The sequence below is a fragment of the Hevea brasiliensis genome, chromosome 2, assembly GCF_030052815.1.
Source record: "Hevea brasiliensis isolate MT/VB/25A 57/8 chromosome 2, ASM3005281v1, whole genome shotgun sequence".
Taxonomy (NCBI): Eukaryota; Viridiplantae; Streptophyta; class Magnoliopsida; order Malpighiales; family Euphorbiaceae; genus Hevea; species Hevea brasiliensis.
Genome location: NC_079494.1, coordinates 6,294,496 through 6,366,584, shown reverse-complemented (window position 1 = coordinate 6,366,584; position 72,089 = coordinate 6,294,496). Strand labels below are relative to the sequence as shown.

Genomic DNA, 72,089 nt, shown 5'->3' with positions numbered 1-72,089 from the left:
CACAGGAGAGATCCTGACCTTTCATTAGGAGCACCCGTTCCCTATAAATACCTGCATGCAATACTGTAGAGAGGACAGGCAAAAAAAAGGTGGTGATGATTATAGTGGAAAGACTCTGAAATTTGATTCAGTCTTGCTACTTTGCCATTCTAAGCTTTTAAGAAACTTTAGAAACTAGTTTTCTTAAGTATCTTCATTGAAGGAGTTCTGGACCCTGAAATTCTTCTTTTTCAGTGTCTATTCATTACTCTGTGAGATCATTTTTCCTTTTTCTTCCATTTTCGTCTTCGCCGCCCTAACATCAGTATATTACTCTCCGAGCTTAACTACATTCTGACCTGGTTCCTGTCGCTTCGACTCAACTGCATTCTGACCTGGTTCCCGTTACTCTAAAGTAAGCATTAGTCTTTCGGCCGTCAGCTTTCAGCTCTGCAATATTTGAGGATTCTGGAGTCATTCCATCGGTCTCCTTAACTCCCCATAGGTAAGCGTCTAAACTATCATTTTGTCGAATACCCTTGTTTATTTTCTCCAGCTTTCTTTTGAAATTTCTTCTATATCCAGTTGCATTAAAATCTCAAAATAGATTGTCCAGTCAAACAGTTATTTCCTGTGTCTTCGTTTATTTTTCATTTTCTTCAAGAGTAGACGTTCAATTCACAGGTAGCTTGTAAGTACTTAAAAGGACGTAAGCAGGAATGTTTCGATGTGAGAATTTTCAATCAAATAAAAAAAAATGACAAAAGGATAAGTGTAACGATAGGTCGAATAGTAGGCCAAACAAATAAGTAATGAGGTCGGGCTACGAAACGAGCCTAGGAGATAACATAATAGAGCGGGAACCGAGATAGGATCAGGCCCCGGACTAGTAACTAAAAGAGATCAGATATTGCCAACCAAAGAGTTCTGATAAGGCGATCACATAGGAGATCAGTGAGAAGTTCGGTCTTGTATTCACCCTCTAGTTATAAGGCTCTGTGGGTTAGAAGAAGCTCTACACCGGTTTCTTGCGCCCCGCTCGGCCAAAATCCTTAGTTCAAAGTCCTTACGATATGCATTCCTAACGAATATTTTAAAAAGATCAGGGGAGAGTTCTTACCTGATTTTCATTCCAAATTTAAATGTATGGAGATCGGAGGAGAGTTCTTATTTGAGATCCTTCACTTAAAACTTCAAACCGAATACTTTAAGAGATCAGGAGAGAGTTCTTACCCGATTCTCAGTCAAAAATTTTAATAGGCGGAGATCGAAGGAGAGTTCTTATCCGAAATCTCCCACTTAAACTTTAAATCAAATACTCTAAGAGGTCGGAAGAGAGTTCCTACCTGATCCTCATTCAAACAAAAATACGGAGATTGGAGGAGGGTTCTTATCTGAGATCCTTCATTAAAACCTTAAGCCAAATACTTTAAGAGGTTGGGGGAGAGTTCTTACCTGATCCTCATTCAAACAAAACACGGAGATCGGAGGAGAGTTCTTATCCAAGATCTTTCATTAAAACTTTAAGCCAAATACTTTAAGAGGTTGGGGGAGAATTCTTACCGAATCCTCATTCAAATAAAAAACACGGAGATCGAAGGAGAGTTCTTATCCGATATCCTTCATCAAATTTTAAACCAAACACCCTAAGAGATCGGAGGAAGAGTTCTTACCTGATTCTCGCCTAAATTAAAACAGGGAGATCGGAGGAGAGTTCTTATCCTAAGTCTCCCACTCAAAACTCTTAATAAAATATATCTAGAGATCATGAGAAGTTCCCTGCCAGAGCTCTCTTAATAAAATTCAAACTAAATGACATGACCCCAATACACAAGACAATCTCACTCAAACACTTATTCACTAAAGGGCCACCTCACGAACTTGTGTTCCTGGGCAACTCAAGATAAGTGAAATATCAAACATTCCTTTATTTTGCACAAAGGATTAACATCATCACCATCCCAACCCCCTAATTATCCTTTTAATTTATGAAAGAGCATAACATTAAATCTGTTTACCTTCATTGAGAGACGAGGCGGGGTGCCTAACACCTTCCCCGCCTGTATGAGGACCCCGAACCTAGAATCTTTGTTTTTAAAGTAGTTTCTTTTAAATTTATTTTCACAAATGGTTTTCTTTAATTTCCTTCAAAATTAAAGTGGCGACTCCTCACTCTTTCCCACTTCGGTGAGAGCTTTCGTCCGGACGACCGCAAAATACCTTGCGACATATATATATATATATATTCTTTATTTTCTTAGTTTGTTTTCTCTACTTTATTTCAATTACATTAAAATATTATTTTATTCATATATGTATAAATAGATAAAATTATTGATATCAAATCTTATGTAAATTTTAGATTGATTAACTTAAATATATATTTATTTTTTATATGATATATTAATTTATTATTTTATTAATCACTAATTTTTATTTCTATTTAATTTTAGTGATTATATTTTTTTAATCAATCTTATGTTATTATGGCAAATCATCTAGCTATTTAGGGTTTATATATATATATATATATATATAATTTTGTTAATATATCATAATCGGCTCGACTAAATAAAAATTTTCAAGCTCCGAAATATAAAGTTTGTCCCACATCATTTTTTATTAGATTAGAAAGGACTTGGCTTCCCTTTACAAGGAAGCCACTTCTTCACTTAAAGGCAATTGTGGAATTGCCACTACGTGGCATCTACTTTGAGCCAACTAATTATTTTTTAAACTTTATTTAAATTTTAAAAATTAAAATCAATTTTAAATTGTAAAAATTATTAATAATTAATTTAAAAATAATAAAAATTTAAAAAATAAAAATAAATTAAATTAAATTTAAAAATTAAATTAAATTAAATTAAATTAGAAATATAAATAAAATTACTTGCAAAAAATTGCCTATGATATTTTATTATCGTTGATAATTATCGAATATAATATGTTATCATTGGTAATTACCGACTAATGAAATTACCTATAAAAGATCATAATTTATTTATGAAATAATTTATTAGTAAATGTAATGACAATATTTTTTTCATTGGTAGAAATCACCTATGCTAAAATTTGTGAAAAAAATTTCATTGATAATTAATCAATAATTTTAATTACTAACGAAATATAAATATTTTTCATTATTATTATTGTTATTTGTCACTATTTTTTTTGTGAGAATAAAAATAGATCTATTTTTGAAAGTAAATAAAGGAAAATGAAGGAGGGACTATAGCTGATTAATAACAGCAGCCCTAAATTAAATTTAAGGTTAGAAAGATGATAGAGAATAAAGAGAAAAAGAAGGCATGATTATATATATATAAAAGATTTATATATAAAATAAAAAGAATTCATTTATTTATATATTAAATAAATCTAGATAAAATTCTCATGATTGTATCCCTCTTTTACAAAACAACATCTTTAGAATGTGGGTCGAATTTCTAGATCCATTTAACAATAATATAGAAATTAAAGCCAATCCTCATTATGATCAAAAGTTGCAAGCTGAAATAATTCATTCATCTTACCATATACAAATAATGTTTAATTTTGATGCTCTTCCATAGATGAGTTGGATGTCACGTGCTCCTTTTTTTGCTATTGGCTATAAAATAAGAGAGCATGAAATTTGTAAAGATTCCATTATGCTTACTTTATTTGAAATAAATCATATATATATATATAAAATAAAGTTAATTAAAATTATAAAAATACAATAAATGTTTAAGTTGTGAATACGAGCTTCACAATATTATTGTCTTCCATAAGATTGTTTGTGAAGTTGGAGCATTAAATATGAGCTAGTTTATGTTTAGCTCTTTATATTTGTGCTCTATAGATGAAACTACATAAATAAACTTGTTAACTTATTAACCCAATTAAATAAATAGGTCATTTCACATATCTTAACAAGTTAGTACGTTAATCCAATGAAATCCTTAATTTTAATGTGTCATAAATGTGTTGATTCATTTATGACGCAAAACTATTTAGGCTAAACTCAAATCCATTAGTTACGTATTGAGTTCTATCAAAAATTGTCAACTCTACATAAATCAACATATTATATTTTTGTACAAATGAATTTAACCGCTCATACAAAAAAATAATATAAAGTATTTGGAATATTTGATAGAGTTGTTAGAGTATGTAGATTGGCCAATAGGTGAACTGTGCATTTCACTTTTCAACCCATGCATTATCTTTTTAGGAACTCATAAGATAATCTCCAAATTTAGTACTCATATTAAAGGAAGGATTTGCACATCATCAAGTTTTCTCAAGCTATATATATATATAGTTTTTATGACATTTTTTCTCTTCTAATAGACTTTCTTTTGTGCAATATCAACAACAAAAGAACAAAAGAAACTCTATTAGAAGAGAAAAAAAAGTCATAAAAATTCAATATCTACCAACAAATATAAATTTAAGAATTTATTCACTCAAAATCTATCAATAATAATAATAATAATATAAGAATATATGCTCAAAATTTGCTTTAAATAGATACATATTTGAGAGTTATTTGAAAAAATTAAAACAAAAAGGAAAAGAAAAGAAAAGAAAGGGAAGAGGTTGCTACAAGTGAAAATACTAAAAAATGAGAGCTCAAAGAGGAAATCAAAGGAAAGAAAGGAGAAAATATTTAAAAAATAGGAAAAAAAAAAGATTTCCGAAAAGAAAACAAAGCCCTCCCTCCAAAAAATTTTATAAAACTAAATCTAAATTTTTGTTAAAATTAAATAAAAATGGGATATTATTCAATACATTTGGAGAATCAGAGTATATAATACCGTGTTTCTTATATTCACATATATATGAATTTTTTTATGTAAAATATATAAACTGTATTCAATATTAATAATACTCTAAATATATTTAACAATTGGGATTTTTTTTTAATTTATTTAAATTTTAAAAACAAAAATACCAAGTATTTATTTGGTAGTTGTTATATGAAATCGCTGTTATTGGATATGATTGCTCCTTGCCGACGATAGCAAAGTTTGTAGCTTTTTTCTTAGAAGAACAAAGTTGCGTTGTAATGAGAGAGTTTGAATCAGTGTCCAATTGTAGCCATTTGGGAAGGAAAAGGTTAGGGCCAAATCCAGATCTCCTCTGGGCCTCTATTTTTCCCGTCGACTGCTCATTTTGTATTTATTCCGTCGACTGCTCTGTCTCTTTTCTCACATGGGCTCTTCTTTACAACTTTCCATACTTAGTAGTTTTTTACAATTAATTTCTTAAATAATTTATCAAAAAGTATAATAACTATTATCACAATTAGTTTTTATTTATTGTATTTAAATTTTATGAAGTGATTAAAAAAATAATTAGATAATCTCATTTTCTTAAAAAGATATATTAATAATTGACAAAATTATACTTTATGTTATCTAATTACTCCTTATAAATAATATTTATTATATTTAATAGAGATAAATGATAAAATTAAAAATAATTTTAAAAAAATAATTCAAATCCAACATATAAAAATGAACAAAAGGAGTGTATTTATGTATTTATATTTTCAGTATGCTAAATATATGTACTTAGAATATTTACGTTGTCGGTGGATTTCATAAAGCTCTATGATTGAATTTAGAAGTTAATGTTGTTAAAGATGTCCATGCAATAATAAACAATTTATTCGGTTCGCTAGGTCCCTGTGAATTTAATCAACGTATTGCTAATTGCAAGAGAAAACATTTCTAGCATTATATATATATATATATATATACACATACTGGATGCCAAAAAATTTAATCTATCATCGATGCAATGTCCAATCTTTTTTAATTTTGATAAAAGAACATATAATTTGTAATAAATCTCCATTAATGGTATGTTCGATTACAATAATAACTAAACATTTATTTCATACTAATGCGATCGTGGATTCTTGAATAATTTGCTGGGTCACTAATAAACTGTAAACATATAAAGTTGACAGTTTGTATGGTAATCATTTGAATACTCAAGTTAGAGATTTCTTCGAGAATAAGACAATGAAATAATGAAAATGTTGAGAGATTGTAAAGTGTACTTGATGTTCGTCTTTAAGTTTGTGGCTCTCTAAGTACCATGATTCGTATTGCATACTTAATTAAATTGAATTTGTACTTGGGTCCACGACACACCAAGCTCTAGTCCTTTAGGCTAACGCCATGCTAAGCTCAATTAACCGATCTCAGGGTGATCTCCCTTTTGCGTGCTAAGTTTGGCTATCACCGATAGAGATCGGTTGTATATGAGACTGGCTTATCAGGTTTGGGTCAATTTGATATTGAATCCAACCCGATTGTGATCGGATTTCATAGCGAGCTATATCATGAGGGCCTCTTAGACTGAATCTTTAGGGCGAGCTATATCACATATTAATCAGACTATATAAATTCTTTTAATAATTCAAATCTATTTGGATTAAATCCACATTAATATTAAAAAATTATAATTTTTTTAATACTACTTCATTCCACATCATTTTAAGTATCTCTTATTCTTTTTTATCATTGATTAATCATATTTTCATATTACAATTTTTTTTTTGGAATTCAATGTAGACACAATAATAATTGATAGAATATATTAATGTTGTCTGTGATTCTCAAGTTGGTGAATGAATTCTCAAGAGTCTGCAAATAGGAAGAAATGTGAGGCTAGAGGCCCAAGCAGGTCTACTTCAACGCTCAAGTCGGTAAATGTTAGAAGAGTGAAAAGCAAATACTAAGAGACTAAGAGAATGAAATTGGTAGATGTCATCGGTCTCATGTATAGGGTAAAGGATAATGCCTTTCTACAATAATTAGCATTTTGTCAGCTCATATTCAGTTTTTTTTTCTGTATATTACGAAAATACAACACACTATTTAATAATATTTTTTATGGAAATATAGCGCATCACAACAACCTGTGTCTAATCTTCAAGGTAACCCTTATTATTCAAACTTAATTCGAATAGGACATTCAAAGTCCTTCTGAAGATTTTATTCCTAATCTTATCTAAACTCCTTAAATCTTGTCTAAACATCTTATGTCTTGTCCGAATCCCTTATGTTCGATTACATTGAATGATGAATCTAAATCCAATTTGAACTTAGAGGATACAAGCCTTTTAACACTTAGTTTAGAATTTGTGACGTAGTATATCATATACAATAATAAGTAATCAAAAGTTAATAGTTTAAAATAAATAAATAAAAAAATCCGAATTTAAAATTTTCTCACTATTACACTTTAAAATGAAGGAAGAAGCATTAAAGTAGTTAATTTTTTATGTTAGTGTGTTATAATTTGAAACTTCCCAACAATTGTTAAGCATTAATTGGATTGAATAAGATGCATGAGAGAGATCTATGATTGAATTTAGATGCTGGACGCCAAAATTTTAATTCACAACGCATGCAATGTTAAATGGAAAATAACAAGGATGAAAGAGGACCACACGAGAGACATACGATTGCAGCACAATCTTAATTTTAATATTTTTTATTTTCTTCGTGTGTTTCTGAAGAATCACGTTTTTCTTCCTCGAAACGCCAAGTGGCATCGGGGTCACCTCTTTTCTATCTATGTTTTGGGCCTACAAGTGACAGGGATTGAAAGAAACGATGTGAAGTGGTAGGGCTGTTGTTAGTCAATTGTGTGTGAATCGCCCTGACGAATAAGGGCCAGTGGTGCCCTCTCTCCACGACATTATATGTTATAATTTGTACAATTCAGAACCTTTCTATTTTAAATAAGAATATGCTCTGCGTAAATTAAAAGGATTTCTGTTTGTTTTTCTGACAAATTATTATTTGTTTCTTAATTTTAAATTATACTAATTTTTTTTATTGTGTTTTGCACTTCTTTTATTTATTATATATATTCATAATTTAATTTTTTTTTTCTTTGTTAAATTATTATGATACTTACCTTCTACATTTTCAGTTCCTTAAAGAATAATTGAAAATAAACTTACTCCTTTCGATTTCTTGTATTTTCAGAAGACTTCTTATTTCCACTATCCAAAGGTTTGAACAATTTACCTTCTTCGCTTTTGTCTATGCAAATTAAAAGTAAATTATTTTAGATCATGGGCTCAAGAGTTTTAGGGAAACTACTTGCATTTCTAATTCCTGTAAAATTACATTAAAAAAAAATAGAGTATTTGTTAAAGAACATCAGAGAGAGATTTATTTTAGAGAGATCAATGTGCTTGCAGAGATACCAATAAAGAAGCAACCATGATCTTTACATTTATGATCATGCAAACACGCCATTTTCTCCCCTTTCAATGTGATCAGTTTCAGCAACAATCTGATGTCTACTCTATCTATTTATAATGCCTCCCATTGCCAAATCGTAGTTTTTTTTTTAAACATTGCCAAATCATTATTAGTTATATATAATTAAATTATTTTAATTATGGGGTCCTTTGAGATTTCACATCGATTGTAGATGGGTGTGTATGTGGACTTATAAGAGTTAATATGCCTTAAAAAATGGTCATTGTTTTACTTAAAAATGTGTTTCTTTCATGATCCTGTATGTGTGCGTATTTATTTTCGATAAATAAAAAAAAGGGCAAGGGATAAGTCGGTATGCGTGTGTTCACGGTGAAAAATTCAGAACAAATCCATTTGTTAGTGGCTGGTTCTTCGGAATTTCATATATGTTGTAGATGAGTGAACTGGTGTGCATGTGTTCATGGCAAAAAATTCAAAAGATCCATATGCTAGTAGTTGGTCCTTCGGAATTTCTCATCAATTATAGATCGATTATAGAGGGGTGTGTGTGTGAACTTATAAGAGTTAAAGCCCCTTGGTAAAATTGCTATAGTTTCACTAAAGAATATATCCCTTCCTTGAACTTGTATATATATATATATATATATATATATATATATATATATATATATATATATATATATATATATATATATATCTTTGATAAAAAATTATTTTAATTATAGAATTAGATTGTTTCTCACTACATCAACGTTTAGAAAATAATTCTTATTTCATATTTTTTTCACTATTTAATCATGTTTATTGATATTAATATTTAGCTTAAATAAATTTAAATAAAATCTATACAAAAACCTGTTTGTATAAAACCTCTTAAAGAAACGGTAATTAAACAATTCTAGATCAACTAATATTAAAATATAGTTTGTCATTTAATAAGTATTTAATTTTGATAATGAAACAATTAAAATTATTAAAATATTGTTATGCTGTAATAAAAACTTACTTGATATTATTAATTAATAAATAATGATTTATTTAAAATTTTCAAGTCGAAATTAGATAATCATATTTTAATCAATAGTTAAATTATCATTAACATAAAAAATAGATAATAAAAACAGGAAGTTATTTAATATTAAAATTCTATTATAATTTCATTCGGTTATAGTTATAATCACTACAATAAATATTTGATTTAACAACAATGATTTTTACTGCTAAATATATAAAAGTTATTGCTATAAGTTTATGACAGTAATATATAAATTGCTGGATGTTACTATTATAAAATTATGGTCGTAAATATTTTACAATAAAATTATGGTAGGTAAAAAAAATTATTGACAACAACAATTATTGCTATAAAAAAATTTTAATGATAACATATCATTAGCAACAATTGTTCATATTATTACTGTATATTAACTTTGTAGACAGCAAAATCAATATTGCTCCAAAATTTTTTATACTAATTTTAATATTTGCTATAGCGAATTATGTAATAATAATTAAATTCAAATTAAAATAGAATTTAAATATTAAAAAAATATAATCATAAATAATATAAACAATAAAGAGCATTTTCAAAAATCTCAAGTAAATTTTTTAATAATTAATTTAATTAATTGTAAATATTTGTTCCTTAGTATGTTATAGGCCTACAATATAAAACAACCACACATTTTTATAAGTTTTTATACATAATTATAGGAACATGCAATGAAATTTATTTTTTAAATTTAAAATATTATAATAAAATTATTCTCTCATATATTTTTATTGATTGGAGATCGACACCATATATGTGCCATGACATTTTTAAAGTTTAAAACCATCTGATATATTAAATTAATTTTAAAAAATTACACTGAATTATAAAATTTGAATAAATATCACAGTGAATCAATTTCTCATATCAAAAGCTCTCAAAATAAAGAGAATAAAAAACTCTTACATAAAACAAAACAAAACTCTCGACAACAGAGAAAATAAAATGAAAAACAAAAAAAATATATAAATAAATAAATCGGTAAAATACCACAATTTACAGAAAAAAAAAATATAAAGAAAAACAACTTTTCAATGAGCTTTTTGTAAGTAAAAGAAGAAGAGAAAAGAGAGAGAAGGAAAAAGAAGAGAGCAAACACATTTTTACAACTTTACAATTTATTCTACATGTTTCAATTTTGATAATTTTGTTTAATTTTAATATAACTATTGTAATTTTATTAAATCTATCAAAACTTTATTTATTTATTTACTTATTATAATTTCAATTTTATTTTTATAATTTCAGTTTATTTTTATCAATAAAATTATAAAAGTGAAGGAAGAGAGATTGATAACTGTAAAATTAATTTTAATTAATTAGATAAAATTGAAAATTATTGAAAAAATGGATGGTATCTAACTTAATTTTAAAAGTTAGTTTAAGGGTGGGAGCTTTACCTAATTCCTTATCCCAAAATATACCCTTCTCACGTCTAAATATGAATATCTTGAGTGTAAAATTTATAAAAATAAACATTTAATTTATGAGCGGACAAATATTAAAGCAGAGTAAATTTAAATAAATCAGGCCTAACTGTATCTTAAAAGTTAACTCGAGAGAAAGAGGTTTGCCCAAGTCTTATTGATAGTATAAATTCTTTAATTCCAAAACAATGCGGGACAGAAAAAAATAAATTTTAATTAATTTATTAAATTTGACTTAATTTTTCAAAATTAAAATTATTGTATTAAATTAAAAAATCAAAAAATTGTATACATTTCTTTTTATTACGCCTATTATATATATGTGTTAGTGGAATATTTATGTTATGCACAATGGTAATATATAACTTTTATTTTTTTTAATTTAATAGGTTAACTATAATCTAAATTTTATTTCTTAATTAATTTGACCTTAAAAATAATAATAAAATATTATTATTTATTATTAGTAAATTAATTTTCATTCAAAATTTTCTCTTAATTAATTTAATTTAAATAAATTTTCGCATGTTTTAGTAGTACATTTTTAATTAATGTTTAGTGTAATTAATTAAAAATAACTTATTTAATTCTTTTCTATATATAAATAAATGTTGTTACTTTTTCAAAATATAATAAAATTACTTTATTAAAAAAATAATTTAAATTTTATTAATCTAACTGATCAACTCATTGGGTCACACTAATTGATCTTAATACGATGTTTCAGAACTACTACTTTGAAAAAGTGTTTTTTAAGGAGATTTTTTAATATATTTTTTCATTAGTCTTTTTTAAAATATTGTTTTTTAAAATATTTTCAGAATTTTTTTTTTAATTTTTTGGGAAATTTTTCTTTACAAAATTAAAAAAGTTTAGAAAAAAATTAAACAAAATTTATTTGAAATTTTTTTTCTTAAAAAAATTATCTTTTATCAATGATTGAAATTATTTTGTGAGAAAAAAGGTCATAACATAATATAATTTACTAATGAATATAATGTATAAATACATAATTTTTATGTAAGCTATAATTTGATATTAAATATAATTATCATTTAGTCAATTTTAAAATAAAAATTACTAAAAAAAGTTAAATGAATTTCTTTAGAATAATTTGCTTAAAATATTAATTAAATAACAAAATTAAAAAAGATAACTATGTTTTAAAATTTTTCACTTTTTAAATTTAATCAATAAAAATTTATTCATTAACATATTAATTAATCAAATATTATAAAATTATAACAAAAAAATCGGTGTAATATAGTAGATGGATTTTGTTAAGCAAGATTACATTGTGGTACGCTTAAATCATGCAATAAATGAATATGTTCACTTACTCAATTAATGAGTTGAAAGAAACTATGAACGATCGAATGATGGGTCTAATCGGCTTTAGGTCGTATTCTCCTGACTGCTGCCCATATGCATGCTTTTACGTTTTCCTTTGAAGCCTGGCCATTTGAGTACGTGTAAAACGAAAAGATGCAAGAAAATCTTAAAAAATAAGGAAGGCCGTAATTAAAAAAATATGGAAATTATGTCTGCTTATTTCAGACTATAAAACAAAACTAAATTATTAAGAAAGAGCTCCAAATAATATATCAATCAAGATAAAGTTGTTGCAGAAATGGACAAACTTCTTCATATTTCTGGTATTATGTTCTGTAAAATTGCCATGTTCCTTTCATTCCCTGAAAAGTGAACCTTTATGTGCAAGAAGATAATATTTATTTTTCCCCAATTTCAATGCTCCGTATGTTCATACTGGCCCTTGTCTCCTACTATTGTCTTCTTGTGACGGATAAATTATAATTTAATATAAAAAATTTGATAAAATTTATAAATTAATTATTATATTTTTAAAATTTATCTATTTAGTTATTAATATTTTAATACATCTTTAGATTGGTCTACGTAAAAATCATAATGAAGCAGAAGTTAATTTTGAGTTAAAATAATCAAAATGCCATTTACTATATTATATTATCTAAAGCAATTTAATTAACTTTTAAAGTTTAGTAAAATTTATAAGTTAGTTCTTATATTTTTAAAATTCATCTATTTAACTTTTGACATTTAAAAAATTTATAGGTTAGTCTTTCTATTAAATTTTTCATCCAAATTACCTTTAATTTAAAAAAAAATATCAAGATGTTTCTCATTTAGGAATTTCAATGTGAACAAAATAGTTCCTTTATTAACAAAATATGGTCCTAGATATGGCAAAATTAAAAATTTTAATTGTTTTAATTTTTAATTTTACCAATTAAAACTTGTAAATTACATTTTAAAAACTTTAACATAATTAATAGTTTATTTTACAAAATAACTATATTAATTACAAAATTAACTATTAAATTGTATTTATGTTTTATATTATATTGTTAAAATGTAAGGATAAATTTATAACTAAAAAAATACAAGGATCTTAAAGTAATTTATTCATACTTTAATAATTGTAACTATTTACAAATTAATCTTTATGTGTTTATTGATTACAGAAAGCAATAGGTTTATTTAGGTTCTTTAAGTCATGTCCAATAGTCACGTGAGTTTTGAAAGTATTTTAGGAACTAATTAAACCCTTCAACTTTTAAAAAAGATTAAATAAGTCTTTCAAATTTTTAAAAATATATCAAATAAGCTTTGGAGACAAATAAGTCTTTTCATTTTTAAAAATATATTAAAAAAGACTGAATTTTAATTTGTCTTTAATATAAATCTTTAATATAAACCCAGTCAATATCATACACTAGGTATAAAAAGATCTTCTAGTGTATAAAATCCTCATCAGTAATTTTGCATATATGATTTGCAATATCCTGATAAATATCTGCTACATCTTGAAGCAAGTTGATAAGTTGTTCTTTGCCAAATAATTTAAGAAACTTTTTCATGGGTTCTCATTTTTGTACACGGCCTTGGTTGGACCCATTTAGAGGCAAATCATAGTTTAATCTTTTTAATCTATTTTTAAAAGTTAAATGACTTATTTGACCGAAAAAATAGTAAAATGACTCATTTGATATATTTTTAAAATTTATATGATTTATTTGTTATTTTTTAAAATTTGAAAGTTTATTTGGACTCTGAACACTTTAAAAATTTTTATGACTATTGGCCTATAATTTAAGGGCTAAAATAGGCCTGTTGCCATTATAAAAATATAAGGGTTTATTTGTAAATAATTATAATATTTATGAATATTTTATAAAATATATGGATGATTTTTGTAATTAACTAAAATTTTTAAGGACTTTATAATAATTAATCCATATTTTTAATTATTATAATAAACAAAGATTAATATGTAGGTTTTGCAAAAACTTAAAAATTAAATTGTTTTAGATAAAAAAAAATATATAGTTAAAGACATTTTGATATTTTTACCAAAATTAATGGTGACTTGACTATGATTTTAATAGCATAAATTAAATTGTAGATTTTTTAAAATGTCAATTAGTAAATAGCTAAGTTTTAAAAATACAGTTATTAATAAATAAGTTTTGTTAGATCTCAAAAACTAAATTATAATTTACCCTTAAATGAATTGGTGTCATAAATGTACATAATTAATATAATAAGTAATAATTATAAGAAGTTACCTAAAAGAGTTAGTCTAATTAATAAAGACCGAAGCTTTTATTCCTTATCAATTTAGGTTCGATTATGCTAAAGTGTACTTCAAAATTATTTATCCTAAATGTATTGGGTCGATATAGAGAATGTGTCTTTAAGATTGCCCAAGGAAACTAGTCTTAATGTGCAAAAGTTAATTATAAGAATTTGTAAAATTGATTAGAGCAATTTTTTAGGTCAAAAATATTTTTAAATTAATTTTTACATATTAAAATTTAGAGTAAACTACAATTTAATCCCTGAAATTTAATTAAACATACAACTTAGTCAATGTAGTTTTAAAACCAAATAATTTAGTTATTGACATTTTAATAAACCTATAAATTAGTTTTGCCATTAAAGTTTCAATTAAGTTACTATTAATACTAACCAAAATGACTAAAATGAGCTCAATTTTATTTTTATTTTAATAACAATTTAGTCCCAAGATTTTATTTTATTAATAATTTAGTTCCTAATATTTTATTTTATTAACAATTTAGTTCATTATTTTTAAAATGTGGATCATATTAAATTAAAAATTTTAAATTTAAATTTTAGAAACTAAATTATTTTTCTATTAAAAATAAAATGAAGTATATTTTGATATTTTTTCTAAATTAACATAACTTAACGGGGAGTATTAATTTACGTATTTGTTAAAATGTCAATATTAAATTGTTTGATTTTGAAATTATAGGAACTAAATTATAGATTTAATCAAGTCTAAAAATTAAAATGTAATTTACCTTAAACTAAAATTTTTTAAAAATAATTTTAGAATATACTATTTACATCCAAATTAATAAAAAAAAATCTCATCTTTACTCACTATATTTTTTTAAACAAAAAGAGATTTTTTTTTTCTTTTGTTTTAAGAACAAAGAGATAGATTCAGTACTGAGAAAAGGAGCAAAATTAAAATTAATTTATTATTAATGGCCAGAATTATTAGTCGTTCAGCGTTTGTGGTCACCTATGCGTACAAGTAGGGCCAATGGTTGAGACCGACCCATCGGACTTGGGCTTCGAACTTAGATTCTCTGTGGTCCTACTGTGAGGGTCAGGTGGTGCTTGTATTGTAGTTGGGTACAAGTGGAGAGATGGGATTAATAGCAGAACACTTTGAGATTTTTCTTGGAAAATATTCAATTTAGTCCCTGTACTTATTTAAAAAGTTTAATTTTGCACATTTTTAATTTTTTGTTTAAATTAATCTAAAAATTTCAATTTAAGTTCAATTTAACAAAAAAATTAAAATTTATGAACTAAATTTCTTGATTTAAATAGAGAATCGAAAAGTTTAATTTCTTAATTTTAGGATTAAATTTCTTAATTTTTTGATTTAAGCCTAAAAATTAAAAAATTTAATTTCTTAATTTTCTTTATTTTTAGGTTAAATTGAACTTAAATTAAAATTTTTAAACTAAATTAAATAAAAAATTTTAAATGTACTAAATTGAACTCCCCAAAAAATTTAAGGATATAATTGAGATTTAAGCTAACTTTTTTCAACTTGTATTGTGCTTTTGTTATTTTAAAATTAGAATTTTAACGTCAAATTAATTTTATTAACAATTCAATACCTTTTCTTTCATTTAATTCTAATTAATACTAAAATTCGAAATCACCTATTTTTATAAATAATTTTAATATTATTGAATTAAAATTTATTAATAATAATTTAACACTTTGGTTAAATATTTATTTAATGATCAATTTTAATTTTTTATGATTAAATTTAACTAAATAAATTTAAATAATAAAAATAAAATTCAGACATTAAATGATCAAAATTTAAAAAATTGAGACATAACTTGTGTATTTTTTTATTCATAAAGTAAATAAGGCATGGAGAAAGAAACTCTTCTTTCTATAAAACTGTCTCTTTATCTTCTTCTCTCTTTTCAATCCTTTTTGGTTTTCTTCTGGGGATGCCACTAGCATCTAATTGTTCTAAATGGGGATAGGCCTTCCTCTCTTTTTAATAAAATTTTTATTTTTTTTCCTTTCAATAAAAAAATATCTTATTGGATTTGTGATATGAATATTCTTATTATCTTAATTAAAAAAAACTATATTTTCTTGAATTTTTTGAAATTTTGAATTGTGTTTAGTAATGATAGTGACAAAGTCACCAATAATACTTTGAGCTCATTAAAAAATATTAAAAAAAATATGGCATTAAGGCTCTTCCCATTAAGTTTCAAGTTGTGATACTAATATGATTAAAAATATTAATGAAAATTATCATTGAATATATTTTCTATAATATACTTATTGATAGTTTATTTTTATATTTATTCTCTAAATAAAAATATACCTTTTTCATTAATAAAATTTAATATAATAATATCAGAATCATCTTCAAAATTATAAAATTTAATTCGAATTGTAAAAAAAAAAAAAGAATTTTTTCTAATTATAAAAAATAAGAGCCTTTTGAGTATGACAATCACAGTGACATCCTCAATTTAACTCAATTTCATAGGAAGTTATATATCACTAAGTCTGAGATGACAGTTAAATGAGATATATCAATAGACAACTCACCATTAATTCGCATCACGCTTCTAAATAAAGACAATAAATAACTATCATACTAATATAGAGAATCAAACTGAAACGAAATAAAGTCATCTCATCATGTTAATGAGAGAGAGAGAGAGAGAGAGAGAGAGAGAGAGAGAGAGAGAGAATGGCACTTTTAGTCGTTAAAAATGAAGGTACTTTTATGGGGTTTGCAAAAGTGAGTCTCAAAGACCAAACTTTTTCAGTTTTTTTGGTACTCATCACTACTACTACTTGTCTGCTTTATTCCATCGGTGCGCTTTTTTCTTTTAGTAAAGTCATACTACGCATTCCTTTACACGTTATACTAAATAAATTTTTAGTCTAGACGAAAGGATGAATATATTTTGTTAAAATAAATTATATATATATATATAATAACTCATCCTATAGTTTGAACTATAATAAATAAGGTGTAAAATATTGCTGTGAGTTGCATACATTTTCAAGCAGAAAACTTAGATTCAATTTTTGAAAACAAGTATTTTTGAGAGATAGTGATCACAAATCTCGAAAAATTTTCTATATAAAGACATATCTTTGCAAATAAAAAAAATATAAAATAAGTCTATTTATTAATTAGAGTTCAATTAGCCTAGTCTTTAATCTTTCTAATTTTGTATTTACTTTGAGTTAATATGTGAAATATAATTATTTATTGTAATAGAACAGTTAATTCTTTACTTGTGTTTTGAATGAATATTATTTCAATTTAAAAAATATTTATTATATATTTTAAAACTTAAAAAATTCAATTAATAAAATTATTATTCTATAAAATAATATTTTAATTTAAAATAATTATTTAATATATAGTAACTATTTTATATGATTTGACAAATTAAAACAAACTAAAGCCTGAGTAAAATTATTTGTCCTAATTTAGCCTAACTTTGTCCCATGACTAAAAGCATATAACTCCAATGGCGGACAAGGAGGGGTCAATTGACCCCTCATTTTAATTTAAAACTTTCTTTTTATATATTTATACTTATATATACTAACCTTCATAAATTTAATTTTGAATTTTTTTAATAAAATTCAAAATTAGTGGGGATAAAAACCCTATAATCCATCTATAAGTTTATTTACTTTTAAAATATTACTCTTACTTTTCAATAATGAACTTTATCAACACAAAATGATATAATTTTACTTGTTATTAATTGATAAATGATTTTGTGTTAAGGGATATATATTTCAATAACATTAATCATAATGTAATTTTTGTTTTATATTTTTCAAGATTTTAGATTTCATTGGCTTTAATTATTTATTATATTTGTATTTTTAATAATATTTTATTATTTATTTTTTATATTGACTAAAAAAATTGATATAAATCCACCTCTATATAACTCACTTGGTAAATTCAAATTCGAGTTTTCATCTCTCAATGTTCCTACTTAAAAAAAAAAAAAAATTGCCCCTTAATGTGTACCCTATTTGGTATGCGGATGTAGACTATCAGGCCTTTGAATAATATATTTATATTAGGTAATATTAGCTGTTTTAGCGATTGTTAGTTATTTTAATGGTTGTCAGTTATTTTACTAGCTGTTAGTTATTAGATATTATTTGTTAGTGGTTAGCTGTTTATATAGCCGTTAAAGTAACAGTATTTGGTAAAAACAATTATTGAATTAATTGTTAAATATAAAAATAGTGATAAAATCTTATTAACTCTAATTAAATTGCTCTTTCAACCTTTAAAAGCTAAGAATGATAACTTTTCATGAATTACTCTATCAACTTTTAAACACTAGTATAAACACTTTATCATCAAATAATATAAATAAGAAAAATAAAATCAAAATACAAAATGTTACCTTAAAAGTTGTTGTCAAACAGAAGCTAGTAGAAGAAAATTAAATTAATAGACAAGACAAAATTACCTTCAATCTATATATGGTAACATATGGGATAGATTAAATGGATTGGAAATTCAATTAAATTGTTTGAATAGGGAAAGAAGTGTGAACTTGACATAAGGAAAGCAGTGAAAAAGCTTCTATTGATCATATATAGATAATTTTTTTCCCCAGTTTAGGCATAATTCATTAAATAATCCCAAACAACAACAACAATAATAATAATTTAAGGTACCAATTTAATACCTTGTTTCACATGAATAGGCAACAAATTAGAAAAGGCCAGAATTTTTTGTAGCCCTCTTAATGATTACATGCATATAAAGCTTTGCTTTCATTACTCAAAAGTGAAGAATTTTGAGCAAACTTTGCTTTTTGAATGGTCGCTTTAACTTTTCATACCTTAAATTGTAGTTTTTATTTATTTATTTATTTTTTAAATTGTTTCAAACAAAGGGATTTTTTAAAAAAAATCATAAATAACATTTTTATGAACTCTTATTTAGAAAATAAAATTTTACAAGAATTTAATTTAATTGATTTTTTATTAATATATTTTTATAAAAGTGAGATTATGGTTATTCATTAATTTCATTAAGCAACATGCAAAAATCAAATATAATAAATGAAAATGAATGGAAGTAATTTAATAAACACTAAAAGAAAATATGTTATTAAATATGCTAGTTAATGTTCTTAAATATTTATCTATGTTTTTAAATATCTACATTTGTATTACTAAAAAGAGTTGTTATCCCTTTTTTTTTTTTAATCAATCACTCAAGAAAAACACATTATCAGCTATGCAAATTTTGTAGATAGTGTTTTTGAATATTAAATATATTGTCGCTCCATATTCTTTAATTAAATTTTAAAATAATAAAGTGCAAAATTGGATTTTCTATAATTAATTATATCTTATTCTAGGGCATTCATTGCCATTACTTTGAAATTGTACGTGTAGAGTTGGGTCTTCAATGGGAAACAGGGCAGCGTGGATTTGATTTGCTGCGCTAATAAGAAGCAGCATGCGGACAAATGGTACACTGTAGTTTGCGCATGGGGAAGCGGTCAAATTCGTACCAGAATAATACAACAATTATTATATTAATTATTTATTTCGAAATTGAAATTGATGCTGCCGTAAAAAATTTTGAAAATCAGTCTAAATGCTATACAAACCTATATATGATGTGCTTCATTTTGTATCGTCAGGTTGGAATGGGCTAATATTGGGTTGAATTTTCGTGAGTTTGTCTTCAATATCATGTGTGTTAATAGTACACTTCAGGCTGTATCGTCAGGTTGAAATGAACTTGAATCATTTTAAAAATTTGAATAAAATTAAAATATTAAATAATTATTTTGATGATCTATACAAATTACGAATATTATGTTAATATCATGAGATTTTTTTTTTTAAATTTAATTTTATCATTAATTAACGTTATTGGGATTAGCTTACTAGATGAGCATTGTCACCTTTTTTTTCTTTCTTAGATTCCTTTTACTCGATTTGAATTGCTTGAGCACCTTCTACTCAATTTAGATTACATTAAATAATTTTTTACTCGATCAAACTTTTTAACTAACCCTGACGTTTAGATTATTACATTTTAATTTTTTATCTAATTGCTGATTATTTGATTGGTATTTTTAACGGGTGATATCAGAAATGTACATAAAATTTTTAAATGTGTCAATGTAAGGATTTGATTGAATGAATACTTCATATGAACTCAAATTTATAATAACTGTACTCATAACTTTGTGATTGATTTGACATGGCAATGAGTGACATGCAAAAACGTTTTAAACCATTTGCTGCAGCTACATTGGGGGCTGCGTTTTAACATCAGTGGCCCTCCCTCGTCTCCCATTATTCAGTTTCAATAATTCAGGTCCTCGGGAAACAATTAGACACGTGAATGGGACTGATATTTTTCCGTACCAACCTAATTATAATATAATAAATTTAAATAAGCATGTAATTGAATTTAAAAGATATTTGAATTTAAAAAATAATTTTATAATTAATTTTGATTAGATTTAAGTTTTATATATTAAATATTTATTATTTAAATTTATTTATATAAATAATTTATTAAATATAAAATATATATTTTTTATAATAATATTTATATATTTCTATATTATATTTCAAATGAATAGAATTTAAATATTTTAAAAAATTATTAAATTTTAAATATAAATTATTAATTAAAAATATATTTTACGTAAATTATTAATTAAAAAATATAAAAATAAACACGTTAAACTATTATTCAAGTAGTAATAATCAAGCTTGAGATGAATTTAATAATTGAGAGTAAAATTTAATTAAATTTGGATGAGTTTTGAGTAGTGTAAATATTAATCAGATTCAAATTTAAATAAGATAATTTTCATGAATACCCTATCCATTGCCATCACTTAACTCAAATTTATGTTTGCTCTAGTTTTAATATGATTTCTCAATCTTGCTTTAGGTTATTGCAATTTTTTTTTCAAATCTAAATAATCAACTTCTAAATCCCAATCCCATTTACATTCACGTCTAATTATAAAGTTATGATTGACACTTCGAGTAATAGACTACTCAGTGGCGGAGACAAGAAATTTTAATACATAGTTTCTTTATACTCAAGTTAAGAGTAGTATTCAAGTAAATCCCTCCCAGTAATGACAATTTCAAGATTTGATTCTTAATCTTGTAATTAATATAAATATATCAAAGTACTTTATATTTAATTTTAATTGAAATTATAATTTTATTGCCATTATAAGTTAAAGCTAACAAGTCAATTTAGACAGGAACTGCCTGTGTAAAATTTGGTGAATTTTATTCTACTTTGGCCTCCTAAAGTTTCGAAAAATTCTCTTTAGTTGTTGTTCCTCATGTAGCGGGTGCTTCATGCTTCGGTTTTAGATTCTTTTTCTTCTCTTTCTCTTATATATAGTCAAACTTATGTCTAGAGTGACAGCCGAATAGCCAGAATCACTACCAACATGGTAGTATAAAAGTCAAACGATATTGAGATGGTCAACTAGAATAAACGAGCTGAACAAAAAGAAGATCGAACAAACCTTCGTTCGCCCAACAAGGCGCACGAAGATCATACTGAGCAGCAACTGTAATACCCGCCATTTTTTCTATGTCGGAATATCTGTTCTTAACGAAATATTCTGGTAAAGAGTGAGACTTTACTGACAAAAAAGTGGCAGTAAAAGGCAAAAATATGTTTATGTATGTGTGTTTAAAACGTATTTAAGAATGAAAAAAAAATATTTTAAGGGTTTTGTTCTTTAAAAGTTTTAAAGAAGTTACTTTGGGCAGAAGGAACTTTGGCAGTCGAGAGATAGACTTTCAGAGCCAAAGTCCCTTTTTGGTCCAGATGCCCATTTGGGCATAATCAACTCCTGTAGTCGAAAGTTGAACTTTCGGCAGCTAAAAGTCCCTCGACAGATTGGGTATAAAAGGGATCTCAGTTCATTTCCTATCCAAAATACTTGGATTTCTTTCTTTCCTCTCTCTCTCAGGGGCATACAATGAGCTATTTGAAGAGATCTCCTTGGGTCTTTGAAGATCTGGAAGTGGATTCTTCCATTTAGAAGTGTCGAAGAGTAAATTCAAGTTTTGAAGTTTTAATTCTCCCGTCTCCAAGCTCCAAGAAAAGAGGTAACATACTTTTCTTCTTGATCTAATAGGTAAATCTAAAAGAGTTGATGAGGAATTAGGTTTTTAAAGCTTTAATACCATGAAAAGTTGTTTTAAGTTAATTTTTGATAAAGTTTATGCATGTTTGAGTTTTTGATGAATGTATATGGGTTTTAAGCATGTTTTCTAGTTGTTCTAGTCCTTAGAGATGTATATATGTGATGAGATTGTGTTCTAGAACCTTGAAAAGAGTTTTGAGGCTTTTGGGAGAATGGATCTGTAGGTTTTTACTTGGAAATTCTGGAAATTCCCAGGTTTGGCTACTAAAAGCTAGAGGTTCGACAGTCGAAGCTTGTATTTTCTCGGAAAATTTGAAAATTTTCCAGGTTCGGGGGCCGAAGTCCCAAACTTCTGCAGTCGCAGCGGCTACTGCCCAAAATGGGCACATGAATTTCTAAGGTTCGGCAGCTGAAACCCAAGGCTCCGGCAACTGAACTTGATTCTACCCACTTATTTTCTCTTTTGATTTCAATGTTCCAAAACCTAATTTCATGGTTCCTAAGCGCCTAAAATAAGATGTTTATATTATGTACAAAGTTTTAGACCCTCGTATAACACTCTAGGATCCGATTTTATAGGATCAAACTTGAGGGACTCGGAAGAGTAAAGATTCGAGGATAGTTCCCATTCGAGTAAGGAGGTTGATAGGCTATAAGAGCTGAATAACTCTAACTTTAATAAAATGAAAACTATTTACAAGTAATTAATGAACATCCTCATGCATTATATGATATTTATTTAGAATGTATGAATCTAGAACATAAAGATTTTGCATAATTACATAAATTATTGTTGGTGCATTGATGAATATTGGATGACTCATTACTCCCCCCATGTTATGTTATGTAATGTTATGGATCCATAAGTAAATCCTAAGAAAAGATCTTGACGTTGCCTTTCAAGGGAAATCTGATAGTTGCCTCTGGGTACATGACACAAGTCATGTTTAAAAGAAAAGTTTGGAGAGTTATTGATGATAATGTCCATCTTACATAAAATATTTGTGATGTGAAAATCTATGTGAATAATGCAATGCACATGTATGAATAAATGATAAAAGTAATAATGGTTAGTTTACTCACGAAGCTTGTGTAAACTTACCTCATTCTCTTAACCCTTAAGTGTATGGTTGCAAGACTAGAAAAATGCCTTGAAGAGAGAGCATCGGGGGTAGTTTTAGCCTTCCTTTTTGTATGATGTATGAATAGATGGACATGAAACTTATAAATAGATAGTATTATGCTGATGATTTAAGAAAAAAATATAATAATTATTTAAGTATGATGTTGTATATATTGTGTTATATATTCGTTGAACAATTAGACTTTGAATCTTATTTATGTTAAGGTTTAAATTATGAACCATTATTATGTTATAAATGATTATGTAAGAATGAAAAGACTGAAGTATAATGGTTTGATGTATGTTAAGATAATGAGATATAAGAATGTATGTATGTTCCACAGATTTCAGTCTTACTACAAGACGTATGTATGTTCTACAGATTTCAGTCTTACTACAAGTTTCGACAGTCTTAAGTTAATCCGATCCTTAGCGCTAGTAATAGTCTTTGGTTTGGATCATTATAGCAACTTTGTCAAGCAAAACTCGAATCTCACAAATTAAGTAACAATCATGTCAGCAATCAAGTAAAAGCAGATTTCACGAAAATAATTTTAAAAATTCAGCCAAGATAATTTTCATAAACCTAGTAATAATTATTTCTCTAAAAAGCTTATAAACATCAGTCAAGTAGTCAAAAATAAGTACACGTACTGATTCTGTAATTTTTATCGACAAGTTCTCTAATATTTTTTTATCAACTAGTTCTCTAACATTTTCTTAACACTGTCAATCAATATCTCTCACATGCAGACGCTGCAGAGTGATGATGGAGCAGACGCTGCAGACGCATCATGGCTGCCACGCTTACAATAATTAAATGCAGAAATTCATAGAGCATTGGTAAACTTGGGATAAATGTCACATACGCTTGCTCAATTATAAATAAAGTTATTTTATTTTATTAATTTAAAAAAAGAATAAAATGCATAAATCGAATTTAATTACTTACACCACCATTAAATTTCTCTTTTCTTTATTTTTTTCTCCACTAATAATAATTAGTTAAACAATTATATCTATAAAATAATTAATAAATTAATAGATTAATTTCAAAATTTTTAATTTTTAATTATAATAATTTTTATAAAATTAAATTAAAATTTTATAAATTTTATAAAAAAATATTTACAAAAATATTTATAAAATTAAATAAATATCTATAATATTTACTTATAAACTTACAAGACAATAACAAATTTTTAAAATATAACCATTATATATACGATCACTAATATTTAATATTTATCAAAAAAATCTTTCTCCTCCACAATCCTTGCCAGACATTATCTCCATGTGAATGATTTGCTCAAAATTTAATTTTATTCCAATTGCAACTCCACCATCCATCAATCCATCCAACAATATCTATTCTCTCTCCTCTTTACTTAAATGCCAAGGGATGATGACACTGAAAACAATTAATAAAATAAAAACACATAAATTAATATATAATATTAGATGTCCTACGAAAGTGACTCATCCATGAATGATTCCAATTGATCTAAAGCTTACATAAACAGAATGTTAACAGATATTCCAAAGTGAAGATCCCTCACAGTTCAGGATTCTTTTAATTTTTTTATTAGTTTTTATACAGTAATATAATAATTGATTAATAATTAATGAAATGTTGATAGTTAGGCCAAAAAATAATTACAATAACATCTAACCATAACTCTAATTATATAATTTGTACCATACTTTTTGAACGTTTAATTGTAATTATATAATTTTATATTATAATTACATGTAATTTTTATTGCATTTTTATAAACTATGTTTTTAATTACATAATTTTATACAATTTTTTTAAATTGATTTTCAAATTATTAAAAAATTAACAATTAAGACCGTTACAACATTATCACATCACTTTGCAACAAAGAAATTTTTCTAAACAATTTTTAATTTAGAAATTGTCTGATCCTCTTTCTTTAAAATTTTTATTCTTCTTGTTTTTAATGTATAACAACACAAAAACTTTTTCACTTACATTAATAACCATTCTTTTATGAGACTATTACATGTAAATCTTATATATATAGATTTTCTTTGAAATAAATTATTTACAAAAAAAAAATTAAGAAAATTCTCATATAATCATGCATGAATTTTATTTTTTTTAAAGTGAATTGTTTTTTTAAAATTAAAAGAATTAAATTCTTTAATTCCATAAAAATTGATAAAAAAATTAATTGAATTAAATTTTTACAAAATTATAGTCTCCCAGCAGACGGCAAATGCAATTTCTTGAGGAATGAGGATCATAGAAAAGGATAGTTGCAATTGTCAACAAAATTCTTTTTTTTTTTTTTTTTTTTGTCACTTACGTAGAAGAAACTTGACATATTTGACTTGGTGGGGCAGGCGGTGATAAATAATGTTTCTTATAGGAGCTAACTTCCATGGTGTTGGAATCAAATTTGAACAGTAGAAGTACTGTTTTTGGATTCCCGCATCATTTCTTTACGTTGAGAAAGATGATGACAGTTGGAGCTGAAAAGAAGTAGATTGTTGTTCCTTGCATATCCAAGACAACATATCAATGTTGGATTTGATAAGAGCCACAAATTTCTTTTCTTTTTATATTTTATTAAACCCTTTTTTTTAAGAAATTAATTTATATACCCTTCAACTACATGGAAAAGGTTTGTTGTATTCATAAGCTTTTCCTTCAATATTATATTTTTAATTTATTATACTCTTTAATTTTTGTTTTTATAATTAATAGATAAAATTTTTTAAATTTAAAAAATAAAAATAATAAAATATTTTATACAAAGTAATTATGCGATTGAGTATGTACCTTAGATTTACATATCTACTATAACAGTTAATTTAGATATTAAAAGTCAAAAACTATCATTTGGCTCTTTAACAGCTAAATTAAATACTCTTATAATGCAATAAAAATGTAGAATTAAAATGGGAGAGTTGAATTCTAGAGTACAAGGCAACTACCTTCCATGATCTGGTAAACCAAATTTTTTGTTATTTAAAAAAAAATTGAAGGAAAAATTATCATAATTTAAAATTCTTGATAATCTTTCTAAAAAAATAAATATTTGACTATAGAAATATTAGTGTTCCTACTCCATTATTGGTTGGTTTTGAAATTCCTATTTCTAGTCCTTGCATGTACTATAACATCTGTATAGGCTAATTAATTTTCACATTTAGGCTCATGATTGTTAGAGCATTGCTTTTAGGAAAATGTCACAATCTTGCTTAGAACTTTATATTTATTTATTGATTAAATATTAAGAGAGGAGGAAATGATATAAGTAATGTCTTAATATTCACTTAAGATATTTTTACATAAGTTGATTAAAGTATATATATTTATATCATCAATCATTAAATAAAACTTAAAAAAAATACAAAGAATTTTTTTAATAAAATTGATATATATACAAAGATTTTATTGTATCTGTTAAAAATAAAGATTTTATTTTAACTATTAACTATAATGGGTCTTATCATAATCAATAGTTATGATAAAATGATTGTATGTACATTAGAAATCGATCGAAATTGATTTCTGATTTGACCTTAAATTTAATAAGTAGAATACCTTAATTTTTGAAATCAACTGTAATCAATTTCTAAATATAAGAAATTAAAAACTGACCGGAATTGATTTCCAATTTGATCTTAATTTTAATATGTAGAATAGCTTAACTTTTAAAACAAAAAAAAATCAATTTCTAAATATAAGGAATTAGAGACTCACAGAAAGCGATTTATAATTTGGCCTTAAATTTAATAAGTAGAATACCTTAATTTTTTAAACCGAATGCAATTAATTTCTAAATATAAAGGATTAGAAACAGACTCGAATTAGTTTCTAATTTAGTATTAAATTTAATAAGTATAATACCTTAACTTTTAAATCAAAAGCAATCAGTTTCTAATTGTAAGGAATTAGAAACCGACTAGAATTGGTTTTTAATGTCGGTTTCAAATTCGTTTCTAATATATTTGATTTATTCGACTTAATTTCAGTTTCAAATTACAAATCGATACGAATTTATTTCTAAATTCAGTTTCTATTTCGATAAATTCTCATGATTACTGGTTCACTAAATAAAAATCTGAAAACAAGGCACTTATTCCAAAAATTCTCAAAATTCGCCGAAAGGCTAAAAAAGGGAAACATTAAAAAGAGGAGAGAGCAGTGAGAAATTTAAACCCTTATAGCCATTTTGTTCTCTCTTTCTATATTATTGATCGCTGATACAATTGCACCCATATGTTTTCTATATGAAAGAAGTAGTTCTTCATTTTCTCTTTTTTTAAGGACTGATCACAGAGACTAGAATATCCTGATTGCAGAAAAAAGGATGGAGAATGAAGTGAAAAAGAGAAAAAAAATTAAAGAGAACTGGGAAAGAGAAAATCAGAACAAGATAGCTTTCTTATTTGGTGATTTCTGTTACAACTTCAAGACAAAAACTGGCTTTTCTTTTTGGCAATAAAAAGGGGAGTGAGCGATTAATTTGAGAAATCACAATATCAAGTTAAAGATATGCAATTATCACTGAACTAATCTGTGGATGCCAAATTAGCAATTTTTAAAATGATATAAAATGGTTCGAATTCAAAAGAAATTAAGATAATAAAGTTGCCCATATTGGATGTTTAAAGGAAGCTACTGTTGGCTGGGTTTAATTTGTCCACGATTATGCTATTTTTTTTTCTGAATTTAATTTATTTATAAATTATTTGCTTATAAAAAAAGTTTGATGAACAATCGTACACATTTTCTCCTGTAAAACCCTACCTTCCCCTAATTTAATTAGGATATATATTTTTGGCAAATTATAGAGTATACTTAGTGTATTAAAAAGTAGTGTACCATCACATAAAAATAATTACACCATGAAAGTAGGAAGATGAGACCCATTATTTTTGCCTATATTTTTAGTTTCTGAATTTTCTAAGTGTGAAAGGATACACAAAAGTGATTGGAAAAGAAAAATGCAAGAAAGGCAAATTTTTTTTTATTTAATTTCATTTTCATTTTTATACAATATTTCCCATGAAAGCATTATAAAATATTTCTTTTTATATAATGGACAGTTGATCATTAATGAGTAGCTAGATCCTTTTAAAATTGAGTGTTTCGATATAGCAAGGGTACCATTTTATATATATATAAAATTCAAGAATCCCAGTGGCCAACTTAAGAACAATTGAAAGTAAAACACAGAGGGAAAAAAAACATTAAAAAGGAAAATGTAACAATAGAAACTACAAAAATGAAGAACACTCAAAGAGCAACAATGATTTTAAGAACAATAGAAACTAGAAAAACGAAGAGCACCCAAACAACAATTTTAACAATATTGTTGTTCTTTACAATTAAACACACTATACGTAGAGAGAGGTAGAACGGGCGAATTATTCGAGGAAAATGAAAACCAAACACACGTAGACCACATTTTTTGTTCCTTAATTAATATGAGATCATAGGCTAGCAGCTTAGTTCTGCATCCTTTGAAGAATAGTACTTCTCACAACTTCTTCATTTGTGAGCCCATCTGGAACTCTAGCCACAACATCTTGAAGCACCATCTCCTTGATGCTTGACATGCTTGCGTGATGAACTTTGAACTCTATTTCTCTAAGCACATCCATCAACCTTGCAGCTGGGTAATTAATATCCGGGGACAGGAATCTTATCATGGCTTCTGATCCTACAATTTTCACTTCCAATTCCATTGCCTTGGTTTTGTAAATTGAAGGATCCCTGATCTGATCAATCATGGAATCGGTGCTTTGATTGTCAGTGACGTTTGTATTCTTGGATTTCTTGGATACTGCTTGTAGTTTGGACTCCAATTCATCAACTTTGGCCTTGAGCTCCTTGATGTAAGTAACTGCATCTGCTAGTAGAGATGCTTTATCCATCTTTGACACATTAGGAACTACAGATCGGAGAGCATAGAATCGATGATTCAGCCTCTCTCTGCGCTGCCTCTCCGCTTCAACATGGTTCAGAGGCAATTCCTTACCGTTTTGTAGCTTTTTTGCTCTTTTCTTGAACCGATCAGTAATTCCAGCAGCAAAATTGCCATCAGAATCCGAACGTCCCGAGTCAGATGATGAGCGAACTTGACCAGTGACATCTTTCTTTTTGTCGCCTTCAATTTGCTTCTCCGTAGAGGTTTCATTCTGAGAGGCTGAAAACATACTAATGTCGAGGAAAGAAGTGTTAAGAACATGAAGATGAGAATCATGGCTTGGCTCCAGTGAGACCAAACAGGCTGTGTCTCCCCCGAAGAGCGATTTGCAGAGTTGCACTAGGCTCCAATCTTTATCGATCGTATTCGAGGAGCCCAATTCAACAACTCCACAAGTGGTTGAAATACAGGCCAATGTCTGTATCCCATGCATGCGAGCCTCTTTAACTCTCTCACACCCGAACATCTGCAACTCATGGTTACCCGTCAACCAAATAAAAGCTCCGGATCCAAAAGTCCTGCCAAGAATTCCATCCTCAACAGCGAAAGATCGTGTTACTGACACTGTGTAAAACCATTCGTAGTCAATAACTTCCACGTCTACCAATCTGTCCATATCCATATCATCACCGAAAAGAGTTGGGGACTCTTTGTTAATCATCTTTCTTTCAAGATTAAACCCGAATTTGGGTTGGTTCAGCTTGTTGCAAGCCTTGGCTGCAAATTCTTTGGTTCCACAGAAATGACCATCACCCCAAGATAAAACAAGGCGGCCAGTGGCATCCTTGGAAGCCTGCCAGAAGATGGCATAGACCCACCATTCAGGGCGGCTTTGGAGGATGAATTGGAGGCGTTGTTGGAGTGGGGGAGAGGTCTCTTGACAAAACGACATAAAGGAGGATGTAGAAGATGGGGACGTTATCTCCTCCATTGATATCTTTTTCTTGCACCTTAGTATTTCAGTTGTGTTTGTTCTTTTGTGTTTTTGGTAAAGCTAGCTAGAGTTTGCTCAATAAAAATTCCACATAGTTTTAGAGATGGAGAGAGGGTAGGGAAGCGAGACAAATGAGCGAAGATGGTTAACTAAGGAAACTTGGGGCTATTTAAATAGAGACATTCTCTTTTTCCCTCATATTAAATTGGAATAATTATAGAAATGAGGAATGATTCCATACGGGCAATCTTATATAAAATTGCAAACCATTGATAAATAAATAAATAAGGATGGGTCTAAAAAATCTATATATGTTAAAAATAATAATTCACAATTTAAAAAGCATAAAATTTAAAATGATTCAGCATAAGTCTAATCCATAAAGAAATATTTTATTATAAAAAAATAATTAAAAATATTAAATGTTTTTCTCTCACAAATCACTAAAACCCTCAAACTCAATTACACCCCAAAGTTCCTAAGAAAAATTCTCTCTAATTTTTCTCTCCCACAGTTGGGCTACATTACACTATCAAAAACTGGGTTGCACCAAAACTGGAGAATCAATCTCCTTTATATAGGTTTAAGAAGTTGGCTCAAATTAATTGCTAAAGTCAGCAATAATTGCCTACTCAATGATAGCTTGCAAATTCTTCATGACTAAGCATTCTTAATAATTAAAAAATCGAGTCATTGCTTAATAAATATCTACCTTAACTTGAATTCTTTTATACTAATTATTTTCGACCCTCTGCTTTTTCAAATCATATAGAATTAACTTTTATAATTTTTGCAAAAGTTAACTTTCGCTTGAGTAATACTTTCCACTCCTTTTTATCAACATTACCCGTTGCCTCATTTTGCATATTTCCAACTATTGTGTTACCTTCTAATTTGTAAAGATTTCTTACGCTAAGCTTCTTGCCTTTTAGGATTACAAGAGCACCTCGACTAACTCTCATGACTTTATCTGGAATGGAACACCCATAACCTAAAGAATCCAATTTACCTAAGGAAATCAAGTTCCTTTTAGACTTGGGAACATATCTCACATCATCAAATATTTTCACATGACCATCTTGTAGCTTGATCTTTACTATTCCAATGCCTTCAACTTCCATCTTCTTACCATTAACTAGCTTCACTTTCTCTCCTTTTTTTATTTCAATTTTATTAAACCACTCATTCTTTGAGCATATATAAAAAGGATAAACATAATCCATTAACCATCATTTTGTAACAGATTCTTTGTCATTTCCTTACAATCATCGACACTTAAAATATCATATTCAATTTCTTCATCAGTTGCAATTGCGGTAGTTCCTTGTTTTCCATGACTCTTCTTGAATTCATTGAACTCTACAAGGTCTACTTTCATATTCTTACAATTATATTGAATGTAACCCTTTTGATGATGGTAGTAACACTCCTTATCTGTAATGCCTATTCGTGGTCTTGAGCTTGATCTATCACTTTTATTTTTTATTTTTTTTTCATTTTTTTTCCGAATTGCTTCCACATGTATTACTTCTGCTATGACTAGAACTCGCTACAAAATCTCCACCATCATTGCTACTACTTGTATTCTTGAATTTTTCATCATCCAAGATAACTACAGTAACCTTCTCCACCTTCAATGTCTTTTTTCTAATTGTTAAGGCTGTCACTAAGTTTTTGTAAGATTGTGGGAGAGAGATTAAAAGTAAAAGGGCCTTATCTTCTTCATCTATTTTCACACTAACACTAGCCAATTGAGTAATTAATTTGTTGAAGCAATTGAGGTGAAGCCTAACATCAGTACCTTCCTCCATTCTGAGTTAGTACAATTCCTTTTTCAAATATAAGCGATTTGTAAGTGATTTGGATATGTACAGGCTTTCCAACTTCTTCTACAAAACAACTGGCAAAGTCTCTTTCAAGACATTGTACTTCACATCGGGGGCTAACGTTAATCTAATCATACTTACTGCCCTTTGTTGAAGTTCATCCCACTCATTCTCTTTGATTGTTGCTGATTCTTTCTCATTCAAAGCCTTAATTAATCTTTATTGTATAAGGACATCTTTCACTTGCATAAGGACATCTTTCACTGTACTTTGGCACAAACTGAAATTATTTTTCCCATCAAATGGCTCTATCTCAAATTTTGTGCTTGTCATTTTTTAGATCTCACAAACCTTAGCTCTAATACTAATTTGTTAAAAAATAATAACTCACAATTTAAAGAATAAAAAATTTAAAATAATTTGGCGTAAGCCTAATCCATAAATAAATATTCTATTATGAAAAAAATAATTACACATACTAAATAATTTTCTCTCACAAATTACTCAAACCCTCAAACCCAATTACACCCAAAACCTCACAAGAAAAATTCTCTCTAATTTTTCTCTCTCACAGTTGGGCTACACTACACTATCAAAAACTGGGTTGCACCAAATCTGGAGAATCAATCTCCTTCATATAGGCTTAAGAAGTTGGCTCAAATTGATTGCCAAAGTGGGCAACAATTGCCAACTCAAGGACAGCTTGCAAATTCTTAATGACTAAGCATTCTTAATAATTTAAAAATCAAGTAACTGCTTAACATTAAATAACTACTGAACAATTATTTTCTTTTTAAAAAAATCAATTAAATAATTATTTTCTTATTAAAAAATCAACTATATTTATGTACGTGATAATCTATAATTTATTTGTTATTCCACATTACATGTCCATATGGATATAGACACCTACTTTTTACTCTGGTAAAAATTTTGAAACATTATATAGAATGACTAAAAAATTAATAAAATAAAATAATTTGTCATTTTAGTAAGTAACACATGCATTGTAGTTGACTAATTTAATTTCAGTAAGTTGAATTAAATAACCAAATCCATTAATTTTTAATTTTCTGCTAAATTAAGAAAAATGGTTCCAGATGGACTTTAAGGCTTAATTAACTAAAAATCTTTTTTAAATAATTAATTAAATAAATAAAGGAAAAAAATGCATATGCCATTAGTATGCATTTTTTTTTTTACTTTTTTCTATTTATAATATTTTTTTATTTTATTTATATTTATCATTTTAAAATTCTAAATCCTAATTAGATTAAATCACTCTTACCTTATCACCTTTCTCTATTATAAATACATATATGATTATGGTTTTGGGAGGTGATTAAGGTGGCTGAAATCTAGGGTTTATATATATATATATATATATATATATATATATATATATATATATATATATATATATATATATATATATATTGGTGTGGAGGAAATCTTCTTTCTAGAAGTTTTCTTCTTCTCCCTAATATTTACATACATATCTCAGCCACATTATCACACAGTTGCACTTAGGTTAATTTAGTTTGGCTAATTAATTTGCACTCAAAATTATTTTATTTATTAAAGTTTTAGTGTTCCATAGTTTTACAAGGAGTCAAAGGAGTCTTTCAATTCCAAGGAGATCCAATCCAATCAAAGGTATATCTTTGAATCTTTTTGTTGCAATTCGTTACTTTTATTGTTTTTGCATTTTCATTATGTACTTACTAGAATTTAGGTTAGACAATAGTTTTAATGGATTAATTTGATTGTTTCCATATGGAATAGCCTTTTCAATCACTAAAAAAGTTTTTTACTTGAATTTTTTTTTATTATTTTTCAAGTTTCAATTTATGTCTAATTGTTTGTTTATGTAACCCGATTTTTTAAAATTTAATTCAATACCTTGGATTGCTTATTTTGAGTTGTTAATTTTTAAGATATTCATTTAAAATGTCTAATTTTGGCCTGCATTTTTAAATTTGTCAAAATATTTATAGATTAATAGGAATATGTTTTACAAAATCTTTGCTCAAATTTGTCCAGTTTTAGGTAACAATTGTTTGTTTTATTTTTCTATATTAAATCTTGCATAAATAAATGTGATTCTCTTTACTATATTTTAATTTGATGTGTTAGCTATCATTTGGTAAATTTTTTAGAATTTTCTAGACAAGTTTGCGAATTTTAGTGAATTTTATGATTTTGTTGTCCAGATTTATCTTTCTGCATTAGGTCATTTTTTTATAATTTTTTATGGGTCCATGTGATGCACGAATTTAAGGTTTTTTTCCCCCCTATATTTAGCTTGATGTCTTAGGAGTCTCGAGAAATTTTTTTGTGAATTTTAAAGTTAATTTTTTTCTCGATTGAATTTTTTTTCATTTCTAGTGTGCAATTATGTCAATTTTGGTAGATTTGATATTGTTAATGCAAATTAAATTATTTTACATTCTAATTTGATTCTAACTTTTCTCTTTGTCTTTGGTACAAGTTGGGAGACCTAAAAGAGATAGAGATAAGAGAAAAAATTAAGAGTTTAGTTAAGGAACAATTTCCCAGCTAAACTAAAATTGTAGAAGAGCACAAATTCAAGGACAATCAGGAGTTTTAATTTTATTTTATTTTTTTTAATTTATCTTTGGTGTTTATTTTTATTAATTTTGTTATATTATTTAATTTTTATTTATTTTTTTATATTATTTAATTCTTTTTACTTGTAATATGTGTGAAAATAGATTTGTACATAATTAACTTAATTAAATGTGTATGCAGGGCAAGGCGAAAAAAAGGGTAACATCACTAAATTTAAATTTGGCATGATTAGGAATAATGTATATGAGATTCTACTTGCTTGTATGAACAAGATACGTGTGTAATAATTTAGCTTACATAAATGTGTGTTAAGGAATTTAATAAAAAAAAACAATAAGACAGATCTTAAGAACCTTGTAAGGCTGATTTTGGCCATTTTTGGCGATGTATGTACATGAGGTCAATGATATTGAGCTTCTAGTAGCTTGGACTTCTAAATGAGACCTTCAGCATTGGTTTTTATGAAGATTTTTTATGAGGGAGAGGAGAGAGAGAGAGAGAGAAATGTTTTGGGCAAGATTCCTAATGATCTGGGACCATCAACGAAATCAGTGTGTCAAACTCTTAGAGATGGAATCAACCCCATTTCGATCGGACTCCATTTAAGAAAGGCAATCATCAGACAACCTAGATCGCTTGGTGAGATTTTCAATCATTTTTGATCCCCATTAATTAAATGTAAATATATGATAATTAATAACATATTATGGGCTTCATATAGGTGCGATCGGATCGAAAATAGCCTTATAGCATTTGAGATCGGTTTTCTAGCCCATTTCGAGCACCCAGCGGGTCAATTTAGAACCTAGGCATGCCCATTTAGAACACGTTCCAGGTAGCAGAATCAACATTCGTAAGCCCAATCTTAACTTAGGTAGTTTTTACCTGAAGCTAGAATTCTATAATTAATTTAAAAAATTCCTGGCATGAAATAATTATGTAAAATGAATTGCAATAACATGAGAACACTATAAAGGACCTCCAAAAATATTCTATAATTTATGGAACGTTGGGCATATGTAATTGGACTATAGAAGGAATTGTGGACCCTAATTGGATAATTGAACTACTGGACTTAGATTAGGATTGTTGTAGGCAATGGATAGGCATTATGATGTTGCTGTAGATGTAAAGCACTATGTGTTTATTGCTTTGCAAGGAGGATAGGAAACTTGTGCTAGATTTGCGACAAGATAATTAAGAGAATTAAGCTATCTAAGTAATTAAGTCAATATATGAATAAGTAAGTGTCTAATAGGTGTTAGTATATTAGTATAGCTTCTTCCAACCAATAGAGTTAGTAATCCTAGAACATCAAATAGCAACAAATGGTCACCCAGTCAGTGAGTAGAACCTGCTTGACTATTTTGAACTGAATTATTTTACTGCTTTATTACATTCCATGGACATTATGCATCATAGCAATTATGTTATATATCCTAATTATAAATTTTCTGATGTATATTATATATTATTAGTAATTGCATACCCGAAGTTTTGCCTGATTAATTGTACTATTTTGTTAGTTCATGAAGCATCCACTGGTTTCCAATAGAAAAGTGAAGGAAAAGAAAACTGAAAGGCATGCATGCATGTGAGCTCAGTATACTGATGCTTTGGGATGCTCGATAAGGCAATTCTATATCTTTAATATCCCAGTATTAGGGCTCTAGAAACAGCGTCAATGTAAGATATGACTTTTGGGTCCCTGGTATCCATCATGTGATGTTAAGAGGAAGTATTGAGGGCTTTTCTTTAATGGGTCGGGCATCTTAGATATATGTTTATGATTATGAAAATGGTCGGGGAACGACTAGTGACATGAACTATTTGATGTGGCTAGTTATTGTTATGTAGACCTCATATGAATGATGCATTTCATGTGCTTGGATATAATTGTTTTACTATATGTTTTATTTCTGTAAAGTAGGCTTCTACTCGCTGAGTCGTAGTTCACCTTCTTTCTCTGTCTTCCCATTTAGAGATATGCAAAGAAGATACAATCACCGCCTTCTAGTTAGCCGAGTTCTAGATATTATGGCCTCAATTTTGCTTGAAAAGTAGATGTTCCTTTTTGTGGAACTCTATTTTGCAATGAAATGTATATTTTACTATTTTGCTACTTTGCTTCACCACTTATTATTTTGGTAATGTAAAAGAATTGTAATCACCATCTATATTTAATAAATAAATTATACGAACAATTTTGAATTTAAATGGATTTTTTTTTTTTTTTTTTTTTTTTTTAAACAAGGTTTACTATGGGTTGTGATGGCCTTATACCTTTCGGTACTTTAGCACCGGTAACACTTCAGATTTGAGCTGTTACAAAGTTGATATCAAAGAAAGTTAAAAGATGGCAAATCATTCACTTGAATAAGGGATTCTCATATTGTGTGCAGGCCTGAAGCATTAGCTCTTACCCTACCAAATTCATGTAATATCTTCAACTTTATTCCCGTATGGCTAAGAAAATCAATTTATTATGTATATTAGTAAAATATATTTTTTATTTTAAAGATAATCAATTTTTATCATATTTTTTTACTTAATGCATTCACATAATTTCATACTTTGATGTATGTTAAACTTTTTTTACTAATTGTCTTTTAAGTTAAGAATTACAATTTTATCTTTTAAAAATCTTTATTTATAGAATTTATCCTATATTCATTTTCATTCGGTCGATTATTTTGATTTAAATCAAATACTACTAAATCAATATATATAAGTATTTTTTGTCAAATATAATAATTAAATTTTTTGTCAAAATAAATAATTTAATTAATTAATTAATTTTCATTTAATTTAAATTAAATAATAATTAAAAATAAAATTTTTAAATTATTATCACACAACGCACCAGAGTTAATAACTAGTTAATATTGAAATTTTGCACAACGTGTTCCCAAGTCATAAGTTAAGGTACAACAAACACAGCTTAATTAAGAGGTGACAACCATCTATCTTTTTCTATTTATCCTTCTTTGCTTATTTCTACTACATTTCCTCTCTAAAAGATACATCATATGTTTAATATTTCTATCCACATTTACCCTTACAATCATTTTAAAAGAAATTTTAATATATAATTTTTATTTTTATTTATAAATATTAATTCAAAAATACTTTTGAACGTAAATAGCAACAATGTGAGAATGTCAAAGTAGAATTGAAATCCAACATTCAGTTGGTTGTATAGAAAAAGAAAATTATAAAGGGTAGATGAAGTCAAACTTGACACTACAAACAAAATTCGGATTAGCAACTGATTGAATCGGCTGTTAACCGATTTTAAATCGATTGCTAAATTTTAAAGTCAATAGAAATAATTTTTTAATTTAATAATCAATTAATTATATATTTAATATTTTTTTAATATCGATTAGCAACCGATTTAGTAACAAATTATAAATAAATTATTATTAACAATTAGTTCTTGAATCGATTGTTAAAATTTTAAAAATTAATTATTTACTAAAAAAAAATAAAAATCATAAATTGATTGAAAAATCAATTGTTAATAGCAACTGATTTCAGTCGATTGTAAAAATTAGTTATAAAACTAATTTTTCTTATTGTGTGAAAAGGAGACCAACTTTAGATTTTTTTTTTCATTTTCATGATTATTTTAATATTTATAATTAAAGGTATTTTTTATACACATTGAGAATAAATTTCTTCTTAGAACAATTTAAAGGCGTACATCCTTATATATATCCAATGCAATTAAAATAAGTAATTTTATAATATTTTCTAAGAAAATCAAAAAATAGTCTAAATAATAAAGGATATAGGTACATAAGTACTAATAATTCATTTTTTTTAGTTCTAATTAAAATTAAAATTAAAATTTATAAAATTTAATCTTAAAAATGAGTCTAAATAATTAAATTAAAATTTATTAATTAATAGTGCTAATAATTTGATTAATGTTATATATATACTTGCAAAAGTAGTATTCCAACTGTTCATTTCCTGCAATGAAAAGGAGATGATTTATATTTCGGGGCCAGAGATCAAATATTCAAGGCGATCGCCTGCTAGCCCAATTAGAATGAGCTTTAGAGAGCCGAATAAAGGCTTCCTTGTAATCCATGATTGGGCCTAGCTCTTTAATCTCCACAGAGAAAAGTTGGAGAGTCATAGGAATATTCTTTGTAATTTTAATGTGTTGCATATATATATATATATATATATATATATATATATATTCTTGTTATCACCTATGACCATGCATGCAATGCCCATGTATTATGTCTACCCTTAACTTCTGGATAGTCTTTTTTTCATAAGATTACGCTCACAAAAATCCAACCTGACAGTCTTAATTAGCTCATTGGAATAGTACTTAAATTGGAGCCTCCTTGATGTAATCTTATTAGGGACATATGCGGGAGCTCGAACTTATATTAAAATAAGTTTAATATTTATATATAAATTTGTATACTCTATAAATATATTTTAATTAATTTTGTATGTATCTCAATATAAATATGTAATCAAATGGTTATTAAATTTATTCTCATATGAACTCAAACTTATATTAGATGCGCCTATCTTATTTACGTATATACAAATTAGCCAGTTAATTAATTAAAATTTAACAAAATTTTCGAATCTATAAAATGGGTATATTATTAGGGCACCTGATTGGAATTTTTATCTAGTAAAATCAATGTTCATATAAATTAATATTGGAATTTTGCACAATAAAAAAACCATTTTTTTTTATGTTTTATTTTTTTGGATATTTCACAAGTATTCAAAACTCAATGGATTAGAAATAATCTTATTCGCACCGGGTTGATCCATTAAGGGGTAAAACACTCTCATTATGTATCTTCTTCATTCATAAGAATCGAATACTTAATATTACTTAAATAATAAGAGTGACGAACTATTCATACCAAACACCTATTAGTTTTATTTTTTTATTTATCCTCTTTTGCTTGTTATATTACATTTCTAATCTCTAGAAGATGATTCATATGTTAAATATTTCTATCCACATTTACCCTTAAAATTAATTGAAAAGAAAATTTCATTTTAATTCATAAAAATTCAATTTTTATTTATTAAAATTAATTCAAAAGTACTTTTGATGGAAAATATTATATGCATAGATGTGAATATATATTTAATTAATGTAGTAGGAAACAATGCAAATGGTGTGAAAATAGATTTACAATTTAAAATTTTTATATTAAAATTGTTATTTAATAATGTATAAATTTAATATTTGAGGCAACTATGAGATAGCAACAATATGATAATGTCAAAAAATTTTGTTTAAAAAATTTAATAATTGATTTTTTTTTCAATTTGTTTAAAAATTTGAATTAAAATTTATTTTAATCAATTTTAAATTTAAATAATTTTAATTTAATTTCAATTTTAAATTAAATCCGTATAATTCTGAAAGGTCTACACAAAGGCTGAAGGCTAAAGGTATAAGCATAAAGTCCCGAATTGCTGTATTAGACGCAGCCTAAATCCGAAAAATTGGAGAAACACTTGCATGTGACCTTATACCACAAGTCCCATAATCTAGAAGCCTGAATTTGTCTAATTTGGAATTTAGCTTATGTTCTTTACTTGTAAATAATTATAATATAATTAATGGGTAACAAAATTTTTAATATAATAATTTATTCATCACCTCAAGCACGAGTTAAATAATTTTAATTTGATTATTGTGACAACCTAACAAGCCGGTCAAATTCAATTCCATTCATAGTTATTAAATTTAGACATAATCGATTAGTTAGATCAATGAATCAGTTTTTAAATCGGTCTAATTTTATAATTGAATCAGATAAAAAAATAATTTAGTACGACTGAATAGTCCAATAATTGAATTGATAATTAAATATGGCTCCGATTAACCTGACCAGTTCAATTAATTGATAGAAATAATTTTTTTTATTAACCTCATAAAAAAAATCTTTAAAATTAAAATCAAATGAACTAGTTTGATAGTTATGTGTTTGTAATTTTAAAAAATATATATAATAAAGTTTTTAAAATTAAAACCAAGTAAACTAACTTAGTAGTTTTGTGTCTGTAATTTTGATATGTATGTATATATTACTTTGTCATAATATAATAAATTTCACAAAGTCATTTATTTCTTTATTTTTAATATATACTTAATATTATAAATATTAAAAAGATAATTAAACATTTATAGAAATTTTTTATGTATTATATCACTTAAATATTTTTATATAAAATTTAAAAATACTATTAATATTTATGTAACACCCCTAATTTTTAAATAATTATTTTATACGTAAATATTATTATTTTATTATATTAAATATTATGAAAATTTATTTGAAATTTTTCTGAATTTTAAAAATCAGGTTTGATTTTCTTAAGATAATAAATTTATTATTTTTAAAAATTGATTTAAAGACTATGTGGCAAAATAAAAAATATATTTAATCTTCAAAATTTTTTTTTTGAGATTTCAATAATTTTTTTGAAATTTTTGGGCCTCGTTTTTTATCCCAGGGTAGAGTAAAAATTTAATTTGGGGTATTCTGAATCAAACCAGTCGAATCGAACCGGATCGAATCAGACTGATCTTCTTTTTCTCCTTCTCCCTTCTCCCGCATCACTCGACCTCTCTTCCTTTCCCTCTCATTTTCTCTCTCCTCTCTTCTCCTCTCGCGGCCAGCTGAGGCCCTTTCCTCCCCAGCTTGTAGGCGCACCTCCAGCTCCCCTCCCCCGTCGCCGGCCATCGCTCCAGTGGTCCGAAAAATGCTCTTGAAACTCCCTCCACATGAGACGCCATCATTCAGCTTCTTGATCAAAATTCGGCCGATCCAGGATCGGGTCTTATCCCAAACACTTTATACTGCTCGAGAGCTTTCTATAGACACCAAGAATACTAATTTTCATTTAGCGGTTTGTCCAATTTTTGCCCGAAAAGTTTTAGCCCATTTCGACTTTTGGGCTAAATTTCTCCTAAACCGAGAACCCCATGGGAATTTCGAGAGTACCGGTGTGCTCTACATGACAAGAGCTTCGCGGCAATATAAATTTCAAAATTTTTCGATATAAGAAATTCAGTGGGTCCCATGAATTTCACAGTGTTTTTTCCAAATTTCAAATGAGCTTATTTAATTTTGTAATAATTTTATTCTAACCCCTGGTGTTGTGCGCTTCGCGTAGGTACTTTCGTTTCTTGAAAATTCGACCGTCGCCCGAATATGTAATTTTGGGCCGAGCAGATAAGCTATTGAAATCACTTCAGAACTGGGTCAAAATTATAGGCTACTCCATCATTTTCAGATGCCCTGGATGCATTCTAAGCGTTAGAATTGGCATAGGTAAACCTGAACTCCGAGTTTCTTCAAGTTCATAGTGGCAGGTTTAGAATAAAATTCTATAAAATATTCGTGGGTAGCTAAAAAATTATAATTCCTTTTGCGTTGGCTCTATAATATTGCTAAGGACTGCGGGGTAAAATTTTAGAATTTTTAGAGCTAATTAGAATGACTTTTGTAAAATATCTGTTTTAACCCTTACAATTAAATTGTTGGATTGTGTGAGGTTTGCCTGAGTTGGAGGGCTCAAGAGGGGTGATGTGTTGTTGTTAAGATGATGTGTGGCTTTAAAAGTATTATTTAAACCCCTTTGCAGGTTGAGTAGGTCCTAAGTACAGGGAAAACTCTGCCGAATTTTCGGCATAAATTAGAGCATCTTTTGCCTCTTTAAAGCTTTATTTGAAATTAATACTGATGAATTTGTAATATAATCATTTAGGTGAGCCGGTCAGCCTTTTTCCTCTGCCCAGCTGCCGTAGTGACTTCTGGTTAATTAGTAAGTAGATATTGATTTTATTTATAATTTCAATACTATTGTTATTATATGTCACAACATGCCTATACATCACTTATAGATATATGTATTAGCTACTATAGGCACGCTTTATGTTGCATCTTTATTTGATGGTTTGATGTGGGTGTCGCCTAGGGTAATTTAGAACTGTGTGCATGTGTCGGTATGCATATGGTATATTGGGGGTGGATATGGGTAGGACAAGCAAATCGGCTTGAGCTAGTTTCGCTGGAGGCCCAGTCCTTTTGTGATAAGTCAGGGTGAGTACGTCTTTGAGTTGATCTCGTTGAACCCCGCACTTGGATTGTAAGAGAAAGTCCAACTCGAGTTGCTTTCGCTGGCAGGCCTTGGATTAAGAAAGCTATATGAGGAATCAGCTCCCATATTGTATTTATACTGATGTGACATACGGGTGTGTGAGTGCTTCAAATTATTCTTTGTACGAATATTGTTGAAATTGTTTGAAATTGCTGATCTATACTGTATTTCATCCTTAGGGATGCATTAGTACTAGATAGTTATAGAAATTCTATGTAAAATCAATATCTTACTCTATGAGTCGAACACTCACTCCTGTTCACCCTATTTTTTAGATTACAGGAGAGCTTATTCTTCTGTTTAACTTGCTTCCAACCTCACAAGTCTACTAGCTATTATTTCCATATTTTGTATTGTTAAATTTGAATTCTAGATCTCCGCATATGTAAAACCATTTTACTTAGCTTGGGATTGTAAACATATTAATCTATGTATGTGGAATGAGTGAATGGATGACCATGTTGGATGAGAGAGTTGGACTTCCATTTAATCTTATATTGAGTTGTTGATGATTGTGAGGGAGAGCTGAGCTCCCTATAAATATGTATATTGTGATCACAGGTCGGGTGAGCTAAAAACTCTCTGTTGAATGGTCCAGTTTATGACCGAACTCTGTCCAATTGATTTCTTAAAAATTGGTTTCTATACGAGCGTTAAGGTTGGGTTAATGAATAGTTAGGCTTACCATGGGTTTTGGGGGCCTTATACTTACCCAAGTCCTAGTGTCGGTTTGGCCCATAATTTGAGTCATGACAATTTATATAAATATAACTTAATAAATTTTAAAGCTTGAATTTAAATAATTAAAATTTAATTAAATAATTTTAAATATTTATTTATATTAATAAGTGTAATATTTAATTAATTTATATATTTTTTAATAATCCACTGGTTGTCCATTAACCTACTGGATAAACCACTAATCCATCAATTTAATTCCTCTACCGAGTCAACTTTCGGATTGAGTTTAATAACAGACAGCGTAAAAATATAGACTAAAAAGGTAGCTTTTTTTTTTCTTTTAAAAAAAGGCAGATTTAATATTCTCTCTTCATTTCAATAACTTTTGAAGATTTTTATACAAATAATCAAGAAAATGATTGGACAACATTATTTTTATAAAAAAAATACTAATAATTGATTAAAATATCCTTATAGTATTATTGGAATGTAGAAAATTATTAAAAAAAGATAAATACATCGAGAATAATAATAAATAATAATAAGATTAAAAAAAATAATTAATACTTTTTTAATTTTTTAAAATTACAAATAAAGTGCGATAATTTTTTTTTAAATCATCTATTACAATGAGATGAAAAAAGTATATAAATATTCTTCTTTCTTTCCATTTTAATTATTTTTTTTATGGGGTAGTGTTCTTAATTCTAAATTTTATAAATTATTACAATTATAATTATTATTTTAGAAAAGGTTAGAAATGTTGACCGACTCTAGAAGAGAAGAGTAATTGCTCCACCGTTATGGCAACTACTTTACGTTAGTGGAAAATTGTAACCTTGATTTGTTTCCAATTCACTTTTCCTTAGTCCTTACCAATGATTTGAAAATTGCCTTTACAGTCTATTTCCCTTTATCATAATTAACGTCACGTTTTTATTAACGAAAATTTGTTACACATTTCACAATAACTTGCTATATATCAACTCCATACATGGCGAGCAAGGGTTTTTTTGGAAGAAGATGAAAAAGGGAAAAATAAGGATAAAAAGAAGTAAGTGAGACGAACAAAATAGATTACTTCTATTTACTTTTCTATTAATTCATCCCTTCTTAAATATGAATTTTTTTTTTATTGTAACATTCCTTATCCTTCTCTTTTTTTACCTTTTCTTACTTTTCATCATTTATCATTTTTTCATCCATCCAAACATGCTCTAAAAGTTTAAATTAGAGAAAACTCCATAGTCAAGCCAAATTATCAATTTTATTAAGTACTTTATAAATTGTTTATTAAAAAAAGATGATTGATAAGACTTAAAGTCTCAGTATAATATATGAATGTTATTGATTATCTTATTAATTGAATTAACTCTTGCTAATCAAATTACTTATACAAGTCCTTAGTTGAGCGATTAGAACTTTTAATGTTTTAATCAATGACCTTAGTAAATTTTTAAATTAATTTTAAAAAATTAATAATTAATATTAACTCCGTCCATTTTTATCATTGATATTTGAGTTTTGCATGATGATTAAAAAAATAATTAAATAACCTCATTTATATAAAAATATACTATTAATTAACTAAATTATCCTTTATCTCATATTGAAAATTGTATAAATATTTATTATAGTATTTAGTAGAGATATAGGGTAAAATTAGAAAAAAAAATTAATACTCCTTAATTTTCTAAAGACGACAAATAATTTAAGAAAAAAAATCTAAATACAATAAATAAAAATGCATAGAATGAGTAATTTAAAATTATTATTACATATTTTTTCAGGTCTTTTTTTTTTCAACCACTAGTTATTGATTGCAGCATTTTACGGTTTACTGCTGATTGCTAGAATCTAATTTTTTCAATCACTGAATCAAACATATCCTACATCAAATTTTTTTTTTTTTTTTACTTTCATAAAATTATATCCATTTGTTTATATAAGTTTTTTTTAAGGGAATTGATAACATAAATCATCTAGAAAATTACAATTCTTCTATATTTTTTAAGATGATTTAATCCTAATGTAGTAGTGATATATAATTAAAATATCAAATTTCATAATTAATTATATTATGCAATTCGACAATACCATAATACATTATTTAGACAAGTCAAATAATTCATCAATTTATCAATGTATGTAGTTAAAAAATTAGACATATATATTAAACAAAAGTTATAAATAAGGGCGTAAATAAATCGAGCCAAACTGAATTTTAAGGGTTTAAACTTGGATTGTCAAAATATTTTCAAACTCAAATTGAGCTCGAGTTTAACTCGTGACAAGCTCGAGTTGATTATTTATAAGTTCAAACTTGGCTCATTTAGAAAACGAGCTCTAAACGAGTTGAGTCAAAACGAGCTTTTAATCGAACTGACTCTCAAGAAGTTTGCAAATAGCTTGACTAATTTACAGAGTGAGTTTTAGATTTAGAGGTATAAAATTTAAATTACGTAATTTTGATTAGTTCTCATATAAAAAAAAAAAAACTTAATTTTTGTAAACAATTAAATTTAAATTACAATAACTATATTAATAAATACATTCTATATATTATATAGTGATTATATCATAATTATAAATAACATATTATTTTTTAAATAACATATTATTTTTAAATATTCATAAATAAAATAATAAATATTATAAAATAATAAAATATAATAATTAATATAAATATTTTTACAAACGAGTCTATTTAACAAGTCAATTCACGAGCCTTAGCAAATCGAACACTATGAAGTTTGAATTCCTCTCGTTTATTAAATGAGTCTAAAACCTGATCTTGAACTCGACTCATTTTTTAAACGAGATAAATCGAAGTAAGTATTTATCTAGTTGAATTAGCTCACGAGCAATTTGATTCATTTATACTCTAATTATAAATAATTATATATTTAGGAGAGAATCTTGAATTAATATTTTATTAATAAACAAATCTTGATCCATATACCCTGACCTTTGCCATATTATCATGACTAAAAAAAAAAAAAAAAAAAACTCGTTAACTTGGATAACAAATTATTGACAACGCGAACCAAAACTTTGACCCCAAACCCAATTATTTTATTCCTTAATCAAAAGTGGGGTGGTAAAGAAATAATTAATTAACATTTAATTAAATTTTAAAATAAGACATATCTAATGACGTTCTTATCTTTTAAATATTTGATATTACCTAATTAGAGATGTCAGCCTCTTTCTCTTCTTCCCCTCCAAGGAAAGTTCACACATTGAGATTGGATGGCTCACCACCACAACATCCATTCTTAAGGACTCAGTTTGAATATTCATATTTATTTAATTTAAAATTTGTGACTTCTATAATAAAAAAATATAGTTTTTCTTTTTAGTATTTATGATTAAGAGTATTCTTAAATCAGTTTACGTGTATGCAAATTAGCAAGTTAATTAATTATAATTTAGTAAAATCTTTTAATCTATAAAATGGATATGTTATTAGGGCATTTAGATTGAAATTTTTATCTGATGAAACCGATGTACATATAAATTAATATTGGAATTTTTCACAACAAACACACCACTGCATCTCTCCTTTTTTTATTTTTTTATTTTTTTTAAATATTTCACAAGTTTTCCTAGTCCAGTAGATTAGAACTAATCTTATTCACGTCGGGTTGGTTCACTAAGAGGTAAAGCGTTCCCAATCGGTGTAAAGGGTTCCCAATCGGTATCTTCTTCATTCACAATAATCGAATACTCAATCTTACTTAAATGATGAGAGTGACAAACTACTCATACCAAACAACCGTTAAGCTTATTTTTTATTTATCCTCTTTTGCTTGTTTTATTACATTTCTAATCTCTAGAATTGAAGACGAGTCATATGTTTAATATTTTTGAAAAGAAAATTTCATTTTAATTCATGGAAATTTAATTTTTATTTATTAAAATTAATTCAAAAATGCTTTTGATAGCAAATATTATATTCATAGATGTGGATAGATATTTAATTAATATAGTAGGAAACAATATAAACGGTGTGAAAATAGATTTACAAATTAAATTTTTTTAATAAAATTGTTATTTAATAATGTATAAATTTAATAATTGAGGCAATTATGAGATTGCAACAATGTGATAATGTCAAAAAAAATTTAAAAATTTAATAATTGATTTATTTTTTTAATTTGTTTTAAAAAATTAATGCATACTTATGCCTCTGTGGAGAGAAATATGACTATAATATAATTTCTGATTTTCAAGAGGGAGAGATTTAGAAGGCCAGGCAAAAAGTTTATAGAAGAGCTGATATTATTTTCACTCTGAGGATTTTAACATACAAAGAGCTCAGGAGCTGGAGATCTTACTGTCCACCCGTGATTCAAAAGAATCACTTTAATAAAGAGAAAGTGACAGCACATTGGGATAGTACAAAACAATGAGCATTGGATGCTTTGACAAACACACCTTTTAAGAAAAAGTAAAGTGACAACATAATAATACACTAGGGTAATACAAACTGTGAGCATTGGATGCTTCGACACATCAGCTCTAGGTTACCGTGCCTTAGCTGGATGGCTCGTGACTAGGGCATAGATTGTAATAGTCTGAGTCATTAGTCCCAATACTTTTTTCAAAAAGATTCTTTTGCTAAGATTGTCCTTTAATGGGCTCTTTTCCCTTGTCTGCTGATGCTAAAGCCATATTGATCTCATCTTCTTCTGTGGGGTCCTGAGAGTCTTGAAATGTGATGTCATAATCAGAGAATTACTCTGCCTTGATTTTTAGGCCTATAGAAGTGGATCTCATGATTTGGGCCTTAGGCTGGTAATTATTGAGTTTGCAGAGATATACCGAGAGTCTTTTTCGAAGAGGGGAGTTCATTGACTTGTCTTTGATAGTCTGTGAGTAAGAGTGCCATTCATATACTGAGTTCTGGGTCCATAGCATCCCTTCTAGATTCTTGAAGAAAGGACGGTGGAGAATAAATAGTGAATAAGCTTGTGTGGCTTCTTTGAGTGATCTTTTTTCAAGATAATTTTCTTCTATAATCTTTCTGAGGTCATTGTGCCAATCAGCTAGTGACTGGAACCATTCAAGGAAATGCCATAATTGAGACCTTTAGTTTACCATGTCACATAGGAAGTTGTCTAGTGCCACAATAGGGATTTCTACTGCGATGGCATAAAGGGTTATCATACACCCAAAAAAACCATTTTTCTTCGGGAAGTAGTTCTTCTTGAGGATTCAAGTTGAATACTATCAGGAAGGGAGTGTCTAGCTGGAAATGAGTGCAATTATCTCTTCTTTGTCGAAGGACATTTGACAAATTCTGGAAGTGAAACAGGTGGTTTTTTGCATAAGCAACAATTTGAGCCAAAGTCATGTTTGGAGTGCATCCTGGAGGAAATGTTTCTAGTGTAGGGATAAGGAATTTGGGTAATACGGGATTAGAGGATGACCTTGCCATGAGGATGAATGGGATGGACTGGCTGGAGATAATAAGAGAACAAGCTTTTGGTCTTGTGAGAAGATCAAGGATGAGGTTGTGTTCTCCTTTTATATGCTGAACCGTGTAGTTGTATTTATCAAACTAGCTTTTGAGCCTTAAAAGTTGCGGTTCAAGCAGAGTCTTATTTTTGAAATCTAAGACTTTAAGAAAGGATGAATTGTCCATCAAGATCAGGAAACAGAGGCATATAAGATGGAATTCAAATTTCTTTATTTTATATTTGATGGCCAAAATCTCTTTGTAAATCGTGTGATAGTGCTTTTTTCATTCTTTGAATTATTCGCTAGCATGACCACATATATGCTTTTTTTCCATCTATTTCCTCGAGGAGGATGACACCTTAGTACTCATTACTTGCATCAGTCTATAGAATTCTTTTGCTTATACTTGGAATCTTGAAAGGTGGCAGATTTTGAGTGATTTGCTTAAGAGTCTTTACAGCTATAGTCTGCTCCAGGTTCCAGGCTGAGGCCTATTTTTCTTAGCATCTTTGACAATTTGCTAATGTAGTTGGAAACATAAGGAATAAAGTTCCTTAAGTAGTTTATGATATCGAGGAATTATTGAATCTATTTTATGGTAAGACCCTCATCTGGGAAGTTGAGCAATTCTTTGGAAATATATGGAGCGGGCTGGTATTTTTCATCTTTAAATTTCATTCCAAGAAATTCAATGTCAGTCTGGCTCAAATGACTCTAATAGCATTATCTCATATTTTTGAACCAAAGCATGAAATTGGGTCCTTTGCATGGAATACATCGAATCCGATTAGCAAGTCCTTTCCATGGAGATCCATCTTGGTGACTTTTGTCCAGATTATGCAGTATAGAAAGAATGAATTCTAATGGGGTTTTTTACTGATGAGATCAGTTCTAAAGACTTTTCCATCTGCAGCCATAAAATATTCCATATAAGAGACCCAATCTTCTTCTGAGAGGATAGAAGGATTCATCATGCTCCTGTATGCACCAATGTCCAAAAAACCAGTAACTAAAATTGTTCTTTCATACTTAGATGGCAGGACATGAAGTTGGACTAGAGGACTTAGAATAGTTGGTTGAGCTGAGAAGTATTGTAATGTATTTACGCTGCTGAAATGGAAATCATATTCTTTTTCCAAAGAAAAGTCTTCAAGACTCAGATCTTCATAATCTGTTGGGAGCTCTTCGAGAGCAAAGACAGTATCTTGATCTGTCTGACTTTGTTCTGAGAATAATGATTAATATTAGCATCCTCCAGGCAAATGTGTGAACTCTACTGTATTTGTTGGATCATCTTTGTTGCTTTTTTTTTTTTTTTTTTTTTTTAATTTTGAGGGCAATTTTTAGCATAATGCCCATTTTTTCCCGCATATGTAACATTTGTCAGACTTAAGTGATCTATTCCGGTTAGTTTTTCTTTTGAAAAATCGGAATTTATCTTTCTCCTATTTGCCGCCTTTGCCGTATTTAACTTTCTTCTGGTGAAACTTCTTTTTGTTCTTGCAAATGCAAATTTTCTCCTTGCATTTGATTCGCAAATGGGATTTATCGCAAATCTATCCAAGCTTTTTTGAATTAGTCACAAGCATTTCCTAGTTGCACTTCTGATTACAGAGCTTTTCTAATGCAACCAATGAGAATTGATGAATTTCTCATACGGTTACATCTGACAGGTTTCTTCCCTTTATTCTTTCATTAATTTCTAGGATTAATTCATCTAGCTAGGAAGATATGTAAGTGGTTTTGAGATTAACAACAAAATTTTTAAAATAATAATTTATCCCTCAAGCATGAGTTAAATAATTTTAATTTGATTACTGTGACAACCATGCAAACCGGTCAAACTCAATCCCATTCATAGTTATTAAATTTAGACTGAATCGATCGTCAGATCGGTTAATCGATTCTTAAATCGGTCTAAATTTATAGTTGAACCAGATAAAAAAGTGACTTAGTGTGACCAGTTGGTCAAACGATTGAATCAATTAAATGTGACCCTGATTAACTTGGCCGGTTCAATTATTTAATAGAAATAATTTTATTTTTTTTATTTGTAAGGGGAATTGAACTCAAAACCTCACAAAAAATCTTTAAAATTAAAATCAAATGAACTAGTTTAATAGTTATGTGTTTGTAATTTAAATATATATATATATAAGTTTTTAAAATTAAAACCAATGTTTGTAATTTTGATATGTATGTATTTATTACTTTGTAATAATATAATAAATTTTACACAGTAATTTATTTCTTTATTTTTAATATATACTTAATATCATAAATATTAAAAAGACAATTAAACATTTATAGAAATTTTTTATGCAATATATCACTTAAATATTTTTATATAAAATTTAAAAATACTATTAACATTTATGTAAATATAACTTAATAAATTTTAAAGCTTGAATTTAAATAATTAATTTTAAATATGTATTTATATTAATGAATGTAATATTTAATTAATTACTGGTTGACTATTAACTCACCGGATAAACCACAAATCCATCAATCCAGTTCCTTTGTTTGGCCAATTTTCAGATTGAGTTTAATACCAAACAGCTTAAAAAGATAGACTAAAAAGGTAGTTTTTTTTTTTTAAAAGGTAGATTTAATATTCCCTCCATTCCATTTCAATAGCCTTTTAAGATTTTTATACAAATAATTAAGGAAATGATTAGATAACATTATTTTTATAAAAAAAAATCAATAATCGACTAAAGTATCCTTATAGTATCATTAAAATGTAGAAAATTATTAAAAAAAATAAATGCATTGAAAATAATGATAGACAATGATAAAATTAGAAAAAAAAATACTTTCTTAATTTTTTAAAATTACAAATAAAATGAGAAAAAAATTTTTCTTCTAAATCATCTATTACAATGAGACGAAAAGAATATATAAATATTCTTCTTTCTTCTCATTTTAATTATTTTAGTGTTCTTGATTCTAAATTTTATAAATTATTATTATTATTATTTAGAAAAGGTTGGAAATGGTGACCGACTCTAGAAGGGAAGGGTAATTGCTCCACCGTTATGGTAACTACTTTACGTTAGTGGAAAATTGTAACCTTGACTTATTTCCATTTCACTTTTCCTTAGTCCTTACCATTGATTTGAAAATTGCCTTTACAGTCTATTAACGTCACGTTTCTATTAACGAAAATTTGATACACATTTCACAATATCTTGCCTTATATCAACTCCATACATAGCAGAGTAGGGATTAATTTGTTTGGATGAAGATGAAAGTGAGATAAATAAAGGTAAAGAGAAGTTAGGAAGGTGGAAAAAATACATTACTTATATTTACCTTTCTATTAATTCATTCCTTCTCAAACATTAAATTTTTTTTTTTATTGTAATCTTACTTATCCTTCCTCCTTTTTACCATTTCTTACTGTTCATTATTTATCCTTTTTTCATCCCGTTCAAACAAACCCTAGAAGTTTAAATTAGGAAAAACTCCATAGTTGAGCCAAACTATCAATTTTATTTAGTGCTTTATAAATTATTTATTAAAAAAATGGTTGATAAGACTCAAGTTCTCAATATAGTATGAATGTTGATTGATTATCTTATTAATTGAACTAACTCTTGTTAATCAAATTATTTATAAAAATCCTTAGTTGAGCAATTAGAACTTTTAATGTTTTAATCAATGACATTAATAAATTTTTTAAATTAATTTTAAAAAGTTAATAATTAATACTAACTCCATCTATTTTTATTTTGGATTTTGAGTTTTGTGTGTTGATTAAGAAAATGATTGAATAATCTCACTTTTACAAAAATATACTAGTAATTAACTAAATTACCTTTTATATCAAATAGAAAATTGTATAAATATTTATTGTAGTATTTGGCAGAGATAAATGGTGAAATTAGAAAAAAAAATTAATACTCTTTAATTTTCTAAAGACAACAAATAATTTAAGATAAAAAAATCTAAATAAAATAAATAAAATATATAGAATGAGCTATTTGAAATTATTATTACATATTTTTTCAATTTTTTTAAGCATTTTACGGTTTACTGCTGATTGCTAGAATCTAATTTTTTCAATCACTGACTCAAACATATCCTACATCATTTTTTTTTTATTTTTATAAAATTATATCCATTTGTTTATAAAAGTTTTTTTTAAGGGAATTGATAACATAAATCATCTAGAAAATTATAAAAGTTTTTTTTTAAGGGAATTGATAACATAAATCATCTAGAAAATTACAATTTTTCTATACTTTTTAAGATGATTTAATCCTAATGTAGTAGTGATATATAATTAAAATATCAAATTTCATAATTAATTATATTATGTAATTGGACAATACCATAATAAATTATTTAGACAAGTCAAATAATTCATCAATTCATCAATGCATGTAGTTAAAAAATTAGACATATATATTAAACAAAAGTTATAAATAAGTGCATAAACAAATCGAGTCAAACCGAATTTTGAAGAGTTTAGACTTGGTTCGTCAAAATATTTTTAAACTTGAACTGATTATCAGCTATAAGTTCAAACTTGGCTCATTTAAAAAATGAGCTCTAAATGAATCAAGTCAAACCAAGCTTTTTATCGAACCCACTCTCAAGAAGTTCACAAATAACTTGATTAATTTACAAAGTGAGTTTCAAATTTAGAGGTATAAAGTTTAAATTACGTAATTTTTATTAGCTCTCATATAATAAAAAACTTAATTTTTATAAAAAATTAAATTTAAATTACAATAACTATATTTAATAAATACATTCTATATATTGTATAGTGATTATATCATAATTTTAAATAACATATTATTTTTAAAATAATCATAAATAAAATAATAAATATTTATAATATAATAAAATATAATAACTAATATAGATTTTTTACAAACGAACTTATTTACGAATCCATTTAACGAGCCGATTCACGAGTCTTAATAAATCAAACACTATGAAGTTTAAACTCAGCTCATTTATAAAACAAGTCTAAAACTTGAGTTAAAACTTGATCAGCTCATGAGCGATTTAATTCATTTACATCCTAGTTATAAATAATTACATATTTAGGAGAGAATCTTGAATTAATGTTTTATCAATAAACAAATCTTGATCCATATACCCTGACCTTTGCCATATTATCATGACTTAAAAAAAAAAAAAAAAAAAACTCGTTAACTTGGATAACAAATTATTGACAACGCGAACCAAAACGTTGACACCAAACCCAATTATTTTATTCCTTAATCAAACGTGCGGTGGTGAAGAAATAATTAATTAACATTTAATTAAATTTTAAAATAAGACATATGTAATGACGTTCATATCTTTTAAATATTCAGTATTACCTAATCAGAGATGTCAGCCTCTTTCTCTTCTTCCCCTCCAAGGAAAATTCACACACTGAGATTGGATGGCTCACCCCCACGCATCCATTCTTCACCAACTAAAGTACAAATCATTATCATTTGCGAATTAGCAGCAATATTTCACCTATGAAATATAGAAGATGAGAAAGGCCTCAAGTTGGAATGTTCATATTTATTTAATTTAAAATTTATCACTTGTAAAATAAAAAAAAATATAATTTTTCTTTTTAATATTTATGATCAAAAGTATTCTCAAGTTAGTTTTCGCGCATAAAGGCTAAATCTCATTTTTGAGCGATGTTAAGGGCACACTCCTCATATCGATCTGATGTATTCAGTATAAATAATTAATTTTAGAATGCTTTTGAACGAAATCGAATTAATAGATAAGAAATGTCATAACCTGATTCTACGGGCCGGACTAACACTATGACTTGGGTCAGCATAAGGCTCTCAAAACCCGTATTAAGCCTAACTGTTCATTAGTCTAACCTTGAAGCTCATATACAAGCTCATTTCAAGAAAACAACCAGACAGAGTTCGGCCATAACTTGGACCATCCAATGAGAGGTTTTTAGCTCGCCGGACTTATAATCAAATAATACATATATTCGAGGACCTCAGTTCACCCTCACCATTCCCAACATAGCAATACAAATCAAATGGGAGCTCAGCTTCCTAATCCAAGGTGAACATTCATTCACACATACATATATTAATAAGTTTATAGTTCTAAAATAAATATTCTTTTACAGTTCCATACCACATAAAATATTTCTAATACATGTGGAGATCTAGATTTCAAAATAAACAACACGAAATACGGAAATACCAACTAATAGACATGCGAGGAAGAAAGTAGGTTAATGACAAAGAAAAATCCTCCTGTAACATGAAAAAATAGAGTGAACAAGAGTGAGCGTTCAACTCATAAAGTAAGATATTGATTTTACATATAATTTCTATAACTATCTAGTATTAATGCATCCCGAAGGATGAAATGCACCATAGATCAGCAATTTCAAATAATTTCAATAATACTCACACAAAAAATAATTTGGTGCACTCACACACCCGTGTGTCACACTAGTGTAAATATAATATAGGAGCTGATCTCCTATACGACTCTCTTAATCCAAGGTCTGCCAGTGAGATCAATTCGAGACTGACTTTCTCTTATAATCCAAGTGCGGGGGTCAACGAGATCAACTCAAAGCCGTACTCATCTCAACTTATCACAAAAGGATCTGACCCCAAGCGAGACTAGCTCAAGCTGATTTATCTATCCTATCCATATCTACCACCAATACAGCACACACACACCAACACACGCACATAGCTCCAAATTACCTCAGGCGACACCCACATCAAACCATCAAGTAAAGATGCAACACAAAGCGTACCTATAGTAGCTAATACATATATCTATAAGTGATACATAGGCATGCTATGACATATAATAACAATAATATTGAAATTATAAATAAAATAAATATCTACTTACAATACTTCACAAGTCACTGCGGTATCTAGGTGGAGAAGGAAGGCTGGCTCTGCTCACCTAAATAATTACATTACAAATTGATCAATATTTACTTAAGATAAAACTTTGAAAGAGTCAAAGACAGCCGATGTTTTTCTAAAAATTTGACAGAATTTCCCCTGTACCTAAGACCTACCCAACTTGCAAAAGAACTCAAATAACACTTCTAAATCATATACCTTAATTAATATCCCATCAATATCATATGGTTCTTTCTGGACCCTCCAAACCAGATAAAACTCATTCATTATACATAAAATAATTATTTAAAAATTTGAGGAGTTACAAAAAAAGAGAACTCTTATCCTTACACTGAAATAACCTAACAAATTAACTCTTTTTACGCAGCATACAATGATATAAACCCATTTGAAATAAGTGTTCAAGAAGGAAAAAAAAGGAAAAATTTTTATACGCATTAAAGTATATATACACTCACTCAATATAAAGTTAATAATCCATAATTTTAAGTAGATCATTTTATAGTAAAATCCACAATAATTTTATATAATGATGTAAGGTAAGTCAATTAATTGAATATATATATTGGGGTGCAGGTAAGACTTGACATTATAATAATTATTAGTATTATTATTATTATTATTTTGAAAGGACATTCGCCTTTTATTTGTTTTGTGAAGTCTTTATAAGCTGGCGGTCCTACGTCATATATGGTCAACAATATCATCTTCTCCCTCATCTCTTTCTGCTCCTACTCTCTTTTCCCTCCTCTTTCTCCTCCCTCTATATATATTATTTCCCTCCTTCCAGATGCCAATCATTCTCCCTTATCATTCACCAGCATCTCTAAAACATTTATCAAACATGCTGAAAATGGAAGTTGTAATACCTCCACCCACCATGGATTTCGACTTCAACAATGCCAAGCCTATGCCATTCATGAGCGCTCCTTCTACTCCTAAACGTTTTGGCGATTTCTCTCTTAGTGCTCCCACTAGTCCTTCACGCGTCGCCGAGTTCTATGGTCATTTTGATTACTACGCTTGGGATGCTAACTCTATACCTGTATCGCCCAAGGCAGTGCCCAACAATAGTGGAGATAATTTCGCTTTTAATTTCAGGTCTGAACTGCAGGAGAGTTCTCTCTCTGCAGAAGAACTTTTTGATGGTGGCAAAATCCGGCCCTTGAAGCCGCCTCCTCGCTTACACGTTGAAGAGAGAAGTCCGCTTTTATCGCCAAGGTCACCCAGATCTCCAACAGCTCAAGGGAAAAAGATTATACGTGAGGTTTTTTCTCGGAGAAAGAAGAAAGATTCAGATCCTTTTGCTGTTGCTGCTGAAAATACTCGAAGGAGAACAGAAAATGATGGTAAAAAGAGAAGCGAAAATGATAGAGGTACAGAGAGAGGTCCAGCTTTAGCATCGAGTTCAAGCCGCAGAGCTGCAAGATCTCTTTCTCCATATAGAGTTTCTGAATATCCGTGGGAAGAAGAAGAAAGAAAGCTACGGGAAACCACAAAACAATCAACAGCTTCAAATTCAAAAGCTTCAGTGTCATCAAATTCTTCTTCTTCTTCTTCAACTACAAAGAGTTCTTCAAGAAAGTGGAGGTTGAGGGATTTCTTGCTGTTCAGAAGCGCATCTGAGGGAAGAGCAGCGGATAAAGATCCTTTCAGGATAAAGTATCCATCTTTCTTCAGGAAACCGGAAGATGCAAAGACCACGAACTTCCGGTCCACAGACAGCTCCGGCTCAGTGTCGGCGTCAACAAGAAAGGGGCAAGTGTCGGCTCACGAACTGCATTACACGATGAATAAAGCAGCATCTGAAGATTTGAAGAAGAAAACTTTCTTGCCATATAAGCAAGGCATATTGGGGAGACTGGCCTTTAATCCTAATGCCAATGGCTTGGGAAATCTCGCCCGTTAAACAATCTTTATACATACTTAATCCATCATATTACATGTTCTTTCATTGATATCGACGAAAAATTTGTAGAGCCATATGAATTCTTTTGTTTTCTTTCTATTCCTAGCAATTGTAAAAGGATATTAAATATAACAATAGCCATATTTATCAATTTTCCTTCATTCGCAGACATCTCTTTCTTACCAATGTATCAATTTTTGTTAACTGTTTGACAGTCTCTTTTCCTGCGTACATTAATCCTCTTTAATGTTTCGTTTACTAATCAGTTTAGAACAAGTAATCAAGCTCTCTATGGACCTAATCAATTCTTGTTTCTTCTAGATACTGTTGGATGAATAAAAAGTCTAACAACTGGATGATAAATGATAAAAAGAAAGATCAGAAGAATAGAATAAAAATAGAGAAAAATTGATAGAAAATGGAATTTAATTAATAAAGAAATGGTGGTTTGGCAACTTAGTCAAGCGCTCGCGTTAGCTGAACAATAGAAAAGTCATAGTTCCTTTATGGAATTGTTGACCATATGCCATGACATGGACCCTGTAGAGGAAACCACAAGTTGAACTGTTCAGACAGAATTATATTGCAGTTTACAAATATATAAAATTCATTCTCTCGATCTTAAGGTGTGAAAGTACAAATAGTCAGTCTGAACGGGAAAACAAGTTGTCAATTTCTAGAAGAGGGAGAGACGTCACGAGCAGAATTAAGTATCTGAGATCTGATAATGCAACGCCAACTTTTTGGCTGGTGTAGATCGGATAGCGGCTACGTTATGCAACCAAAACATTAAAACTGGGAAGTGGGAACTGGGGCACCTGGCAGAAAGACTGTTAATATGGCATGCATCTAGATATGGCCAATTTGAATTTGGATTAAATCAAACTGGAAACAGATTGATTAAAATCAATTAAACCTACATTTAATCAAAACTGTGTTAGACCGAATTAATTTTGACTGATTCTGATTTAGCCAGATTTCAACTTTTTAAACAACTTCAAAAAAAAGAAAGTTGATTGTCGAATTCAATTAAATTGGATTGAATCAAATGAACCAAATCAAAACTAGCATAAAAATTGAACTGAACCCTTCAATTCAATTCCGAATCTCCGGCTCTTAGGACCAAAACCAAAACCACCTGTTCGGTCTTGTATCTGCCCTAAAATCAGACCACGGCCAAGCTTGCATAAAAGACATTCTACCATCCATAATACACAAAGTCAGCATGAAAGAACAGTAAAGTTGAAATTTAGGCTTTCTTCCTTGGCCTTATGATAGGAATTAGGAAAGAAGGGAAGGGCAAACAAATCCCACCAATTTGATGATAAAAACGAAAACACCAGAATATCAAGCCATCCAACCATGGAATGATGGACTCAATAGTATCCTAATTGACCATAGGATTCATGTCTGCTTCATGCTTGTTGTCCCACGTCGGTTTGGTATAAATCAAGGATAAGAATTTAGGCAATCTTCCACTTAAATTAGCTTTTGAAGTTGAGTTAAACCAGACCCATTTTCTTTATCTCCATATTGAACCACTGACAAATGTTTATACTTATAAATTTCACTCTAAATATTCATGCATGGACATGAGGAAAGTATATTATCCCATATTAATTTAAGATAAGGAAGAAATCCAAATATAAGGATTTGAGCAATCCTCCCCTTGAGCTAACTTAAGCCCGATTCACTTTCTCTGTATAGCTAGCTCAAAACATTCAACACTCAACAAGCAATTTGACCATCATTAACCTTTCTAATAGATATGGAGAGACATAAATTTATGATCCCACAATTACACAGGAAAAAATAGACCATGGACTTGCAAGGATGGACAATGACTTATCCCATCAAATGAGCCGAAAGACAAACTAATTCCAACACAACGCTGTTTCTATTAGCCAACCACAAGCAATACAGCATGATGTAAGTGAATTCCCGATACAGTACGTGAGCTTTTCAGGTAAATATCACGAACTGGGAGTAGCAGTGCTAATCTGGTTGTTGAAAACAGAAGATATATATAAAAAAAAAAAATCTTAATAAAAAAAATATGACAATGTAGTCATTTATGCTTCCGGTTCCTAAAATTAGTATCCAACAAAACAAAGATATTGCAAAAGTTTGGAGCCATGAACTTCTCAAGTTTCTTTCAATTTACTGCTGTCAAATTATAAGAGCAAATCCCTTAAAGTTCCTGCAAAGGAGCTGGCTAATGTCCCTGGTCAGACGGAAGAAGTCGTTCTTTAGCAAGCAATAATAGCAAAATACCACACAGAAAATCCCAGGAACCAGATACTTTGATACATGATCAGTCAAAATTGTCAATTTTGATTGGATTGATTTCATCTGCAACATTGAAGTGTCCAACCAAACGGGCAAAAAAAACCATTTCTTGTTCCAATGTAAACTTGATGTTCTCAGCGTGTAAACAATCAGTGATCAAGCTAATGTACCCCTCTCCAATACAAATCTTGTGGTCAGATGATACATAAAATTAGTACATACCTTGCAGAAACCATGCTGCTGTCCTTCATACTCGACAAGAGCAACTGGCAAATCCTTTTTCTTCAGTGCCTGGTATATTGTACGAGCTTGATTAGGGGAAACAACCTGCAGCATGCAGAGAAGATTCTTTGAACTCTCACCTCGGAAATTATAAAATATAGGATGACACATTCTAAATGTATAAAGGAAAACAACATGAATTGCATCTTTGAAGTTTTCATGCTTCAATCAAAATGCGCTCAAATTGGATCGATGAAGTATATCTCTGTTCTGACAAAATCTCTAAAACTAAAGGCTAATATGAAAAACCTAAATGCTTAAAAACAATAAAGCATTCAACATATCAATGAAAAGATAGATGTACCAGTAACTAGCCTCATAACAAAAGAATACTTAAAAGGATGTCAAACAAGCGGTCACCAAAAGACATAGCTTCAGAGGACACTGAACAAAATCTATAAATTCAGATTCCCCATATCAACGGCCTTTGATGATGAACATTTCAGATTAACTACAACTTAATTTGCTAAAGATGGTAACTTCATGTAATTTAATCCAATAGTCACGGTACAAAAGAAGGGGCAAAAAACTAAAAGTACATGCCATAGTCTAATCAAATCCAACAAAATTTGGCATAAGATATCTCCAGCAAGGAACCTAAGTAAATAACAGGTGATAACAAGTATTTCTCAATTCAAGTTGAACTGGGAAAGCAACCAATAATAGATTTATCTCTTGTTCTAAGCATAAAAATCCTCACAAACAATCAGCTTTAGCCATACAAGTCTTACTTTGGTCCAAAGCTTATTAATTTCCTTCACATCATTAATAAAAAAAAAATGGTATTTGTGCCTTATTCTAATCCTATGAACAAAATTATGGGGCAAGAAAATCTATCATCAAAACTTATGGGCAACTCTCAAAATAATCATTTTCACCACCTGCATTCATTTAAAGATTGCCTCACCACTAATGAAATAAATGTAATATATACAAGCTATTGTATAAATAAGATATTTTATTGAATTACCAATGAGATTATCAACGTAATGAGAGTCAAATTTGTGAATTTCTGCTCTCATCATGCTTAAGTCAGCCCCTGTTCATAAACCAACATGAAACAAAAATCTGTTAGGTCTCAATACTATGGAGAAGGATTATCCATTCTAAACTTCAAATCTATGAAAATTAATGTCTTATGAAAGACCAACGAGAATGAGTTTTGTAATTAATGGAAAAGGTAATGCAAGCAATTGGAGAACACTCAAAATTTGCAAAAGAATAAGCAAAGAAGCTTCAAAGATATTCTGAAATAGCAAAATAAAGAAATAATGCAATAATAATAAATATATATAAACCTTTAATATTTATTGGCACACTTCAGATAGTTACATAACTACTCCCAATCTTGAAATCAAGATCAACAAATGATCAACGAGCTCATAGCTCCAATTAGAATTTGACATCTGATTCTCAATCAGACTTTAATAGACAAAAGTGTTGAGATTTAGTTTTGATAACCAAGCACATATCCGGTATTGCTGATGTGCACGGCCTTGGGTTTGTTCTTCAAAACGTTTTCATCTCTCCTCGGTGAAGGTTAGTTGACGGTGCTGCTACTGTGTCTTGCCGGGTTCTTGGTTTCAGGGGGATTACCCACCCCAGCTAGTGTTATCGGAGGGCCTTCGACTTAGGTGCTGGGATGGCTCTGGTTAGCTAGGTGTTATTTGTTTTTGGGCGTAGGAACTTTTATCTGCAATGAGCTTTAAGCCCCGGTTATTAATAATTCCTTTTAACTTCGGAAAAAAAATAATAAGTCATTAATTTTAAATTGTTTTAATAATTGAACTAGAGATATTTGTTTATATCCTTTCTCATATCTCATTGACTGCGATATGTGCGGCTGTTCCGCCATTTGGCTAGGTTGTCATCAATTCTTTCGTTAAAATCTTCAACACATCACACTACATAAAAAATGCGCAAAACTGCGGTAGCAATGAAATTAGCATATGCATTTTTTATCGGTAGAATTGATGCATGTATTTTATATCATCATTTAGATATAATTTTTATACATTATTTATCCTTGTTCATAGTCATTATTATAGATATTAGTGTATATTTAGTCAATTTTGTAATTTTCACTTTTCTTAGTTTAATTTTTGGAATTTATTTGTTTTGTAGGTTAAATCTGGAGAAATTTGATGTATTTTGATCAGAGTAGCCATTTGGAGGAGATTAAAGTCGAATTGCAAAAATTTTGAAATTGAATAAAAAAATGGTCGAGAGCGACACAACCTGCAGCACAACCGAATTAGCTTATGTCGCAGGTTGTGTCGATCGTCAGATATTCACGCCGAGAGCAACACAACCCGCGACACAACTGACTCGGCTTGTGTCGTTTTTACTGGAAATAATTGACGTGGCATTTCCGTTACTCCAGCTTTTTACCTCACTTTCTCTGGAACCTTCCCCCTTTTACCCATTCTAGGGCAGACCCTTAGCCTATATAAAGCCTCATTTTATCATTATCTGGGCATAGAGAGCAAGGGAGGCAATTTCGGAAAAGTTAGAAAGAGAGAAGGAGGAGCACCTTTTGCATTTTCTTCCAAAGAAAAGTTCACAGCAATTTTCTGCAGCAGATCCTTCTGCAATTTGCTGGGTTTTTCTACCCCTTTAGCTTACATTTCCATTATTTCTTCATTTCTTCATTTGGGTTTGTCTTTAAACAATGATTTGTGAGTAGTTGATTGAGATTCTAGAGATGGGTTTGTAAATATTGATTTGTATTGTGGTTTTGAACTGATTTAGCCATTTAAATGGGATTTGTTACATTTTGATTTATTGCTTGTGAGCTTGTTGCCTTGCTTGATGAATGGGCCCTCATTAAGTTAAGCTTTAATCCTTAATAGATGGACTGAAAAGTGAATATTAGGGATAAATAATCTTGCAATAAACTTTATTTTCTTGGTGTTAGAGATAAGCTAAGAGGATTAAGGGGAACTTTCCAAAAATCAATTAGAGCTTTAAATGGGTTTTTGTTAGGTTTGAAATACCGTGAAAACAGGGTTTGATTTAATAAAAACCAACTTTGAAATGCTTGAAAAATGTTTCAAAAATTTAAGAATTGATTTCCCTCAAAATTGCAATTCTCATGTGTTTGGCTAAATTAAGGATAAACCACATGCAAACAATATTGAAAATCCAATCTCTAGAATCAATTTAATTTTCATTGAATTTAGATTTAAATCCTCCAAATCTCATAAATAGCAATTTCAATTTAAATCCAATTTAAATTTAAATCCAATTTAAATCCAATCTCTAGAATCACTTTATTTTTTATTGAATTTAGATTTAATTCCTCTCAAATTTCATAAATAGAAATTTCAAATTAATTTTTGGTAATCTAGTTTAATTAATTTTAGTTAATTGTTTGATTTAGTTTTAATTCCTCAAATACCAATTTTAATTCCAAATTTCATTTTACATCTTTAATTTTTGTCATTCTAATTAGCTTATACTTTTATTTCCAATTTAAGCACAATTCCCTGTGGGATCGATATCATTTTTTAAAACTATACTACTGTGACCCGTGCACTTGCGGACACACCTTATCAAGTTTTTGGCGCCGTTGCCGGGGAGTTGTTTGTTTTTAAGTTAGATTTTAATTGTTTTAAGCTAATTAGAATTTTTATTTTCTTTTATTTTCACTATTGTTCCTTGTGTTTTTCAGGTACTTTTCTTGTTTATGAGACGATCGAAAAGCACAAGTGACACTGAATTGTTGTTCAACCCAGAAATTGAAAAATTCTGTCGAGCCAACAAAAAGGAATACAAAAGAAGAAAGGAAGCAGAAAAAGAAGAACAACAAAGATTTGAGCAAAAGGAGACAATTGAAAATATGGAGAATCAAAATAGAGCTATTGGTGGAAACAATGGAGAAAATGAGCAAAATAGGCAAAATGTAGTTGTTAATCAAAATGATCCTCAAAGAAGATCCATGTTGGATTATGCTTTTCCTAGATGTGCAGATGTGAGAGATAATAGACCTATCATTGGAGCTAATCAATTTGAGTTAAAGACTGGTCTTATTCAAATGGTTCAGAATTCACAATTTGGAGGTAGTCCACTTGAAAATCCTCATTCTCATTTGAAGAAATTTTTGATGATATGTGGCACACAAAGACAACCTGGAGTTTCAGATGAAGTTATTCGGCTCACCTTATTTCCATTCTCTCTTCGGGATTCAGCATTGGAGTGGTATGACTCACTTCCACAAGCTATTATAGCTACTTGGGAGCAGCTATCTCAAGCTTTTCTATCTCAATTTTTCCCACCTGGGAAAACTACTCATTTGAGGAATTTGATGGTAGCTTTTAAACCAATGGATGATGAAACTTTGTATGAATCTTGGATGAGATTTAAGGAGCTTGAAAGGCAATGTCCTCATCATGAAATACCCAAATGGATGATTGTTCAGAATTTCTACACCAGAGTTACTCCAGCCATAAGAAACACAATTGATTCACAAGCAGGAGGAGATTTCATGAGAATGACAAGTGAAGAATGCTATGATTTATTAGAGAAGATTGCTCATAATACCCATTTATGGGGAAATCCTAGAGCACTTGAGCCAAAGAAGGCTGGGATTTATGAACTTGACTCAGTTAGCTACATGAATGCAAGATTTGATCAGTTGACTCAGCTTCTTAGTGATTTTTGCACAAAGGCAACAAACTCAACTCCTACAACTGTGCAACAAGTTGCCTACACAGATGGAACCCAAAGTTGTGGAGTTGATTACTCTTCTTATGGTGATGATTATTTGCAGGAGCAAGCTGCTTATGCAGGAGGTTATCAACAAAAACCTATGGGAAATTCTTACTCTAATGTGAACAACTCGACATGGAGACCACAAGCAACTTTTGCTCAACAAGGCCAAAGCTCAAATCATGCTCATAACCAGCAGTTTATGCAGCAAAATAGACCTCAATTTCAGCCTCAATTTCAGCCCACAAGGCAGCCACAACCTGGATATCAAGCAAGAGCACAATAATCCCTTCCACCTCATGAACCGAAGCCAACCTTGGAAAGCATGATGGAGAAATTTTTTGCTGAACAAAGCAAGATGAATAGCAAATTGGAGGAAGAAATGCAACACATGAGACAAACCATGGATCAATTACAAGTCCACAACCGCATGTTGGAGACTCAATTGGCTCAACAAGCAAGCTCATCAGGAAGCAATTCCTATGGGAAACTACCTAGCCAACCACAAAACCCTCATGAACAATGTAAGGTTGTAACCTTGAGAAGTGGTAAAAAAGTTGGTCAAGAGAGTGAAAACAAGAGAGAAGAAAAAGAGAGCACAAAAGAAGAAAATTCAGTTGAGAGCAAGAAAAATGAAAAAGAAGAAGAAAGCAAAAGTGAGCAAGATGAGGGAGAGAAACCATACATCCCACCTGAACCTTACAAGCCCACCCTTCCCTACCCTCAAAGATTCATCAAGCATAAGCTAGACAAACAATTTGGCAAATTCCTTGAAGTACTAAAGAAGTTGTATATCAATGTGCCATTCACTGAGGCACTATCCCAAATGCCAAGTTATGCCAAGTTTTTGAAGGAGATTCTTTCCAACAAGAGAAGATTAGAAGATTATGACACCATCAACTTGGGAGAGCAATGCAGTGCTATAATCCAGAAGAAGTTACCTCCCAAACTCAAAGATCCGGGTGTGTTTTCCATCCCTTGTCATATTGGTGATAATTGTGTGGCAAATGCCTTATGTGACCTTGGAGCTAGCGTCAGCCTAATGCCACTTTCAATATATGAGAAGTTGAATATGGGAGAATTGAAGCCCACAAACATGTATCTATCATTGGCTGACCGTTCAATTAAGTATCTGGAAGGCATTCTTGAAAATGTGCCTATCAAGGTTGGGAAATTTTACATTCCGGTGGACTTTGTCATTTTGGATATGGAAGAAGACACAAAAGTTCCTATCTTATTGGGAAGACCCTTTTTGGCAACAGCTGGTGCATTAATTGATGTGAAGGGTGAGAAATTGACACTTAGAGTGGGAGATGATCAAATGATATTCAACATCAATCCAGCCATGAAAAGGAAACATGAAGAAGTTGAGTTTTGTTTGCGGGTAGACATTATTGATGAGATTGTTCAAGAGCATTTCAGAAAAAGCTACCCACAAGACCCACTTGAAAATTGCTTAGTCCATGGTGGGAGCATTGTTGATGATAATCACAACATAGCTGCTTTTGCACAACACTTGGAGAGTTCTCCACCACATCCTGAAGCCACAATTTTTCAACTTGAAGGAGTACAAAATTTAGAGATTAAACCACCATCATTAAAGGTAGAGGATGCCCCAAAGGTAGATCTTAAACCTCTTCCTTCCAACCTCAGGTATGCTTTTCTTGGACCAAATGAAACATATCCTGTTATAATTAATGCATGTTTGACTGATATTGAGAATGAAAAATTATTGAGAGTTTTGAGAGAATATATAAGAGTTTTGGGTTATGCAATTGATGATATAAAGGGAATTAGCCCAACAGTTTGTATGCATAGGATTTTCCTTGAGCCAAATAGTAAACCTTCCATTGAACATCAAAGAAGATTAAATCCTACAATGAAGGATGTTGTGAAAAAGGAAATCCTAAAATTACTAGCTGCTGGAATTATTTACCCAATTTCTGACAGTGAGTGGGTTAGTCCTGTGCATGTTGTACCAAAAAAAGGTGGGGTGACAGTTGTTAAAAATGAGAATAATGAATTGATACCCAGTAGAATCAAGTACAGGTTGGAGAATGTGCATAGACTATAGGAAGTTGAACAATGCCACAAGAAAAGACCATTTTCCCCTTCCTTTTATGGATCAAATGTTAGAGAGATTAGCCAAGCATTCATTCTTTTGTTACTTAGATGGATATTCTGGTTTCTTTCAAATTCCAATACATCCTGATGACCAAGAAAAAACTACATTTACCTGTCCCTATGGCACCTTTGCCTATCGAAGGATGCCATTCGGATTGTGTAATGCGCCTGGCACATTTCAAAGGTGCATGATGGCCATTTTTTCTGATTTTATTGAAGAAATTATGGAGGTCTTCATGGATGACTTTTCAGTATATGGAACTAATTTTGATTCATGCTTGACTAATTTGTCTAAAATCTTGCAGAGGTGTGCTGATAATGATTTGGTGTTGAATTGGGAGAAATGCCACTTTATGGTCCAAGAGGGGATCGTTTTAGGGCATTTGATCTCAAATAGGGGAATTGAAGTGGATAGAGCTAAAATAGAAATTATTGAGAAAATGCCCCCTCCAACCACTGTCAAAGGAGTACGGAGTTTTCTTGGACATGCCGGGTTTTACCGGCGATTTATTCAGGATTTTTCTAAACTTGCTAAACCCTTAACAAATCTTTTGAATCATGATGTTAAATTTGATTTTAATCAAGATTGTATGGTTGCTTTTTGCAGGTTAAAGACGGCCTTAACAACAGCTCCTATCATGCAACCCCCGGATTGGACTTTGCCATTCGAAATTATGTGTGATGCAAGCGAGTTTGCTGTTGGAGCTGTCCTTGGCCAGCGAAAAGATAGAAAACCTTATGCCATTTACTATGCAAGCCGAACCCTTGATGAAGCTCAAGTTAATTACGCTACAACTGAAAAGGAGTTCCTTGTGGTAGTATTTGCACTCAATAAATTTCGTTCTTATTTGGTCAACTCAAAGGTAATAGTTTTCACTGATCATGCAGCAATAAGGTATTTAATGAGCAAGAAAGAAGCTAAATCTAGGTTGATTAGATGGATTTTATTACTTCAAGAATTTGATTTGGAAATAAGAGATAAAAAGGGTGTTGAGAATGTGGTGGCTGACCACCTTTCTAGGATAAAAACTGAAAATAAAGATGATGAAATTGTGCCAATTGATGAATTTTTCATGAATGAGCAGTTGTATGTGTTGAATTCTGCACTTCCATGGTTTGCTGATATTGTGAATTTCTTATCTTGTGGTGTCTTGCCACCTGATTTATCTTGGCAGCAAAAGAAAAGATTCTTGCATGATGTTAAATTTTATTCTTGGGAAGAACCTCTTTTGTTTAGAAGATGTAATGATGGAATAATTAGGAGATGTATACCAGAGGAAGAAATAAATGATGTTATTTACCATTGTCATTCCTCTGAATATGGTGGTCATTTTAGTGTCTCAAAAACTGTTGAAAAGGTCTTAACATCAGGTTTCTATTGGCCTAATATGTTTAAACATGTGAGAAATTTTGTAAGCAAGTGTGATAGGTGCCAAAGGGTAGGCAACATTTCCAAGAGAGATGAGATGCCCCAACAGTCCATATTAGAAGTTGAATTATTTGATGTGTGGGGAATTGATTTCATGGGGCCATTTCCATCTTCTTATGGGAATAAATATATCTTGGTAGGGGTGGACTATGTATCTAAATGGGTAGAAGCTATTGCTACACCTACCAATGATGCAAAAGTTGTGGTGAAATTTCTGAAAAAATTTGTTTTAACCAGATTTGGTGCCCCACGTGCCATAATTAGTGATAGTGGTAGCCATTTTTGCAACCACCAATTTGAAAAATTGATGAGAAAATATGGGGTAAAGCATAGGATTGCCACACCATATCACCCTCAAACAAATGGCCAAGTAGAAATCACAAATAGAGAAATCAAGCAAATCTTGGAGAAAACTGTCAATAAGTCCAGAAAAGATTGGTCCCTTAAATTAGATGACACTCTTTGGGCATATAGAACAACATTTAAAACCCCCATAGGAACTACACCTTATAGGTTAGTTTTTGGGAAATCATGCCATTTGCCCGTAGAGTTAGAACACAAAGCTTATTGGGCCATTAGAGCAATCAATTTTGATTTACAAGCTGCTGGACACAGAAGACTTTTGCAACTTGATGAATTAGAAGAATTGAGACTTGATGCTTATGAAAATGCTAGGATCTATAAAGAAAGAACTAAAAAATGGCATGATAAGCATATCAAGAAAAAGGACTTTAAAGAAGGAGATTTGGTTCTCTTATTCAATTCAAGGTTAAAATTTTTTCCAGGAAAATTAAAATCAAGGTGGTCCGGTCCATTTAAAATTGTGAAAGTTTTCCCCCATGGTGCTGTTGAAATTTTTGGTGAAAAATCGGGTAATTTCAAGGTAAATGGGCAAAGGTTGAGGCATTATTCAGCTGGTGAGCCAATTGAGAAAATAGCAACTTGCTATCTCTCTCATTCTCCATAACATTTTGAGTGAGTATGGTCAAGCTAAAGACCTAAACTTAGCATTTTCATTAATTATTTATTTCTTTCATATATATATTTGTTTTAAATTTTTCTATACTCCTTATTCAGAGTTTAACATTGTTCTAATTTCTTTGTGCAGATGGGATGCAATGCATTACAAGCAAATGAGCAATAAAAATTTTATTTTTAGCTTTAAATTTTGGCTTTAAATTTTAGTTTCAAATTTGTTCACTTATAATTTTCATCTCTCTTTTGTTGAGTATTTGCTGGTTCATATTGCTGGATTCATTGCCCTTTTGGTTAATTTTAAGAGAAAATTCTTCCAAATTTTGACATCTGGGTTTAACAAGAAAATTATTTGAATATGGATGTGTGAATTGGTGCTTTGAAAAATTATTTTGTGTAAGTATTTGATGAACATAACAAGTTGAACAATTAGAATTCATGTTATAAAGGTTTAATCATTTGAAATCTAATTTGTTTCAATTTTTTTTTAGGTGCTATGAAATTCGGACATTTTTGGGCAGATCGCACAACTTATGCATAACCGGGATAAAAACTCCCTTCACTGGAATGGGCCAACAGCAAAACCCAAAGCCTTAAAACCGTACCCCATAAACCCAAGCCCAAAATTAAACCTAAAACCCAGCCAACTAAAACCCAAAACCTAAAGGCCCTAACCCGATAACCCACTACCTTCTTCTCCCTCCCGACATCACTCCCGACACAACCCTTCCCTCTCGCCGTCGCCTTCATCCTCACTGGCCGCCATTCTTCCCATACTTCTCTTTCTCTGATCAAGACCCTCCATTTCGCCATGTCCGACTCTCCATTATCATTCGAAAACTCGCCTCCCCACTCCTCACACACGCCGCAGCCCCAAACCACCCCACCCATGCACGCCGACCCATCGCCTGCCCATTCTGCTGACGCTCCGATCGCCACCTTCAAGAAGAAAAAGGCGAAAAGTATCAAACCTCACAAATCGACGGGCAGCGTCAAGCGGAAACAACCCGAACCGGCCACACAACAATCCCCAATCCCGCCTCCAATGCCCGCCGCGCCTGCTGAACGACGTGGCATTCCGAAATCAGCGGTCAAGCGCCCCGGTACATCTAAAGGTAACCTCGCATTCCCCTCCTCCTTGCCTACTGCTACACATTGGATATTACCTACTGCCGAAATGAAGAAAAATAAGGCAAGAGTTGCAGCCCGACAAATGGTTCAAACTCGGTATTTGGATGTGTCTACACTTAAAACTTTGAAGATTTATGATGAAATGCAGACTCTGTTAGATGCTTTAGGTTGGGTGCGATTCGCACATAAACAGGAACTGGTCTACCCCATTTTAGTGCAGGAGTTTATGGCCTCCCTGTCCACTAATGAGCATAAAATTGCCTTGGACAATGACTTGACGATCAAATTTAGATGCCTTGGACAAAATAGGGTGCTGTCTATGGATAATTTTCACCATATATTTGGCTTTCCACCTGATGGTCTATTCAAAATACCTACTAGCCAATGGGACTATAATGCGTGTGAATTTTGGAAGCGAATTGCACCTTCAGCAGGTAACTTCAAACCAGGACACAGTAAGGCCTCCAAGATTGAGAATCATGCCTTGAGACTGCTTCAGCGTCTAATTGCAAATACAGTTTTAGGCAGAGGATCTAGTGTCGGCACAATGTCACAATATGATCTCTTCTTTTTGTGGTGTGCAAAAACTGGCAAAAGAGCTTCCCCTGGTTATTATTTCTGCCGCCATGTGATCCGCCAGACCACTAGAGGTACTGGTAGCATTGTCTTTGGAGGTTTGGTCACACCTATTGCACATTATTTTGGGTTTAATCCTCAAATGTACAAGTGTCCTGCTCTTCCAACTGGTTTGTTATTTTTGGATGGACCTCATCTAGCCAACCAAAAATTTTGTATCAAAAATGAAGCTACCAAGCAGTATGAGATTCCTGCACTAACAGACAAACCACCTGGTTCTCCCACTGCCATTAGTTCCTCCTCAGCATCTGAGCGACCATTTGTGCAGCCTTCCACACAACCTTCACGCCGAGCTCCACCAGCCGCAACAGCTTCTGGACCATCCATAGCAATTCTTTTGACATTCATGGAGAATCTCAGTGATGAGATCTATTCTTTTCGGCAAATGACGGATGTCAATTTTCAGACACTACGAGACTTAGCTGACATATATTTGGATCGAAGTGCTGAAATGCAAGACGAATTGAAAGTCAT

The 72,089-nt window shown here is 29.3% G+C and overlaps 2 protein-coding genes, 1 long non-coding RNA gene and 1 other non-coding gene across 4 annotated transcripts; 1 reads left to right on the top strand and 3 right to left on the bottom strand.

The window, feature by feature from the left end:
* Positions 1–28,832: 28,832 nt before the first annotated feature.
* LOC110647995 (transcription factor MYC2) lies at positions 28,833–30,770 on the bottom strand. The gene has a single exon (XM_021802062.2). It carries the CDS (start codon positions 30,501–30,503, stop codon positions 29,091–29,093), a length of 1,413 nt encoding a protein of 470 aa, XP_021657754.2. The 5' UTR covers positions 30,504–30,770; the 3' UTR covers positions 28,833–29,090.
* Positions 30,771–56,843: 26,073 nt separating this feature from the next.
* On the top strand, positions 56,844–58,208 carry LOC110647992 (uncharacterized). The gene has a single exon (XM_021802060.2). It carries the CDS (start codon positions 56,921–56,923, stop codon positions 58,037–58,039), a length of 1,119 nt encoding a protein of 372 aa, XP_021657752.2. The 5' UTR covers positions 56,844–56,920; the 3' UTR covers positions 58,040–58,208.
* A 1,860-nt stretch (positions 58,209–60,068) lies between these two features.
* LOC110647993 (uncharacterized) lies at positions 60,069–61,650 on the bottom strand. Its single transcript, XR_009142947.1, has 2 exons — positions 61,581–61,650; positions 60,069–60,655 (listed from the first exon to the last, which is right to left on the bottom strand). It is a non-coding gene; the product is annotated as an uncharacterized LOC110647993 (long non-coding RNA).
* A 3,251-nt stretch (positions 61,651–64,901) lies between these two features.
* LOC131178090 (small nucleolar RNA R71) lies at positions 64,902–65,008 on the bottom strand. The gene has a single exon (XR_009147223.1). It is a non-coding gene; the product is annotated as a small nucleolar RNA R71 (small nucleolar RNA).
* Positions 65,009–72,089: the final 7,081 nt, after the last annotated feature.

Excerpts from the sequence above, each read along its gene's own strand:
- LOC110647992 (XM_021802060.2), top strand. The coding sequence starts at position 56,921 with ATGCCAATCATTCTCCCTTATCATTCACCAGCATCTCTAAAACATTTA.
- LOC110647995 (XM_021802062.2), bottom strand. The coding sequence starts at position 30,503 with ATGGAGGAGATAACGTCCCCATCTTCTACATCCTCCTTTATGTCGTTT.